The 72,089-nt window shown below is 40.4% G+C and overlaps 3 protein-coding genes and 1 non-coding gene across 4 annotated transcripts; 2 read left to right on the forward strand and 2 right to left on the reverse strand.

Moving 5' to 3' along the window:
- The first annotated feature begins 9,056 nt into the window (after positions 1 to 9,056).
- LOC127491030 (olfactory receptor 6C2-like) lies at positions 9,057 to 9,995 on the forward strand. The gene has a single exon (XM_051845630.3). The coding sequence runs from the start codon at positions 9,057 to 9,059 to the stop codon at positions 9,993 to 9,995; it is 939 nt and encodes a 312-aa protein (XP_051701590.1).
- A 23,982-nt stretch (positions 9,996 to 33,977) lies between these two features.
- Positions 33,978 to 34,937, reverse strand: LOC127487386 (olfactory receptor 6C2-like). Its single transcript, XM_051832731.3, has one exon. The coding sequence runs from the start codon at positions 34,935 to 34,937 to the stop codon at positions 33,978 to 33,980; it is 960 nt and encodes a 319-aa protein (XP_051688691.3).
- A 12,537-nt stretch (positions 34,938 to 47,474) lies between these two features.
- On the reverse strand, positions 47,475 to 49,241 carry LOC127491027 (olfactory receptor 6C2-like). Its single transcript, XM_070053172.2, has one exon. It carries the CDS (start codon positions 48,411 to 48,413, stop codon positions 47,475 to 47,477), a length of 939 nt encoding a protein of 312 aa, XP_069909273.2. The 5' UTR covers positions 48,414 to 49,241.
- Positions 49,242 to 68,301: 19,060 nt separating this feature from the next.
- Positions 68,302 to 68,434, forward strand: LOC127491212 (small nucleolar RNA SNORA66). Its single transcript, XR_007919802.1, has one exon. It is a non-coding gene; the product is annotated as a small nucleolar RNA SNORA66 (small nucleolar RNA).
- The last annotated feature ends 3,655 nt before the right edge of the window (positions 68,435 to 72,089 follow it).

The following is a 72,089-nucleotide window of genomic DNA, read 5'->3' on the forward strand; positions in this document are numbered from 1 at the left end:
GGGGGGAGGGAGAGGAAAAGGGGAGGGTTGGGGGTTGGAGGGAAGTTATGGGGGGGGGCATTGTAATCCATAAGCTGTACTTTGGAAATTTATATTCATTAAATAAAAGTTTAAAAATATTAGATCATTTATCTTATTACTAAATTATAAGGGTTCCTTATATATTATTCAGGTCATCAGTTACATGATTTGTAAATAATTTCTCCTAATTGGAGGCTTGATTCTTGTAGGTTTTGTTTGTTTTTCATTTTCATTTCCTTAGTGGTGTCATTTGAAGTATTAGGTTCTTAATTTCTAATTTTGCTTACTCTTTTTTTTCTTTAACAAGTGTGCTTTCAGTATCATTTTAACAAATATCTGCCTTGCCTATGTTTACAAAGATCTTCACGTTTTTTGCTATATCTCATTGCAGCTAATGGTAGGTTCTTTGATCCAGTTTTTAGTTAATTTTTGTATGTGGTCTGAATCAGGATCTCAGTCATTTTGTGAATGGAAAGCCAATTGTCCCAGCACTATAAAAAACCAGACAACATAATTAATATTGCATACACTGATGGAAAAAAAATTAAGGAAGTGGGAACACCTGGTAACACTCAGGGGTGTACTTGTGTCAATGGGAATGGAGAGAAAGGTAAACATGATGAGGAGAGTTAGTGGGGCTTTTGAAGGTTGGGACAATTATCCATTCTGTAACCAGAAGGGCAGTTCATGGAGGGCTTTCTTCGTAGTTATCTTTTGCAAAATGCACAAAGGTTTTACACAGGATTTATTTATGAATATACATCTAAAATAATCACTGACATGGAAAATAATCACGAAATGGCTCATTTACTAAAAAAAATTTCAATGCTATACATATGCTCACCTACTACATAGAATTCTTTGGTAAAATTTAACACTCATTCAATGTCTCTCTTAGCAATCTAAGAGTGGGAATCAATCTTGGAATGTCCAAATGCACCCGAATCAATTAGCTTTTCCTTCTTCCTGCTTAGCAGAAATAAAACAATCAGGCAGGAAAGTTTATTGCAGCCATGGGAGAGGGAGCACTCAGTCTCCCAAGGAACATGGGCAGGGAACCTATTCTCTACCAGGGCCATTTGCACATTCACAACATCATGCACAAGCCATTCCACATCATCAACCTGAAGATTAGCCTGCTGCAGATTTACTGAATTAGGAGTCGCCTGAGTTGACTTGGCTGGGCCAGACCACATGAGTCCACGGGCCTTCAACAGCCCACCGCCACCCCTGACTGCAAACGCAATCACGTGAATGGACAACACATGAGGCTAACAGTGCCCAGAACCCGGGAGGAGCTCCTTCTTCTACAGCAGAGCTGGTCTGCACTCACTCACATGTGATTCTCTCAGGACACCCCTGACCCGCTGCTGCTCTGAGCTCTGCTGGAGAATTCCCCAACCAACCCAAACAGAGAAAAGGAATCAAAACTTGGTTCTCCTCTGACACACTGTGGTGCACCTGACCTGTTTCTGATGCTATCCCTGCATCTTCCCCTCTCCAAGGACAGAGTCCCCGTTGATGGCAGGGTAATTCTTCCTCCCAACATTTATTAAACTGCATTACGCTACAGCTTCATTATAGATGTCTCAATTGGACCCCAAGGGTCCTTTTGTTTCTTTACTGAAATAATCCCCAAACACTTGATGGGGATAAACAGACATCACTTAGGCCACCCTTTTCATATAGAATTTTCAGGGACTTTGCTGCAAACAAAGAAAGGTCCTCACCATCACAGCAGTATTTAATTCTCTCAACTAAGCAAACTATATGAGCATTTTCCACAGGATGAAGGTCAGAAATTCTCCTCTATTCGCTATCCTGTTAAGACTTGGTGAAGGTAAAGGACACTTGGGGAAGGTCGCTATAGGAACTGTGGGAAACAAGAACCTAGATTTCTTCCCATTCACAGACTCACCAATGAATGCAACTGTGGGGCTGAAGATCAATACTGAAGCATAGGTCCTAACTGAAAAAGAGTCCTGCTCAGTTCTGGGTCACGCTGGGGTCTTTGTGATCAAGTTTTCCTCAGAAGCTGTAGACAGCAGTCAGAAAGGTGAGTGTGATTTTTACGTAGTCATGCTATTGTCCACCATCCAGAGCCCAAGTATTTCAAAATATCATGGCAGAAGCCATTGACTTGAGTGCTTAGAAAACCAGATCCTAAATAATTCTTAACAATGCTTCTTGATAGGAATAACTGCAGGAATCAACAGAATGTCACTCTACTCTCTAACAAGTTCATATTTGCATTTTAGTTGGATTTAGGAAAGGTGCTACTCTTAGGATAAGTTACAAGTATAGCAGAACAGACTCTTAGAAAGAGAATATAGTTTCCCATTGATTAGATCTTGAGACAATGTTGCTGTTATCTCAACCCAGGAAAAATTCTGCCCACTGTTCATTTTTAGCTATACAACTTGAACATCAGTACAGATAACCCTTCATTTTAATGAACAGTACTACAAAACATGCTTGTCAGCTTAAGGCATTCTGTTATTTAGAAAGGCAACAAAATCAACACTATAGACACAAAAAACAAATTTATTATGCTTTCCTGCAGAAGTTCACTCAGTGTGTTCCACATGACACTGGAACAGTAATCGACACTGATGCTTGTAAAAGTAGAAGTTACAGTCATACTATGGGTGCATGGAGCTTAGCTTAGCCCTTACTTGGCACTAAGTGTGGGCATTTGGAGCCTGCAGCAGAAGACACCGAATAGCAATAGAAATGCTTCTCAACTTAAACATCTGGTGTCATATGGTCATTTCCCAAGTGATTCTATAGTTCCTGAGAGAGAAACAGCTACGATCCCAACCACTTATTACACTCAATAGTCAGATCCTTTTCATAAGTCCAGCGACAGCCTACTCCAAAGTGCAGTAAGAACTTTTTGCAAATACACATGCACTCTCAGCAGGAAGGAAAGAACCTTACTTAATTCCCCAGTACTGGGGAAACATCCTCCAACGTTCTGTGGGAAATAAGTTCTAAGAGGCAGGAGGAAACTATTCAGGTTCTAACAATAAGAGAAATTGGAAGCCCGAGGGATTGGGACTGCAAGGGGAAAACATTTCAGTTAATAAGAAATGTAGTTGGCTGCTCTTGTTGAGGAACAACTCTCTCTCTGAAATGACCACTGTCCCAGAAAAAGGACGCCCAAGACACTGACTCATTATGTCCCCTGCTAGCTACACGGTGGCATCACAAAGAGGATGTGGTCATGTTCTCAAAAGAAAAGGAGAAATCACTTAGTCAAATATACAGTATAGGGAGGAAGAGTTCTGTAGTTCCTTTGAGTTGAGCTTCTCATATTCCTGTTTGGCCACATCCTCAACTGATGACCTGGGCAATGTTTTCAGCATTTCTGCTCCTCAGTTTCTGCATCTGTAAAGTTAGGATTGAATTATAATCAGCCTCAGAGGGTTACTTTGAGAATTCAACGTGGTAATCTAAGTGTTTACCATAGTACAGTATCTGACATCAGCAGTTGCCTTATCCATGATGCTACCACTGCCATTCTGTGGACAAGTTTTTTTTAATTTAGTTACCACAACAAGAGGATGTTTTTACCCTGGGACCTCCCATTAAAACCTGTTCTTATTGCATTAAGCTCCTCACCAGGGCTGAACACAACAGCACAAACATGCCTGGGGTGAGTAGCCTATGTACAGTTACCACCTCCTAAGTCACCTTGTGAAAGGCTTCCTCAGACCTCACACACACTAACAGGAAGTTTGCTGAAACACTTAGACACTGAGGAAAGAGCAGGAATGGAATGACTGGGTACTTTTGGAAGACAAAGAACATTAAATATTCCAACGTCCTATTGGATGACTTGAAAACAGTAAAACCAAGAGAAAATTCCTAAATTGTTTTCTTTACAATGGGAGACAGAAGTATGGATTCTGAGATTTGGGAAATTTGGATTTTTTTTTACTTTATTTATAAAAAGCCTGGTGACTGCTGACTTCTTGATTTGCAACTTCGAAATGAGAAGATGGACTGATCTTTGAAGTCCTTTATATGCCTCAATTTATATAGCCTTCTACAGTCATTCATCATTGTATTTATAGTAACCTGGCTCTAAATTGGCTCCGATTGTTTTCTGTCTGGTTTATAAAAGAGAGAAAAAGACAGAAATATATATATAAGACATGAAAGAGGTTTCTGATGAACTAAAGGAGAGAACAAAAGGAAAACATTCACTACGCAATAAATCAAAAGACCTAAAACAGGCTCAGAAGAGACTGTGACACCACAGTTGCAGAAGGAGTGGGATGTGACTGATCCAAGGAACAGTGCTTAAACTAGAGATTTGGGCAGGGACTCATACACAAAGTGCAAAGCGTGTAGACTGTAAGTGTGAAATAGATTGAAAAAAGAGTAAGTCACATCTTCCACAAGAATGTAGTAAAATTATACCCATGATCAACAGACCTAATCAGCAGATATTAATTTTATGCATTTTTTAAGATTTTATTTATTTTGAGCACTAGAGTTACAGACAATGAGAGGGAATGACAGAGAGAAATGTCTTCCATCTGCTGGTTCATTCCCCAAAAGCTGCAATGGCTGGAGCTGGGGTAATCCAAAGCCAGAAACCAAGAGCCTCTTCTGGGTCTCCCACTGGGTGCAGGGGCCCAAGGCCTTGGCCCATCTTCTACTGCTTTCCCAGGTCATAGCAGAGAACTGGATTGGAAGAGGAGCATCCAGGACTCGAACAAGAGCCCATATGGGATGCTGGTGCCACAGGCAGAGAATTAACCTAAGGCCCCAACACATAAGACCAGAACTACGCTGATCCAAAGCCAGGAGACAGGTGGTTCCTCCTGGTCTCCCATGCGGGTGCAGGTGCCCAAGCACTTGGGCCATCCTCCACTGCCTTTCCTGGGCCACAGCAGAGAGCTGGACTGGAAGAGGAGCAACCGGGACTAGAACCCGGCGCCCATAAAGGATGCTGGCACCACAGGCGGAGGATTAATCAAGTGAGCCACGGCGCCGGCCCCTCAAATGGTTTTCTGAATGAGTCATTCTAATTTACTCTTCTATAAAACAAAATAGTCTAATTTAGAGGATTATGGCTCAAATACATGATTTAATGTTTAAAATGCAAACACACAGAGGACGTAACTTTTGATTATACTTTGCATGTAATCAGATAGCAAATTATCAAAACAGTATGTCTAGTCCCACTGACCCATAAGAACTTACTGAGTATCTGTTGGGCACAAGACAAGGAGTTGGTCTTAACTTTCCTGTGACTTATAAGACAGATATGCTCTGTGTTCTCAAGGAGCTTCCTTTAGAGCAGGGGGTGAGAAAAAAAGTAAATTGAGTTCTTCCAGCACTGACATTCAGTTGGCCATTTAAGGAAATGGACTTTCCAGCCTAGACCATGGCCCCGCTTGTCCATAGCCTCGTGGAAAACACCCTGGTGCCGGTGAACAGTGCTGTGGCCTCTGGGAGCCCCGTGGTCCACACTTTGGCACTATGCCAAGGCTGAGCCAGTTCTTCGAACCCCTGCTGAGATCCCTACAGCTGTTCAGAGTCTGAAGGAAATAGTCAACAGTGTTCAGCCTGGGAGCTTCCAACAGCTCACAGTTGAGAGACCTGTGCTGCAGAGTTGGGTGGCCCCTGAGGTTTGAATGTGGTTTTATATCAGAGAGATATTAGGTAAGTGTGGTCTTGTTGATTGTCATTTGGAAGACCAGTATTCAACACCTGGTTATATTTGCTTTATTATGTTGTTATTATTATAGAGTGGTTTTAAACCATGTGTGATGTGGTATTATCTGAATAGAATGTCAAAAATAAATGTTCTCTATCAGACAGTACATGGAATATCACACTTTTGCCTGCTATTAAGGTGGGTTCTTTTACTTTGATACATTAATACAGCTCCAAATGCATGTGCACTTGCAGTGAAAATGATAGGATATATTGTGATTAAATATCAACCTGGTACATGAATATATGGAGCTAGCATATACTTTGAGGTTCAAAAAGGATGATATTTTTATGTCTCTAAATGTTGGGGTACTTCACGTCAAGCTGAAAATCACATCCATAGAGAGAACAGCACAGTGTTATTCTAAGGACAGGGTGGATGAGAGCCATGATTTACATTTTGCATCTGATTTTGATATGTCGTATTATTCTAGTTTTATTTTTTAGTATTTCCCATTGTTAAAATAAAATAGCCTGTAGCTATTTAGTTAGGATTATAACCTAGTAACATTTACAAAATGAAATCCTGTCATTTGTAACAAAATGGATACAAATAGAAACCGTTATACTTAGTGAAATCAGCCAGTCCCAAGAAGACAAATACCATATGTTCTCCCTGATTTGTGGTAACTAACAGAGCACCTAAAATGTAATCTGTAGCAGTGATATTGACACTTGGAGATGCAATGATTTTGAATAACACTTGTCTTGACTACTGAGGAATAGATTATTATTTTAGTTTTCCATATTATTTGTTGAACTATTGACTTAGTGTAGGGGGGTTAATCTTATGCGTATAAAATTCACTGAAAATAGATCTCTGAAAAAATTAGAATGGGAATAGGTAAAGGAGAAGAAAGATGGGTGGGATTGTGGGATAGAGGAGGTATTGTGGGAAGAATTACTGTTTCTAAACTTGTATATATGAAATGGGTGATGTTTGTGTACCTTATTTAAAAAAAGAAATCTTATTTAGTTTGCTGTAAAAAAAAAAAACTTTGAAGTGGTTTTATTGCCTCCAGCCTTGTGACTTTATCTCTAATATATTCAAAACTTCATCACGCTTCTACTCAAAAACTTCGGATGGCTCTTGTACAGCCATAGTTCTAAGACTATCGAGGACTGCGATTCAATTATAGGCAGATGACAGGAATTCTAGAAAAAAAAAAAAAAAAACCACTCGGCCAGCACCGTGGCTCACTTAGCTTATCCTCCACCTGTGGCGCCGGCACCCCAGGTTCTAGTCCCAGTTGGGCGCCGGATTTTGTCTCGGTTGCTCCTCTTCCAGTCCAGCTCTCTGCTGTGGCCCGGGAAAGGCAGTGGAGGATGACCCAAGCTTGGGCCCTGCACCCGCGTGGGAGACCAGGAGGAAGCACCTGGCACCTGGCTTTGGATCGAGGAAGCGTGCCAGCCGTAGTGCTACGGCCATTTGGGGGGGGTGAACCAACGGAAAAGGAAGACCTTTCTCTCTGTCTCTCTCTCACTGTCTAACTCTGTCCGTCAAAAAAAAAAAAAGAAAGAAAGAAAGAAAGAAAAACTACTCAGAATGTAAATGTTTATTAGTTATTTGATAAAATAGAATAAATCATCCAGATTACTGGTAGAAATAACCAACTTATGTAGCCAGGTGAATGAAAAAAAAATTCTAAATTATAAACTGGCATTGATATCAAAATGAATGTGAAAAATATCAATGGACAAACTTTGTATCACAAATCAATAAATAACTGGCAGGGCTCTTCATTTAAGCCTAAAAATATTGTGTCAGTTTATATCACTGTCAAAAAAGATTTGCTATAAAAAGAATGTAGAGTAGCCATGTTTACAGTGTCTAAATCCTATCTCCATATGTTCTCATTTTTACAGGTAAGCACACATTGGCAATTTCACAGATTCTGCACTGTTCATTTTTATATCTAAGTCAATGGGTCAATATGTGATTCTTGCCCATATAAATAAAAATAATCATACAATTGTAGCTTCATCTTTTGAAACACTGTTTCTCAACAGTTGCCCTAACATCTGCCCCAGGTTCCACTTCACAATAACTGGAGATATGTATGGTTATCTAACTGTAAGGAGGAAGCTTGGAACTAGTATCATCTGGTGGATAAAGGCCAGATGTATTGCTAAAATCCTACATTGCACAGGGTACCCGTAACAGCCTTTATATGTGCAGTCAGATGTTAAGGAGAGCCCAAACTGTCAACAGAGCCAGAACTAAAAAATTTTGTTGCAGATATCATCTCATGTTTGAACTCTGTGCAACAAAGAAGGCATTATTTTTAAAAATAGACTTTTTGTGCTGAAATAGATAGAACTGATTGATTTTTTAAAAAGTAAATAACATATAATTACAAATTATAGTAAGCACCCTAAAGGAAATAATGCAGTCTGTTAAAACATTCGGCATAAAGAAGAGCGTTAGACAAAACTCTTTAGGAAAATATCCTGAATGAGGCTGTATTTAAGCTGAAACCATATAATGTAAGATCTATTAGTGAAGAAGTGCAAGAATGCAAGGAGAAAATTTCAAAGAAACAGTAAACATTATAGCAGCCCAGAAGTAGAAAAGAGCATAACATCTTCACAGAACAAAAGACTAGCACAGCAAAACAAGCAAGGGATGATTTAGGACCATTACATGGAAATGCAATCATCAAGGACCTAAAAAACCAGAGCAGGCAGTCTGAATATTGTCCCAAGGGAACTGGAACTCCAGTGAGAGGCTTCAAGAGATCTTCAAAAAAAACCACTCTGGTTGCGCCTTTACCTTGGGCTTCCAATAGTCTTTTAGGCAGTTTAGAAGCATAAGAAAGCAGAAAGACCCAATCCTTAGGTCACTGTGGGATCAACACAGAGACAGAGGAAAGAGGCCAAGAGCAGACTGATTTTAACTTACAGCCTTGACTGTGGTCAGTCCTGTTTACCTCAAAAAACCCAGATGAGAAGAGAGCATTTTTCTGTTCATGAACACAGATCATGTAAAATAATTTCATTTCTATAGCACTCTTCATAAAAAAAAAAAAGCCTTTAGTAATGGTTCAATACTACATCAACATGGTAATAAAGAGACATTAATAAGGACCTCGTGTTATCTCTGCTGTAACACTCAACAGTGGAAGTCCTGTGTATCACTGGTTAAATCACCCTCAACTCTTGATTGACAAGTAATACAATAAAATCATGGCTTAGCTAAATGTTCACATCACTGAATGCTGACTCATGCTGATGATCCCATCCTCCAATCTAACTTCTCTCATGTTTCTGCACACAGACCAGGCCATAGCCAGGAATCTGTGATGAAAAATCATACCACATCAACAATATTCATCTTGGTAGGGCTAACGGATGATCCAAATCTACAGATACTGCTTCTTGTCTTTCTGTTTCTGACCTACTTCTTGTGTATTTTCGGGAACCTGGCCATCATCATTCTCACCTTGGTGGATTCTCACCTCCAAACACCCATGTACTTTTTCCTCCGGAATTTCTCTGTGCTGGAAGTCTCTTTCACAAGTGTCTCCATTCCGAGATTCCTCTACACAATGGCAACTGGGGACAATACTATGACCTATAATGCATGCTTCACTCAACTGTTTTTTGTCTTCTTCTTCAGTGTGACTGAGTTTCTTCTCCTGACAGCCATGTCCTATGACCGCTACGTGGCCATCTGCAAACCCCTGCATTACATGACCATCATGAGCAACAGAGTCTGCATCAGGATCCTCATGGGGTGTATCATGCTCACTCTAATCATTGTCATCCCACCATTTACTCTGGTCTTTGATCTCAATTTTTGTGACTCTAACATCATAGATCACTTTGGCTGTGATGTAGGGCCCATGCTGAAGATCACCTGCTCCGACACAGAGTTTTTGGAGCACTTTGTCTTCATCTTGGCTGTGCTGACGCTTCTGTTCACATTAGGGTGTGTGACTATGTCCTACACACACATCATCAGGACCATTCTCAGATTCCCTTCTGCTCAGCAGAGGACAAAGGCTTTTTCCACTTGTTCTTCTCACATAATTGTGGTTTCTATCACTTATGGAAGCTGCGTCTTCATCTACATTAAGCCATCTGCAAAAGAAGGCGTGGCTATGAATAAGGTGGCAGCAGTACTCATAACCTCAGTTGCTCCAGTCATGAACCCCTTCATTTACACCCTGAGGAACAAGCAGGTGATACAAGCTTTCAAAGACATGACCAAAAGGATTGCAGCCATCTCGAAGACATAAAGGCCTAGCAGGTTAAAATAATAAAAATAACAAATCATAAAACAATTCCTTATTTGTGTTTCATTATCCACTTACTCTACTTTAGTCATGCTTTTTATGTGACACATCCCATTTCAGCTAAATGCAGAGTACATGTTTGATTCACATGATAGTAATCTTCCTTAGTTCATTCTTTTCCCAGAAATGCATAGGAGTAAATTTTCATAAGCATTTATAAGACACCTGTGAATACTCACTGAACCATGAAATGTCAACAGCATCACTATACCGACTTGTTGACTATTCTTGCAGTGATGAATATGACCTGACAAGCGGCTCGAAATTCACAGGAACAACAGCCATTGCTGTCTATGTCTGCAGGATAGACCACGTGGTTGCCCTGTTTGAAAAAACTCCTCATTTTGCGCTTCCCACTTTCCAGGGAGCTATACATGTTTACTAAAATCTTCCTCAAATTCCTTTTCTTAAAAGTTGTGCAATATCTTGGGATAAAAGTCCAAATTCCATCTTGATAGGATTTCATGTTCCTGTCATCGTTGTCGTTGCATCTGTTATATCTTTGTGCATTTGTTGTTATTTTCAGAATGTCAGCTTAATAGGCTTCAAGGAGTTAATTGGATGAACATAATATAAAGGATAGCTTATATCAAATTGTGTTGTTATCCAGATTATTTACAACAGTTTTTTTAAATAGTTTTTAAATGTTTATGTGCACTACAAGAAAGAAATCCAATCACAGTGGTAAAGGCTTACAACACTAACCAATGAATAAAGAATACAAAATTTTTAAGTGGTTGTTTTTTGTTTTTTCACCTTATTTGCTTGATTTTTTTATCTGATGCTCTAGGAAAATATGTGCTGCATAAAGCATGAGAAATTCCAGTTGTTGATAAAAACACTCTACATATTAGGTATAGAAGGGCCATGGAAAGACTTTCTACTTGTCTTAAAATCTAAAAACAGTGATTCTAAGAAGGCTGATTAGGGAACAACATACTGCGCTATGCTAGGGATAGTTTTTTTTTTTAAAAAGTGTAGGAAGTGCACTCTCATGGGAAATTGGAAAGAAAAGTACACTGGAAATCCTACCAGAGAAAGAGGAATGCCACAGACCTGTGTGGAGGGTGCAGATGCTCAGCATGAACAGAGATAAGACAAATCTTGCAGCACCCAAGAGCCGGAGCAAGAGGCAGCCTGGAGATGTGGGTGAGACTAGACTGCAACACCCCATGGTGATATAGACAGAGGAAGAGCCTGAGGCGAGTCCGACTGGAGCCTTGGGGCCTGGCAGTTGCTAGTGGTTGTCTGCAGACCCAATGGAAGCAGAGGGGTCACATTTATCTTATCCCACCTTCCCCACAACAGCAGCTGGGGCCCGGCTGAGAAACAGTGGGTTCCATTTTGGGTGTGGGCAGGAGCTGTGGAAGTCTCTGTGCTTGGACACAGCAACTGGCTGAGACAGGATGCCATCTTCTCAGCAGTACTGGCGGCAGTGGAGGGGAGAGAGCAGCATTCAGCCAGTGGTTCTTGTCTACATGTGTGACCCAGAGATTCTAGTGGAGGGAAAGATCTGCAGGCCCCCCTGGCTTTGACGCTGGTTGGGAGGTGGCTGGGAAACCACACAGGACAATGAGGTTCCTGCAGCCTCACAGGATCAAGATGCCTAGGCAGAGCTGACTCAGAGAACATCTGCTCCCTGTTGACTGGATGGGCTGGCAGAGCAGAACAAAATCTCTGCATCCAGCAAATGGGAGAGCCTTGGGTGCCAAGACCGTGGGGACTTGGTGGTTACACGAGAAGGTGCAGGGTGTAACTGGATCTCTGGGAAAACACTGGGTGCAGCTCCACGTGCTTGGAGTTTCTTGGTTGCCTGGGTGGGGAGGGACATTGCAGTGGGAACCGTGTTTACAGTGAGGTTCTGCACAGATCATTTGTGCAAGTTCGTACGGCAGTGCGGATCAGTGTTGAACACACTGGGGGTAAGACCCAGGCATTGCTCAGCTTGGAGGAGAGGAGGCGAGGGGGTGATCACACCAACAGAGGAGACCACATCCCTACTGCTGTTAATAAGAGCTCTACCACGCCCAACCTGGGTGTTACCCTGGATACTCGCCCCACCAAACACACAGCTTGCTATTCACTGAAAGTGCAGATATTCCACAGAGGCATAGTTCAAAGATAAAAGCTTCACAGGGAAAAAACAACAATTAACTCCACAAACACCTGAAAATAAATGCAGAAATTCAAGAAACAAGAATAAGGAAGACACCATGATGCCCCCAAAGGAATACAACAATTTACTATTAGAATAAGAAGATAAAGAGATTGAGGAAATGCCAGAAATGGAATTTTAAAAATTAATCAGGATTAGGGGCGGAGCCAAGATGGCGGAATAGTGAGGGCACGCACCGATAGTCCGGGAAAATTTAGTTTAATAAAAGTGGAGTTACGGTAGCCTCAGAAAAAGGATCAGGAAAAAATTACAGAGGAAACTCTTCCGGATCTAGTGGCTGTGACGCGGAGGACCTACTGGGAGAACAAGGTCGCCCACCGCGCGGAAGCCGAGCCGCAGGAGCCACAGGGTTTGCGCGCCAGTGCAAGAAGGGGAGTGGATGTCACACAGACACCAGCGGGGAGAGATGGGACGCCCAGGGCTCCGAGTCCACACATCGGCGCTGGAAGGGGAGGTGATCTCAGTAACCCGAGACATTGGCGGGGAAACGGCGGTCAGAATCTAGAGGGGAGCGGGAAAGTTCACCAGACTGACTACAGGAGAGAAGGGAAAAAGGTGCAGGGGGGGTGGGTACTGGTACAGACGAGTTTCTCTCTAGTTTCTCTCTCTGCCAACTTTGCAAAGGCAAGCAAGAGACAAAGAGCAGGCCCCACTCTGGATATACTTAACAACAGGGGAGAGCTAAGGAACTGAGTCACTACAATTCAGTAGCCTAGGCAACCCAGTGGGAGTTCAGAGGAGAAACAGAGCCTGCACAGACTCTTTGGGTAGAAGCCAGAGATCGGGAGCTAAATACCATCAATTCTGCACAGCCGTGCAGTGAGGTATTACTTACCCCCTGAATAAATAAATTAAATAAATAAATAAATAAATAAATAAAAAGAGAGAGATTTACCACGCATAACCTGAGGATGTCACCTTTGCACACCCGTAACCCGGAAGAACCAAGCAGAGCTCTCAGGCCACACCCATCTCAAGCCTCCAAGGCTCCTCCAACAGCAGGCAGTCCACTTAACACAGACATAGTATAAAATAAAATAAAAAAACGCACAGTGACGAAAGAAGAATTAACTATGCCAAGCAACAAACACAGAAATCGAGGGAACAAGATCAACGATAACACTATGATGCCTCCAAATAAACAAAACACCCCAAACCAAGATTATGAAGATGATGAGATAAAAGAAATGCAAGATACGGATTTCAAAAAATTTATGATAAGAACATTTACAAGTTTTCAAAAGCAAATCCTTGAACTACAGAAATCCTTATTGGACAGGATTGAAAATCTCTCTCGTGAAAATGAAATTTTAAGGAAGAATCAAAATGAAACGCAGAAACTAGTAGAACAGGAAAGTGTGATAGTGAAGAGAAATCAAAATGAAATGAAGAGCTCAATAGATCAAATGACAAACACATTAGAGAGCCTTAAAAACAGAGTCAGTGAAAAAGAAGAGAGAATATCGGACTTAGAAGACAGAGCACAGGAAAACATACAGTCAAACCAAAGAAAAGAAGAGGAAATTAGAAATCTAAAAAATATTGTTGGGAATCTACAGGATACTATTAAAAAAAAACAACATTCGAGTTCTAGGAGTTCCTGAAGGCATGGAGAGAGAGAAAGGATTAGAAGGCCTTTTTAGTGAGATACTAGCAGAGAACTTTCCAGGTTTGGAGAAGGACAGAGACATCCTAGTACAGGAAGCTCATAGAACCCCCAGTAAACACGACCAAAAGAGATCCTCACCACGACACGTGGTAATTAAACTTACCACAGTGAAACATAAAGAAAATATCCTAAAATATGCAAGAGAGAAATGTCAGATTACTCTCAGAGGATCTCCAGTCAGATTCACAGCAGACTTCTCATCAGAAACACTACAGGCTAGGAGGGAATGGCGAGACATAGCACAGGTGCTAAGAGAGAAAAATTGCCAGCCCAGAATATTATATCCTGCTAAGCTCTCATTTGTGAATGAAGGTGAAATAAAGACCTTTCATAGCAAACAGAAATTGAAAGACTTTGTGGCCACTCGACCGGTCCGGCCCTGCAAAAGATACTTAAAGATGTGCTACACTCAGAAACACAGAAACACGGCCATCAATATGAAAGAAGGGAAAGGAAGAAAACCTACCAGTAAAAGAGCATGGGAAGCTCAAAGCATATACTAGAAAATATCTCCGGGAAAATGGCAGGGCAAAGTCACTACGTATCAATAGTCACATTAAACATTAATGGTCTTAATTCGTCAGTTAAAAGACACCGATTGGCTGATTGGCTCAAGGAACAAAACCCAACTATTTGTTGCCTACAAGAAACACATCTCTCTAACAAAGATGCATGCAGACTGAAAGTGAAAGGTTGCAAAAAGATATTCCATGCCAACAGAAACCAAAAAAAAAGCAGGTGTAGCCATATTAATATCAGACAAAATAAACTTTAATACAAAAACTGTTAAGAAAGACAAAGAGGGACACTATATAATGATTAAGGGTTCAATTCAACAGGAAGATGTAACTATTGTAAATGTATATGCACCTAATTACAGGGCACCGGTCTATTTAAAAGATATGTTAAGGGACTTAAAGGGAGATTTAGATTCCAATACAATAGTACTGGGGGACTTCAATACTCCACTCTCAGAAATAGACAGATCATCCAGACAGAAGATCAACACTATTGCCCAAATGGATCTAACAGATATCTACAGAACTTTCAATCCTACATCTAAAGACTTCACATTCTTCTCAGCAGTGCATGGAAGCTTCTCTAGGATTGATCACATACTAGGTCATAAAGCAAGTCTCAGCAAATTTAAAAGAATTAGAATCATACCATGCAGCTTCTCAGACCACAGCGGAATGAAGCTGGAAATTAGCAACTCAGGAAACCCTAGAAAGTATGCAAACACATGGAGACTGAACAACATGCTCCTGAATGAACACTGGGTCATTCAAGAAATCAAAAGAGAAATCAAAAACTTTCTGGAAGTAAATGAGGATAACAACACAACATATCAAAACTTATGGGATATAGCAAAAGCAATATTGAGAGGCAAGTTTATAGCAATAGGTGCCTACATCAAGAAATTGGAAAGGCGCCAAATAGATGAGCTTTCAGTGCATCTCAAGGACCTAGAAAAACTGCAGCAAACCAGACCCAAATCTAGTAGGAGAAGAGAAATAATTAAAACCAGAGAAGAAATTAACAGGATTGAATCCAAAAAAAACACTACAAAAAATCAGCCAAACGAGGAGCTGGTTTTTTGAAAAAATGAACAAAATTGACACCCCATTGGCCCAACTAACTAAAAAAAGAAGAGAAAAGACCCAAATCAAAAATCAGAGGTGAAAAGGGAACGTAACAACAGACACCACAGAAATAAAAAGAATCATCAGAAATTACTACAAGGATTTGTATGCCAGCAAACAGGGAAACCTATCAGAAATGGATAGATTCCTGGACACATGCAATCTACTTAAATTGAACCAGGAAGACATAGAAAACCTAAACAGACCCATAACTGAAACAGAAATTGAAACAGTAATAAAGGCCCTCCCAACAAAGAAAAGCCCAGGACCAGATGGATTCACTGCTGAATTCTACCAGACATTTAAAGAAGAACTGACTCCAATTCTTCTCAAACTATTCAGAACAATCGAAGAAGAGGGAATCCTCCCAAATTCTTGCTATAAAGCCAGCATCACCGTAATCCCTAAGCCAGAGAACGATGCAGCACTGAAAGAAAATTATAGACCAATATCCCTGATGAACATAGACGCAAAAATCCTCAATAAAATTCTCACCAATAGAATACAACAACACATCAGAAAAATCATCCACCCAGACCAAGTGGGATTCATCCCTGGTATGCAGGGATGGTTCAACATACGCAAATCAATCAATGAGATTCACCACATTAACAGACTGCAGAAGCAAAACCATATGATTATCTCAATTGATGCAGAGAAAGCATTCGATAAAATACAACACCCTTTCATGATGAAAACTCTAAGCAAACTGGGTATAGAAGGAACATTCCTCAATATAATCAAAACAATTTATGAAAAACCTACGGCCAGCAACCTACTGAATGGGGAAAAGTTGGAAGCATTTCCACTGAGATCTGGTACCAGACAGGGATGCCCACTCTCACCACTGCTATTTAACATAGTTCTGGAAGTTTTAGCCAGAGCCATCAGACAAGAAAAAGAAATAAAAGGAATACAAATTGAGAAGGAAGAAGTCAAATTATCCCTCTTTGCAGATGATATGATTCTTTACTTAGAGGATCCAAAGAACTCTACTAAGAGACTATTGGAACTCATAGAGGAGTTTGGCAAAGTGGCAGGATATAAAATCAATGCATAAAAATCAACAGCCTTTGTATACACAGGCAATACCATGGCTGAGAAAGAACTGCTAAGATCAATCCCATTCAAATAGCTACAAAAACAATCAAATACCTTGGAATAAACTTAACCAAGGACGTTAAAGATCTCTACGATGAGAATTACAAAATCTTAAAGAAAGAAATAGAAGAGGATACCAAAAAATGGAAAAATCTTCCATGCTCATGGATTGAAAGAATCAATATCATCAAAATGTCCATTCTCCCAAAAGCAATTTATAGATTCAATGCAATCCCAATCAGGATACCAAAGACATTCTTCTCAGATCTAGAAAAAATGATGCTGAAATTCATATGGAGGCACAAGAGACCTCGAATAGCTAAAGCAATCTTATACAACAAAAACAAAGCCGGAGGCATCACAATACCAGATTTCAGGACATACTACAGGGCAGTTGTAATCAAAACAGCATGGTACTGGTACAGAAACAGATGGATAGACCAATGGAACAGAATTGAAATACCAGAAATCAATCCAAACATCTACAGCCAAGTTATATTTGATCATGGATCTAAAACCAATTCCTGGAGCAAGGACAGTCTATTCAATAAATGGTGCTGGGAAAACTGGATTTCCACATGCAGAAGCATGAAGCAAGACCCCTACCTTACACCTTACACAAAAATTCACTCAACATGGATTAAAGACCTAAATCTACGACCTGACACCATCAAGTTATTAGAGAACATTGGAGAAACCCTTCAAGATATTGGCACAGGCAAAGAGTTTCTGGAAAAGACCCGGGAGGCACAGGCAGTCAAAGCCAAAATCAATTATTGGGATTGCATCAAATTGAGAAGTTTCTGTACTGCAAAAGAAACAGTCAGGAGAGTGAAGAGACAACCGACAGAATGGGAAAAAATATTTGCAAACTACACAACAGATAAAGGGTTAATAACCAGAATCTACAAAGAGATCAAGAAATTCCACAAAAACAAAACAAACAACCCACTTAAGAGATGGGCCAAGGACCTCAATGGACATTTTTCAAAAGAGGAAATCCGAGGTCCGGCAAGATGGCGGAATAGGAAGGGAGCACACTGATAGTCTGGGGAGAGATAGTTTAATAAAAGTGGAGATACTGCAGGTTCAAGGAAGAGCAGGGGAGGAAACAGCAGAAGAAACTCTTCCGGAACGCGTGACTCACAGCGGACCTGCGTGGAGAGCGTGGGAGCCCACAGTTCGGGACATCAGCGGCAGACTCAACACACCAGCGCTGGAACGCGAGGTGAGCCGAACCTCAATAGCCCGAGACACCGGCAGGCAAGCGGAGAGAGGAGACTAGAGGGAACGACCCCCGGGGGGGGAAGTTCACAAGGCTAACTGGAAGAGAGAGAGAGAGAGAGAAAAAAGGGTGACTAGTACGGACACGGGTTTCTCTCTCTCCGCTCACCTCTCAAGGGTGAGCAAGACAAAGAGCAGGCGCCATCTTGGACATACGTCATAAGCAGAGCGACCTCAGGTCTGCACCGGCCCTGAGCCTAGCAGAAAAACCTGACTCTGGGCGGGGCGAATTAACAGGAGATTAGGAGCTAGTAAATTTGTGGTGCTACTGAACTGAGACTGTGAAAAAAGAGACGGTGGGGGAGAGAACTCACGGAATTCACGTGAGCACTCTCCAGAGACGCTACAATTCCGTAACTTTGGCAACCCAGTGGGAGGCTGAAGGAGAATTTGAGCCCACTCTGAGGGCCGAACAGATTCCCTGTGGGGATCTTGGGAAAGAGCTTCCGATCTCTGGCTCCTGTGGGTATATCATTTGCCTGCTAACTACCTCCAACTTCGTTCAGCTGTGCGGAATTACTTCCCTTTTGAATCAAAAAAAAAAAAGAGAGAGAGAGAGAGATTTACCACGCCTAACCTGGGAGTGTCACCTTTGGCACACCAAACAGAGCTCTCAGGCCACACCCATCTCAAGCCCTAAGGCTCCATCAAAAACAGATAGTCCACTTAATCTAGAGTCATAGTATAACAAGAAAAAGCACCACAGTGAAGAAACCAAATATCTCCAATATGCCAAATAACAAACGCAAAAACCGAGGTAATAAAAACAAGGAAGTCACCATGATGGCCTCAAATGAAAAAGACACCCCAATTCAAGATTATGAAGATGATGACATAGAAGAAATGCAAGAAGCAGATCTCAAAAAATTGATAAGAACATTAAGAAGTTCTCAAAAACAAATTCTGGAACTACACAAATCCTTACTGGACAAGATAGAAAATCTCTCTCGTGAAAATGAAATATTAAGGAGGAATCAAAATGAAACGAAACAACTAGTACAACAGGAAACTGTGATAGTGACTGAAGTGAAGAATTCAATAGATCAAATGAAAAACACAATAGAGAGCCTTACAAACAGAATGGGTGAAGCAGAAGAAAGAATATCAGACTTAGAAGACAGAGAACAGGAAAGGATACAGTCAGACCAAAGAAAAGAAGAGGAAATTAGAAATCTGAAACATATTGTCGGGAATCTTCAGGATACTATTAAAAAACCCAACATTCGGGTTCTAGGAGTTCCTGAAGGCATGGAGAGGGAGAAAGGATTAGAAGGCCTTTTTAGTGAGATATTAGCAGAAAATTTCCCAGGTTTGGAGAAGGACAGAGAAATCCTAGTACAGGAAGCCCACAGAACCCCTAATAAACACGACCAAAAGAGATCCTCACCACGACACGTTGTAATTAAACTCTCCACAGTGAAACATAAAGAAAAGATCCTAAAATGTGCAAGAGAGAAACGTCAGATTACTCTCAGAGGATCTCCAATCAGACTCACAGCTGACTTCTCATCAGAAACTCTAAAAGCTAGGAGGGAATGGCGAGATATAGCCCAGGTACTAAGAGAGAACAACTGCCAGCCCAGAATATTATATCCTGCCAAGCTCTCATTTGTGAATGAAGGTGAAATAAAGACTTTTCATTGCAAACAGAAATTGAAAGAATTTGTTGCCACTCGTCCAGCCCTGCAAAAGATGCTTAAAGATGTGTTACACACAGAAACACAGAAACACGGTCATCAATATGAAAGAAGGTAAAGGAAGGAAACCAAGGAAGGAAACCTCACAGCAAAAGATCACAGGGAATTCAAAGCATATATTAGAACTTATCTTTGGCAAATGGCAGGGCAAAGTTACCACTTATCATTAGTCACTTTGAACGTGAATGGCCTGAACTGTCCAGTTAAAAGACACCAATTGGCTGATTGGGTTAAGGAACAAAACCCATCTATTTGCTGCTTACAAGAAACACATCTTTCCAACAAAGATCCATACAGACTGAAAGTGAAAGACTGGAAAAAGATATACCATGCCAACAGAAATGAAAAAAGAGCGGGCGTAGCCATCTTAATATCGGACAACATAAACTTTACCACAAAAACTGTTAAGAGAGACAAAGAGAGACACTATATCATGATTAAGGGATCAATTCAACAGGAAGATATAACAATTATCAATGTATATGCACCTAACTACAGGGCACCAGTTTATCTAAAAGATTTATTAACGGACTTAAAGGGAGACTTAGACCCCAATACAGTAGTACTGGGGGACTTCAATACTCCACTCTCAGAAATAGACAGATCATCTGGTCAGAAGATCAACAAGGATACAGTAGATTTAAACGACACTATAGCCCAAATGGATCTAACAGATATATACAGAACTTTCAATCCTAAGCTAAAGATTTTACATTCTTCTCAGCAGTACATGGAAGCTTCTCTAGGATTGACCACATACTAGGTCATAAAGCAAGCCTCAGCAAATTCAAAAGAATTAGAATCATACCATGCAGCTTCTCAGACCACAGCGGAATGAAGCTGGAAATTAGCAACTCAGGAAACCCTAGAAAGTATGCAAACACATGGAGACTGAACAACATGCTCCTGAATGAACACTGGGTCATTCAAGAAATCAAAAGAGAAATCAAAAACTTTCTGGAAGTAAATGAGGATAACAACACAACATATCAAAACTTATGGGATATAGCAAAAGCAATATTGAGAGGCAAGTTTATAGCAATAGGTGCCTACATCAAGAAATTGGAAAGACACCAAATACATGAGCTTTCAATTCACCTCAAGGATCTAGAAAACCTACAGCAAACCAGACCCAAATCTAGTAGGAGAAGAGAAATAATTAAAATCAGAGAAGAAATTAACAGGATTGAATCAAGAAAAACATTACAAAAAATCAGCCAAACGAAGAGCTGGTTTTTTGAAAAAATAAACAAAATTGACACCCCATTGGCCCAACTGACTAAAAAAAGAAGAGAAAAGACCCAAATCAATAAAATCAGAGATGAAAAAGGAAATGTAACAGCAGACACCACAGAAATAAAAAGAATCATCAGAAATTACTACAAGGACTTGTATGCCAGCAAACAGGGAAACCTATCAGAAATGGATAGATTCCTGGACACATGCAACCTACCTAAATTGAACCAGGAAGACATCGAAAACCTAAACAGACCCATAACTGAGACAGAAATTGAAACAGTAATAAAGGCCCTCCCAACAAAGAAAAGCCCAGGACCAGATGGATTCACTGCTGAATTCTACCAGACATTTAAAGAAGAACTAACTCCAATTCTTCTCAAACTATTCAGAACAATCGAAGAAGAGGGAGTCCTCCCAAATTCTTTCTATGAAGCCAGCATCACCTTAATTCCTAAGCCGGAAAAAGATGCAGCACTGAAAGAGAATTACAGACCAATATCCCTGATGAACATAGATGCAAAAATCCTCAATAAAATTCTCGCCAATAGAATGCAACAACACATCAGAAAGATCATCCACCCAGACCAAGTGGGATTTATCCCTGGTATGCAGGGATGGTTTAATGTGCGCAAGACAATCAATGTGATACACCACATTAACAGACTGCAGAAGAAAAACCATATGATTATCTCAATAGATGCCGAGAAAGCATTTGATAAAATACAACACCCATTCATGATGAAAACTCTAAGCAAACTGGGTTTGGAAGGAACATTCCTCAATACAATCAAAGCAATCTATGAAAAACCCACAGCCAACATCCTATTGAATGGGGAAAAGTTGGAAGCATTTCCACTGAGATCTGGAACCAGACAGGGATGCCCACTCTCACCACTGCTATTCAATATAGTTCTGGAGGTTCTAGCCAGAGCTATTAGGCAAGAAAAAGAAATTAAAGGGATACAAATTGGGAAGGAAGAACTCAAACTATCCCTCTTTGCAGATGACATGATTCTGTATTTAGGGGACCCAAAGAACTCTACTAAGAGACTATTGGAACTCATAGAAGAGTTTGGCAAAGTAGCAGGGTATAAAATCAATGCACAAAAATCAACAGCCTTTGTATACACAGACAACGCCATGGCTGAGGAAGAACTTCTAAGATCAATCCCATTCACAATAGCTACAAAAACAATCAAATACCTTGGAATAAACTTAACCAAAGACGTTAAAGATCTCTACGATGAAAATTACAAAACCTTAAAGAAAGAAATAGAAGAGGATACCAAGAAATGGAAAAATCTTCCATGCTCATGGATTGGAAGAATCAATATCATCAAAATGTCCATTCTCCCAAAAGCAATTTACAGATTCAATGCAATACCAATCAAGATACCGAAGACCTTCTTCTCAGATCTGGAAAAAATGGTGCTGAAATTTATATGGAGGCACAAGAGACCTCAAATAGCTAAAGCAATCTTGTACAACAAAAACAAAGCCGGAGGCATCACAATACCAGATTTCAGGACATACTACAGGGCAGTTGTAATTAAAACAACATGGTACTGGTACAGAAACAGATGGATAGACCAATGGAACAGAATTGAAACACCAGAAATCAACCCAAACATCTACAGCCAACTTATATTTGATCAAGGATCTAAAACTAATTCCTGGAGCAAGGACAGTCTATTCAATAAATGGTGCTGGGAAAATTGGATTTCCACGTGCAGAATCATGAAGCAAGACCCCTACCTTACACCTTACACAAAAATCCACTCAACATGGATTAAAGACCTAAATCTACGACCTGACACCATCAAGTTACTAGAGAACATTGGAGAAACCCTTCAAGATATTGGCACAGGCAAAGAATTTCTGGAAAAGACCCGAGAGGCACAGGCAGTCAAAGCCAAAATCAACTATTGGGATTGCATCAAATTGAGAAGTTTCTGTACTGCAAAAGAAACAGTCAGGAGAGTGAAAAGACAACCGACAGAATGGGAAAAAATATTTGCAAACTATGCAACAGATAAAGGGTTAATAACCAGAATCTACAAAGAGATCAAGAAACTCCACAAAAACAAAACCAACAACCCACTTAAGAGATGGGCCAAGGACCTCAATAGACATTTTTCAAAAGAGGAAATCCAAATGGCCAACAGGCACATGAAAAAATGTTCAAGGTCATTGGCAATCAGGGAAATGCAAATCAAAACCACAATGAGGTTTCACCTCACCCCGGTTAGAATGGCTCATATGCAGAAATCTACCAACAACAGATGCTGGCGAGGATGTGTGGAAAAAGGGACACTAACCCACTGTTGGTGGGAATGCAAACTGGTCAAGCCACTATGGAAGTCAGTCTGGAGATTCCTCAGAAACCTGAAGATAACCCTACCGTTCGACCCAGCCATCCCACTCCTTGGAATTTACCCAAAGGAATTTAAATTGGCAAACAAAAAAGAGGTCTGCACCCTAATGTTTATTGCAGCTCAATTCACAATAGCTAAGACCTGGAACCAACCTAAATGCCCATCAACGATAGACTGGATAAAGAAATTATGGGATATGTACTCTTTAGAATACTATACCGCAGTAAGAAACAACGAAATCCAGTCATTTGCAACAAAATGGAGGAATCTGGAACACATCATGCTGAGTGAAATAAGCCAGTCCCAAAGGGACAAATACCATATGTTCTCCCTGATCGGTGACGACTGACTGAACACCAAGAGGGAAACCTGTTGGAGTGAGGTGGACACTATGGGAAATGGTGGCTTGATCAGCATAGCCCTGACTGTTAATGAACAACTAAATACATTATCCCTCTTAGTAGTTTTTTTTATCTGTTCTACTTAATTTGACTGGTTTAGATCTGTAATTGATGCACAGTTATTCTTAAGTGTTGAAAATTAACTGAAATGTGATCCCTGTTGAACATGGTGGTGGGAATGGGAGAGGGAAGAGATGTATAATTTGGGACATGCTCAGGCTGACTTGCCCCAAGTGGTGGAGTTGGAAGCATACCAGGGGATTCCAATTCAATCCCATCGAGGTGGCATGTACCAATGCCATCTCACTGTTCCAGGTGATCAGTTTCAGTTCACAGTTGGTCATGGTGGAGGGACTGGGAGTCAAAGGGAGCACATAGACAAGTCTAGTACCTGCTAACGCTAACTGATGGAGTAAATAAAGGGGAGAGTGATCCAACATGGGAAGTGAGATACTCAGCAGACTCATAGAATGGCAGATGTCCTAAATAGCACTCTGGCCTCAGAATCAGCCCTAAAGGCATTCGGAGCTGGCTGAAAAGCTCATGAGAGTATTTCAGGCATGGAAAGCCAAGACACTCTGGCAAAAGATCTCTGCGAGTGAGATCCCAGTGGAAAGAACAGGCCATCAAAGAAGGAGGTACCTTTCTCTGAAGGGAGGAGAGAACCTCCACTTTGACTATGACCTTGTCTAAACAAGATAAGAGTCGGAGAACTCAGAGGGCTTCCATAGCCTTGGAAACTCATGACTGGAGCATAGGGAGATTACTGATGCCATAGACAGGAGTGTCAATTGGTAAAGTCAACAACAGGAGTCACTGTGCACTTACTCCTCATGTAGGATCTCTGTCCTTAATGTGCTGTACATTGAGATTTAATGCTATAACGAGTACTCAAACAATATATTTCACTTTGTGTTTCTATGGGGGTGCAAACTGTTGAAATCCTTACTTAATGCATACTAAACTGATCCTCTGTAAAAAAAAAAAAAAAAAAGAAAGAAAGAAAGAAATTATCAATTCCCAACTTGACTCTCACTGGGATTAAACATGACAATAGGTCTGCTCTGATTTCATCATCATTTAAAAAAATCATCTATTATTTTTCACTTTATGTTTCTGTGTGGGAGCAAACTGTTGAAATCCATACTTAATGTATACTAAGCTGATCTTCTGTATATTAAGATAATCGAAAATGAATCTTGATGTGAATGGAAGGGGAGAGGGAGTGGGAAAGGGGAGGGTTGTGGGTGGGAGGGACGGTATGGGGGGAAAGCCATTGTAATCCATAAGTCGTACTTTGGAAATTTATATGCATTAAATAAAAGTTTAAAAAAAAAAAAAGAGGAAATCCAAATGGCCAACAGGCACATGAAAAAATGTTCAAGATCACTAGCAATCAGGGAAATGTAAATCAAAACCACAATGAGGTTTCACCTCACCCCGGTTAGAATGGCTCACAATCAGAAATCTACCAACAACAGATGGTGGCAAGGATGTGGGGAAAAAGGGACACTAACCCAGTGTTGGTGGGAATGCAAACTGGTCAAGCCACTATGGAAGTCAGTCTGGAGATTCCTCAGAAACCTGAATATAACACTACCATTCGACCCAGCCATCCCACTCCTTGGAATTTACCCAAAGGAATTTAAATTGGCAAACAAAAAAGCGGCCTGCACCCTAATGTTTATTGCAGCACAATTCACAATAGCCAAGACCTGGAACCAACCTAAATGCCCATCATGGTAGACTGGATAAAGAAATTATGGGATATGTTCTCTTTAGAATACTATACCGCAGTAAGAAACAATGAAATCCAGTCATTTGCAACAAAATGGAGGAATCTGGAACACATCATGCTGAGTGAAATAAGCCAGGCCAAAGGGACAAATACCATATGTTCTCCCTGATCGGTGACAACTGACTGAACACAAAAAAAGGAAACCTGTTGAAGTGAAATGGACACTATGAGAAATGGTGACTTGATCAGCATAGCCCTGACTGTTAATGAACAACTTAATACATTATCCCTCTTAGTAGTTTTTTGTCTGTTCTACTTAATATGACTGGTTTAATTCTGTAATTAATACACAGTTATTCTTAAGTGTTGAAATTTAACTGAAATGTGATCCCTGTTAAACATAAGAGTGGGAATAAGAGAGGGAAGAGATGTACAATTTGGGACATGCCCAAGCTGACTTGCCCCAAATGGTAGATTTAGAAACATACCAGAGGATTCCAATTCAATCCCATCAAGGTGGCATGTACCAATGCCATCTCACTAGTCCAAGTGATCAATTTCAGTTCACAATTGATCATAATGAAAGGACTAAGAGTCAAGGGGATCACATAAACATGTCTAGTACCTGCTAATACTAACCAATAGAATAGATAATGGGGAGAGTGATCCAACATGGGAAGCGAGATACTCAGCAGACTCATAGAATGGCAGATGTCCTAAATAGCACTCTGGCCTCAGAATCAGCCCTAAAGGCATTCGGATCCGGATGAAAAGCCCATGAGAGTATTTCAGGCATGGAAAGCCAAGACACTCTGGCAAAAAAAAAAAAGACCTAAATGAAAGATCTCTGTGAGTGAGATCCCAGTGGAAAGAACAGGTCTTCAAAGAAGGAGGTACCTTTCTCTGAAGGGAGGAGAGAACCTCCACTTTGACTATGACCTCGTCTAAACAAGGTAAGAGTCGGAGAACTCAAAAGGCTTCCATAGCCTTGGAAACTCATGACTGGAGCATAGGGAGATTACTGATGCCATAGACAGGAGTGTCAATTTGTAAAGTCAACAACAGGAGTCACTGTGCACTTACTCCTTATGTAGGATCTCTGTCCTTAATGTACTGTACATTGAGATTTAATGCTATAACGAGTACTCAAACAGTATATTTCACTTTGTGTTTCTATGGGGGTGCAAACTGTTGAAATCTTTACTTAATGTATACTAAACTGATCTTCTGTATATATAGAAAATTGAAAATGAATCTTGATATGAATGGAAGGGGAGAGAGAGCGGGAAAGGGGAGGGTTGTGGTTGGGAGGGAAGTCATCGGGGGGGAGGGGGATGCCAATGTAGTTAAGCTGTACTTTGGAAATCTATATTCATTAAATAAAAGTTAAAAAAAATAATCAGGATTACTCAAAGGCAATTAGAAGCAAATCCATGAAATAAAGAAAACCATACATGACTGAATGAAAATTGTTCCCATGAAATTGAGATTTTAAAGAAAAAGCAAATGAAATATTAGAAATGAAGAATTCATTAGACCAAATAAAAAATGCAGTGGAAAGCCTTAACAGCAGACTTGGTGAGGCAGAAGAAAGAATATCTGAGCTAGGGACGGCGCTGCAGCTCATTAGGCTAATCCTCCGCCTGCGGTGCCAGCACTCCAGGTTCTAGTCTGGGTTGGGGCGCCGGTTCTGTCCCGGTTGCTCCTCTTCCAGTCCAGCTCTCTGCTGTGGCCCGGGAGTGCAGTGGAGGATGGCCCAAGTGCTTGGGCCCTGCACCTGCATGGGAGACCAGGAGGAAGCACCTGGCTCCTGGCTTCGGATCGGTACAGTGCGCTAGCCATAGAGGCTATTTGGGGGGTGAACCAACAGAAGGAAGACCTTTCTTTCTATATCTCTATCTCTCTCTCTCACTGCCTAACTCTGCCTTTCATAAAAGAAAGAGAGAGAGAAAAGAAGGGAGAAAGGGAGGGAGGGAGGGAAGGAGGGAGGGAAGGAGAGAGAAATTAGAAAACTTAAAAACACAGTTGAAGATTTATGGGATACCATCAAATGACCCAAAATACAGGTCTTAGGAGTTCCTGAAGGTGTGGAAAGAATAAATGGACTAGAAAGCCTATTTAGGTGGCATGTACCAATGCCATCTCACTATTCCAATTGATCAATTTCAGTTCACAATTGATCATAATGAAAAGACTAAGAGTCAAAGGGAGCACATAAACATGTCTAGTACCTGCTAACACTAACCGATAGAATAAATAAAGGGGAGAGTGATCCAACATGGGAAGTGAGATACTCAGCAGACTCATAGAATGGCAGATGTCCTAAATAGCACTCTGGCCTCAGAATAAGCCCTAAAGGCATTCCGATCTGGCTGAAAAGCCCATGAGAGTATTTCAGGCATGGAAAGCCAAGACACTCTGGCAAAAGATCTCTGTGAGTGAGATCCCAGTGGAAAGAACAGGTCTTCAAAGAAGGAGGTACCTTTCTCTGAAGGGAGGAGAGAACCTCCACTTTGACTATGACCTTGTCTAAACAAGATAAGAATCGGAGAACTCAGAGGGCTTCCATAGCCTTGGAAACTCATGACTGGAGCATAGGGAGATTACTGATGCCATAGACAGGAGTGTCAATTTGTAAAGTCAACAACAGGAGTCACTGTGCACTTACTCCTCATGTAGGATCTCTGTCCTTAATGTGCTGTGCATTGAGATTTAATGCTATAACGAGTACTCAAACAATATATTTCACTTTGTGTTTCTATGGGGGTGCAAACTGTTGAAATCTTTACTTAATGCATACTAAACTGATCCTCTGTAAAAAAAAAAAAAAAGAAAAGAAATTATCAACTCCCAACTTGACCAAGGCACTCTGGCAAAAAGATCTCTGTGAGTGAGATCCCAGTGGAAAGAACAGGTCTTCAAAGAGGGAGGTGCCTTTCTCTGAAGGGAGGAGAGAACCTCCACTTTGACTATGACCTTGTCTAAACAAGATAAGAGTCGGAGAACTCAAGGGGCTTCCATAGCCTTGGAAACTCATGACTGGTGCATAGGGAGATTATTGATGCCATAAACAGGAGTGTCAATTTGTAAAGTCAACAACAGGAGTCACTGTGCACTTACTCCTCATGTAGGATCTCTGTCCTTAATGTGCTGTACACTGAGGCTTAATGCTATAACGAGTACTCAAACAGTATATTTCACTTTGTGTTTCTATGGGGGTGCAAACGATTGAAATCTTTACTTAATGTACACTAAACTGATCTTCTGTAAAAAAAAAAAGAAATTATCAATTCCCAACTTGACTCTCACTGGGATTAAACATGACAATAGGTCTGATCTGATTTCATCATGATTTAAAAAAAAATCATCTATTATTTTTCACTTTATGTTTCTGTGTGGTAACAAGCTGTTGAAATCCTTACTTAAGGTATACTAAGCTGATCTTCTGTATATTAAGATAATCGAAAATGAATCTTGATGTGAATGGAAGGGGAGAGGGAGTGGGAAAGGGGAGGGTTGTGGGTGGGAGGGACGGTATGGGGGGGAAAGCCATTGTAACCCATGAGTCGTACTTTGGAAATTTATATTCATTAAATAAAAGATAAAAAAAAATTTTCATGGAAAAGTAGAAAAAAAAAAAAACAAAAAAAAACAAAAAACTCCCAACTTGACTCTCACTGGGATTAAACATGACAATAGGTCTGATCTGATTTCATTATCATTTAAAAAAAATCATCTATTATTTTTCACTTTATGTTTCTGTGTGGGAGCAAACTGTTGAAATCCTTACTTAATGTATACTAAGCTGATCTTCTGTATATTAAGATAATCGAAAATGAATCTTGATGTGAATGGAAGGGGAGAGGGAGTGGGAAAGGGGAGGGTTGTGGGTGGGAGGGACGGTATAGGGGGGAAGCCATTGCAATCCATAAATCGTACTTTGGAAATTTATATTCATTAAATAAAAGTTTTAAAAAAAAGACAAAAAAAAAGAAATACTCCACAGCCACAAAAAAAAAAAAGAAAGCCTATTTAATGAAATAATTACAGAAAACTTCCCCAAACTGGAGAAAGAAAGGGAAATCCAAGTACAAGAAACACACAGAACTCCCAAAAAACATGACAAGAAAAAATCCTCACCAAGATACATTGTAGCAAAACTCTCCACACACACACACACAAAAAAAAAACACATAAACTACAGATTCTAAAATATGCACAATTACTATCAGAGGATTTCCAATTAGATTCACAACTGACTTCTCATCAGAAACCCTACAGGCTAGGAGAGAAGATGAAACATAATCCACGTCTTGAGAGAAAAGAACTGTCAACCCAGAATACTGTACCCTGCAAAACTCTCCTTTATGAATGAAGGTGAAATACAGACCTTCCACAACAAACAGAAATTGAAAGAATTTGTCACCACTCATCCAGCCTTACAAAAGATACTTAAGGATGTGCTCCACACAGACACATGGTCATCACTATGCAAGAAGATAAAGGCAGAAAATCTTTTAAAAGTACAAAAGAAATCCAAAGTAAACAATAGTAATGTTTCTGATAAAAAGGCAGAGAAATTGAATTTACTCTATAGTTCCTTAGAGTTCAGAATATCCTGTTACTGGGAATCTAGCCACAAATTAAGGCAATCTGTTTTTGAATCTTTTTAAAAAAAAGAAGACATTGATTATATTGGACCATCATTTTCTTTCTCTTCTCACATAGTATTATGTGATTGCAGTGTTAAGGTTTTTTTAAGTGATGCTGGCGTGTTTTTTTTTTTAAGATTTATTTTATTTATTTGAGAGACAGAGTTATAGAGAGAGGTAGAGACAGAGAGAGAGAAATCTTCCATCCACTGGTTCACCCCCAAGATGGCCACAACCGCTGGAGCTGCGCAGATCCAAAGCCAGGAGCCAGGAGCCTCCTCTGGGTCTCCCACACAGGTGCAGGGGCCCAAGCACTTGGGTCATCCTCCACCACTACCCCAGGCCACGGCAGAGAGCTGGATAGAAAGAGGAGCAGCTGGGACCAGAACCAGAGTCCATATGGGATACTGGCACCTCAGGTCAGGGCTTTAACTCATCGCATCGGCCACTAGAGTATTAAGTCTTAGTTCTTATGTCTTTGGGCAAAAGAGTGTATAAGTTGTTTTAAATGAATTTTTCCTGTCTTTGAAGCTCAGTCTGTAAGTGTGTTGCTGCTGCAAAAGAAAATACTTGGGTTTCCATTACTTGAATACTTGAAACATGAAATTGATAATATACATTATATAATGAAGTGGGTTTTTATTTTCAAATAACATTAGAAATAAAATAAAGATTTTTAACTACTTAAAAGAGGAAAATAATACTGCTTATAAGCACTGTGAACCCATTTGTGCTTGACGTATCCAAAATTCAAATGTGTACTAGATTTTTTTCCTCCTGAAATCCTGCAAGAACCCACAATATGTTGCCTACAAGAGACTCACTTCACAAACAAAGACCACATAGACTGAGAGTGAAGGCTGGAAAAAAGGCATATCAGGAAATGGAAAACAAAAACGAATAGAAGTAGCTATCCTGATCTCAGATTCAAACAGACTTTAAGTCAAAAACTCCAGAAAAAAGATAAAGAAGGACAATGCATTGTGATAAACAGCTCAATGCAATAAGAAGATATAGCAATCATAAACATATGTGTACCCAACACAAGACCATCTAGATAGATACAGAAAATACTGTTATACCCAAAAGGACAGATAGACTCCAATACAAGAATAGTGGGTGACATCAACACCCTACTGTCATCAATGGACAGATTGTACAGACATAAAATCAGTGAAGATACATAGGAGCTGAAACATTCTATAGAGTGAAAGGACTTAACAGACATTAGAGGACATTTCACCCCACAGCTACAGAATATACATTCTTCTCACCAGCAGATGAACATTTTTTAAGTTAGATCACATATTAGGCCAGAAATCAAGTCTCAGTAAGTTTAAAAAGATTGAAATCATACCATGTATTTTGTTATAAAGAAAAAAAAAAACTGGAAATCAACAAGAGCAATGGAACACTCATAAATACTTGGAAATTTAACAATATGCTATTTTTGCTGCTTTTTTTGAAGATTTATTTATTTACTTGAAAGTCAGAGTTCCACAGAGAGAGGAGAGGCAGAGAGAAAGAGAGAAAGGTGTTCCATCTGCTGGTTCACTCCCCAATTGGCCGCAATGGCTGGAGCTGCGCTGGTCCAAAGCTAAGAGCCAGGAGCTTCTTCCGGGTCTCCCACGTGGTTGCAGGAGCCCAAGAACGTGGGCCATCTTCTACAGATATCCCAGGCCATAGCAGAGAGCTGGATTGGAAGTGTAGCAGTCAGGACCCAAACCCGCACCCATAGGCACTGCAGGCAGAGGCTTTACCTGCTTTGCCACAGCGCTGGCCCCAACAATATGTTCTTGAATGATCAATGGGTCATTAAAGAAATTGATAGGTTTAAAAATCTTTTTTAAATAAATGAAAATAAAAACACAACATGTCAAAACCTGTAAGATTCAACAAAAACAGTATTAAGAGGGAATGTATGACATCAGGCAAGCACTTACACCACAAAAAGAAAAATGCCTCAAATCAAAGATCTAATGGTGCATCTAAAAGACTTAGAAAAAACAAGAACAAATCAAACCCAAATTAAGCGAGGGTGAGAAATAATAAGAATCAGAGCAGAAATAAATGAAGTTGAAACATAAAACAATTTTAAAAGTTTAAGAAAAAAGCTTGTGTTGAAAAGATACACAAAATAAACTCTATCAAGACTAACAAAGAAGAAAAATTCAAATAAATAAAATTAGAAATGAAAAAAAGACATTGCAATTGACACTACCGAAACACAAGTATCATAAAAAATATGAAAAACTACATGCTAATAAATTGGAAAACCTTGAAGAAATGGATAAATCCCTGGATACTTATACCCTATCAAAATAACATAAACCATCTAAAGAAAATTGTAACAAACAATGAGATGGAAATAGTAATCAAAGTCTTCCATCAAGGAAAAGTGCAAGATCTGGTGGTTTTACTACTACATCCTACAAAATATTTAAAGAGGAACTAACTCCAATATTTTTCAAAACTATTCCAAAATATTTAACAGGATAGAACTTTCTGTAACTCGGCCTTTCAAATAAATACATACATCTTTAAAAAAAAAAAAAAAGAAATGATCAAAGGCACAAAAAATGGAAAGACATTCCTTGATCATGGATTAGAAGAATCAATGTCAGGGCCAGCACTGTGGCACAGTAGCCTAAGCGTCTACCTGCAGCGCCAGCATGCCATATGGGTGCCAGTTCATGTCCCGGCTGCTCCTCTTCAGATCCAGCTCCCTGCTTATGACCTGGGAGAGCAGTGAAAGACAGCGCAACTGTTTAGGCCCCTACACTTGTGTGGGAGACCCAGAAGAAGCTCCTAGCTCCTGGCTTCAGATCAGCTCAACTCCGGCCATTGCAGCCATGTGGGGAATGAACCAGAGGATGGAAAACCTTTCTGTCTCTCTCTCTCTGTGTGACTCTGCTTCCCAAATAAATGAAATCTCTAAAAATGAATAAAAAAGAAGAATCAGTATCATTAGAATGTCTATACTAACTAAAGCACTCTAGAATGACACTCTTGACAGAATTAGAAAAACAATCTGAACATTCATATGGAAACTGGATGTATGTATGTCAAAGAATGAAAGTAAATCCATATCTCTCACCATACACAAAATCAAATCAAGACGGATCAGACACCTGACACTATGAGGTCACAGGAAGAAACTGTAGGAGAAACACTCCAAGACATGGGTGTGAGGGATGACTTCCTGGACAAGGCCCCCAGTGCCCTCGCAGCAAGAACAAAACTCAACAAATGAGATTGTGGTAAACTCAGAAGCTTCAGCACATTTAGAAACTAATTTAAAAACTGTAGTGAATAATCTGGATGAGAACACAATTTGATGTAAGCTGTCCTTTATAATTTGTCCATGCCATTAACTCCTTGAGGCCTATTAAGCTTTCTGAAAAGAGCAACAAAGGCACAAAGATTTACACAGGTGCACCCACAACGATGACAGGAACATGAAATCCTATCAAGATGGAATTTGGACTTTTATCACAAGATATTGTACAAATTTTAAGCAAAAGGAATTTGAGGAAGATTTTAGTAAACATGTATAGCTCCTGGGAAAGTGGGAAGCATAAAATGAGGAGTTTTTTTGAACAGGGCAACCACATGGTCTATCCTGCAGACATAGACGGCAATGGCTGTTGTTCCTGTGGACTTTGAGCCACATGTCGGGTCATATTCATCACTGCAAGAATAGTCAACAAGTCAGTATAGTGATGCTGTTGACATTTCATGGTTCTGTGAGTGTTACAGGTGTCTTATAAGTGTTTATGACAGATTTATTCCTACGGATTTCTGGGAAAAGAATGAGCTAAGGAAGATTAACAAACGTGTATCAAAAACATATTCTAGATTTGGCTGAAATTCGATGTGTCACTTCAAAAGCATGACTAAAGTAGAGTAAGTTGAAAATGAAACACATAAAAGGACTTATTATGTGATTTTTATCTTTCATCTGGTAGGCCCTTACTTCCGTGGGTTGAGTCAACCCTTTTGGTCATGTCTTTGAAAGCTTGTATCACCTGCTTGTTCCTCAGGGTGTAAATGAAGGGGTTCATGACTGGAGTAACTGAGGTTATGAGCAATGCCACCACCTTATTCATAGCCACGCCTTCTTTTGCAGATGGCTTAATGTAGATGAAGATGCAGCTTCCATAAGTGATGGAAACCACAATTATGTGAGAAGAACAAGTGGAAAAAGCCTTTGTCCTCTGCTGAGCAGAAGGGAATCTGAGAATGGTCCTGATGATGTGTGTGTAGGATATAGTCACACACCCTAATGTGAACAGAAGCGTCAGCACAGCCAAGATGAAGACAAAGTGCTCCAAAAACTCTGTGTTGGAGCAGGTGATCTTCAGCATGGGCCCTACATCACAGCCAAAGTGATCTATGATGTTAGAGTCACAAAACTCGAGATCAAAGAGCAGAGTAAATGGTGGGATGACGATGATTAGAGTGAGCATGACACACCCCATGAGGATCCTGATGCAGACTCTGTTGCTCATGATGGTCATGTAATGCAGGGGTTTGCAGATGGCCACGTAGCGGTCATAGGACATGGCTGTCAGGAGAAGAAACTCAGTCACACTGAAGAAGAAAACAAAAAACAGTTGAGTGAAGCATGCATTATAGCTTATAATATTGTCCCCAGTTGCCATTGCATACAGGAATCTGGGAATGCAGAGAGTTGTAAAAGAGAACTCCAGCACAGAGAAATTCCGGAGGAAAAAGTACATGGGTGTTTGGAGGTGAGAATCCACCAAGGTGAGAATGATGATGGCCAGGTTCCCAAAAATACACAACAAGTAGGTTAGAAACAAAAAAATAAATAGGAATATCTGTAGATTTGGATCATCTGTTAGTCCCAGCAAGATGAACGTTGTTAGTGCTGTATAATTCCTCATCTTTGATTCCTGACTATGTCCTGGTATTTGTGAAAAATGAAAGAAGGTAGATTGGAAAAAAGGACTGTCATTATGAGCTAGAAGGGGGTGCGGTGAACATGTTAGCTGAGCCACAATTCTATTTTGTAACCTATTAATCGAGAATGCAATGGAGGCATAGGTTATTCAATGACCACACAGGATTCCCAGTGTTGAGTTAGTCTAGACATCATCCATACATCCTTATTATGCTGCTGTCAGTATCTTGATATAGTAGTCATCCAAGAGCAAAGGCATTTATGATTAATAACTCCATGGAAACAAGGCTATTTTACATGACTGAGTTAATGAACAGAAGACACTCATGCACCATCTGGGTTTCATGTGAGGTAAACAGGGCTATATAATTATAATTAACTACATTTAGTTATTTAATTATATATAGTTATATATATAGTTATATATAATTAACTATAATTAATACTGAAGTCAAAATTATTCTGTTAATTATATTATATATAACATATATAATATATAATTATTCTGTTAATTATAATTAACTATATTTAATTATTTAATTATATATAGTTACATATATACTTTTTACACTACCTCCTACTCTATGGTGAGTCTCTTGAGAGTGCAGGCCATATCTATTTTGTGAACCACAGTGCACCCAAGAGTAGCTGACATACAACAGACACTCAATAAATTTTTATTGGATCAGTGGCAGCAGAGTAGGGTCCTTGACAATCGGCTGAGTGATCACACTTAAAGTGTAATCAAAAGTTGTGTCATCAAACTATTTATATTGTAGAATTTCATTGCCAATATCAGACCTCAGTGAACTGAGACCATTTTGGTACAGGAACATTAGATATTCCATCTGTATCTAACAGTAAATAAGAATGTGTCATTTAAAAGCCATTGAGACTGGTGCCACGGCTCAATAGGCTAATCCTCCTCCTGTGGTGCCGGCACACCGGGTTCTAGTCCCGGTCAGGGCGCCGGATTCTGTCCTGGCTGTCCCTCTTCCAGGCCAGCTATCTGTGCAGTGGAGGATGGCCCAAGTCCTTGGGCCCTGCACCCGCATGGGAGACCAGGAGAAGCACCTGACTCCTGGATTCAGATCAGCATGGTGCACCAGCCACAGTACTCTGGTTGTGGTGGCCATTGGAGGGTGAACCAACAGTAACAGAAGACCTTTCTATCTGTCCCTCTCTCTCTCACTGTCCACTCTGCCTGTCAAAAAAAAAAAAAAGCCACGTGAAGTTCTCAGTGAAGAGGTGGAAGGAGCATTGTAGGCAAAGGGAATGGCCTAGAAGTGATGATTCTGTGTTTGCTCATTTCTCTATTCAATTTCTTCTGAAGGAGTATGCCCAAGGCTACCTGAGACCTTGTCTCTGGGTTTCTTCTGAATGAACCCATCTGAGTTCATTGTGAAAGGTGTAGTAAACAGGGGCTGGCACCGTGGTGCAGTGGGTTAATGCCCTGGCCTGAAGTGCCAGCATCCCATATGGGCACCAGTTCTTTTTTTTTTTTTTTTTTTTTTTTTTTTTTTTTTTTTTGACAGGCAGAGTGGACAGTGAGAGAGAGAGACAGAGAGAAAGGTCTTCCTTTGCCATTCATTCACCCTCCAATGGCCGCCACGGCCGGCGCACTGCAGCCGGAGCACCACGCTGATCTGATGGCTGGAGCCAGGTATTTCTCCTGGTCTCCCATGGGATGCAGGGCACAAGCACTTGGGCCATCCTCCAATTCACTCCCTGTCCACAGCAGAGAGCTGGCCTGGAAGAGGGGCAACCGGGACAGAATCCAGCGCCCCGACCGGGACTAGAACCCAGTGTGCCGGCAGCGCAAGGTGGAGGATTAGCCTAGTGAGCCTCGGCACCAGCCATGGGCACCACTTCTAGTCCTGGCTGCTCCACTTCCACCAGCTCTCTGCTATGCCCGGGAAAGCAGTAGAAGATGGCCCAAGTCCTTGGGCCCCTGCACACACGTGGGAACCTAGAGGAAGGTCCTGGCTCCTGGCTTTCAGATCAGCGCAGCTCTGGCCATTGCGGCCAATTAGGGAATGGAACTGCAGATGGAAAAACTCTCTGTCTCTCTCTCTCACTGTCTCTCTCTCTCTCTCTCTCTCTCTTTCTCTCTCTTTCTGCCTCTCCTCTCTCTGTGTAACTGACTTTCAAATATAAATACATCTTTTTTAAAAAGGTATAGGTAAGAATGTGGCCTGCAAATAGGAGAGCTCAGGGCTTGAGACACATGTTAGCCATTGAACAGCACTCAAGCCTTGGGAAGTTCAGAATTGAGCTTCACTTTCTGACACATGAACTGCAAATACAACTATGTTTCATGAAATGAATATGAGAGGTGTGTGTTATTCTTAGCTCGCAGTAAACTAATTCTTTTGGGCTTTTTGCATCAAGCCTAGCACCAAGCAAATATTAAATAAATTCTACTTAATATTTCTAATTATTTCTTGGACTTGCTGTCCCACTCAACGTGAACAGGGTTTGCATACTCTTCCATATCTTCTCTTACCTATCACCTGGGTGTGCCTCCTTTATTGTATCCATGCACATCTTTTGGGTTTTCTGTTTGATTAAGATCAAGTGCAAAATTATAGGGTACTCTTAAGTCCTAAATCTGTCCATCATGAATATAATTGAACTACGTAGTTACGGAACATGTGCCTTACAATTTTCTCAATTCTTTTAAATTTGTAGTCTACAGCGATTACACATTCCAGTGAGATTCCCTTCCCACACCTCTCAGGTCAAACATTTTTCCTTGAATCTGTCACCTCCCACCCTCAGCAACCATACCGGGCATAGTCTCTCCTGAGCTTGTCATAGGACCTGCTTCCTTTATGCCACAGAAAATACTTCCCTTTTGTTCGCCCTAGTAATTTATCAGACATCTCCTCTGTATCCTGGATATGTCACACTGTCTGGTACAGACAAGAAAGGAATCAATCTGCAGCCAGTGTCGCGGCACAGTCACCACCTGCAGTGCCAGCTCCCATAGGAGCATCAATTTGTGTCCCGGTGGCTCCGCACCTGAACCAGGTCCCTGCGAATGTGCAAGCATCCGAGGATGGCCCAAGCCCTTGGGCAACTGCATCCATGTGGGAGACTTGGAAAAGTCTGGCTCCTGGCTTCAGTCTGGCCCTGCCCCAGCATTTGTGGCCACTTGGGGATTAACTAGTGAAGGGAAGATCTATCTCTGTTTCTCCTCCTCTCTCTCTCTGTAACTCTGCCCTTCAAATAAATACAAAATAAACCTTAAAGGAAGAGAGGAAACCATCTTTGTCAAATGGGTGCTAGGTTACTATAAACACAATGATTCAGGCCTGAAGACGGCTATGTGAATAGAGACTTGTAAAGACACTTACAGATTATTTTAGCCAGTCCTCTAATTAGGAAGATGTCAGTTAGAGAATCAGTGGTGACCAGGCTTATTAGGAACAAAATCAACAGAAGTAGCCAAATTTCTAAAATACAGAATTCATGCTTCTCCCCCACTGTGACAAGAAGAGAATTGTATGAATTTTTTCTTGGTTTCCTTGGTTTATACTCCCCCATTAAGAAGCTTCTTTCTCCCACTGTGTTTCCTCGTCTCCCAAGGACACCAAGTCAGTGTGATTCAGCCCTTTTCCTTAGTCCGCATGTTTTGTTTAGCAAAGCTTGCTCTCCGTGCTATGGGAGATCTGGAAAATCCATTTCCTTAATGTCTTAGAAGCTGATAATTGTATTTATATACTCAATGCAGGCATATTTCTGCTGTTATGGAAAACCTAGTGAGGAACTCTAACAACAGAATAGCAGGTTTGCATGGCAGGTCCCACTTAAAACAACATGCTTTTGCAGTGCTAAATTCTCAAACCTTCTCAGAGAGTAGCAGTGACATCTATAAGGCGATTGTTAACTGCCAGACACTATAGTATTTAAACATGTTAGGGTACCACATGTAATTCCCAAAGCCGCCCTCTGGGGCTGCATATGACTGAATCCTCCTTTTACAGATGAAGGAACTGAAGTGCAGAAATGTGAAAGATCTTGCCCAGGGTCATCAATTGAGGATTTGGGCAAACAGGATTATGAGATATGGGACTCTCAGGCACTGCAAAATGCTGCCTCCCTAACTGTAATTTGACTGATTCTGCCTTATTTTTGAGAAAATGGCCAACATCCTCTTTCTGATGCCATCAACTCACCACCAGGGGACCCCATGAGTCACTGTCCAGGGCTTTCTTATGGTTATTATTTCATGGTTTCCAAAACAGACGTGGAAAATGAGTATTATGAAAACACTGCATAGTGTTCAAAAGTCTTTATTTTTGCACTAAAATTAACTAATTATTTAATTAACTGGGAGGCAGAGAGAGACAAGGTCCCCATCTGCTGGTTCACTCCCTAGTGCCTGCAATGGCGAGGGTCAGGCTGGTCCAAGGTCGGGAGTCAGAACTCCGTCTCAGCCTTGTACATGAGTGTCAGAGGCGCCATCATTTGAGCCACACCACCTGCTGCCTCCTCTCCTCAAAAGAAGCTGGAATCAGGGCATGAGCAAACCGACAGTGTCTGAACCACTAGGCCAAATGCCCATTTTCCATACACTTTTGGAAGTACCTTCATAGGTATTTGCTTCCTTTTTTCTTTTTCTTTTTCAACTTCTGAAAATTACATAAAGGGAATCTCATGTATTTCATATATACAGATTAAAGAGCAGAATATACTTCCAGATTTCCTTATTCTGAGTGAGAGACTGTTGCAGATGTAGTTATTCTTTCAACATAACAAGTGGGGATCGTGATGCGGTGCAGCCAATAAAGCTGCTGCCCGTTTCTCCAGCATCCTATACGGGTGCCAGTTCTAGTACCGGCTACTCCACCTCTGATCCAGTTCCCCACTAATGTGCCTGGCAAAACATTGGAATTGGCCCAAGTGCTTGACCCCTGCATCCATGTGGGAGACCCGGAAGAATCTCCTGGCTCCTGGCTTTGGAACAGCATAGCTTTGGCCATTACAGCCACTAGGGGGAATGAACCAGTGGTTAGAAGATTTCTCTCTCTCTTTCTCTCTCTCTCTCTCGCTCTCTCTCTCTCTCTCTCATTTTCTCTCTCTCTTTCCCTCTCTCTCTCTCTCCAACTAAATAAATCCAAAAAAAAATAGATCTCTCTATATAAATAAATATTTTAAAAAGAAAATAACAAGTAATTACATTTCTTAGTAACTGAAACATTTTTCCACTTTCAGTCCTTAACTCTAGGGCTTCCAATCTGCCTTATTATTGAGATGTAATGCAGCCTTCCCAGGAGACCCCATATGAAAACTGTTCTGCAGTCTTTCACAGCACATTCTCCACAAGCTTGAAGGGCAGTGCTCCTGACACTGGAGTCTCCTGTTGAAAGTGCTGTGCCCATTTCCAACATGTTCCTAAACACACTTCAGAACTAGCCAACCCTGAATCTACTGAAAGGAAACTGACTTGCATGTTTAATAAGTGGTTAGAATACTGGGTACTTCCCTCCCAGGTACTGTAGAATCACTCAGCAAATGATCGATCACACTAGACCAAATGTTGAAGTCGAGACACATTCCTATTGCCCTTACTTGTCCTCTGATCCAGCCTCCAAATGCCTCACTAAGTGCCTCCAATGTGTCCTCAACCTGGCATAAGGTCTGTGCATGATAACACTACTATGACTTCTACTTTTACAAAAGATCAATAGTGATTAGTGTTCCAGTCGTTTTGGAACATACAGAATGAACCCGTGCAGGACAGCATATTAAAGTTAACTGATTTATTATGTTGTCTTACTAATAAAGGAATATTTTTACCCTGTCAAAGATGTTTTTGTAGTACTGTGTATTAAAAAGACCCAGCTATCTCTCCTGGTCTTCAAGTTGCATAACCAAACATAAACATTAGGCAGATATTTTTGTTAGACTGAGACAACAAGAACATTTTCTCAGAATATCATCCACTGGAGACTATAGTCCCTTCCTAAAAGTGTATTTTCCTATCCTTGTAATTTCTTCCAAGAGTACCTTTTAAAAGTCTTGCTCAAATTTGAGTATCACTGCTTAGAGAATAGATTGACATCCTATTGGTTCCTATAGAGTTAGTCCTATGAAGAAACATAGTTCTTCATTATTTAGGACCTGGGTTTTGAAACACATAAGTCAAACCCTTCTGCCTGCAACTTCCAACTACTTGGGCTCTGGATGTGGGACTAAGTAATCATACTTACCACTCAGATCAGGTTGCTGTCCATGGCTTCTGTGAGCCATCTGATCACAAAATACTGAAGGTATTTCAAAGTCGAGTAGCAGCTTTTCTAGTTATGATGTGTACAGTGTTTCTCACGTAGCCCCCCAGTGCATGCACTGTCTGTGAATGGGCAGAGAACTCTCGGTTTTCATTGCCTACAAAGCTTGGGGACTTTCCCAAATGACCTTCACCTTCAACAAGTCTCTTCAGGATGCCAAATAAAGGGTAATGTCTGACTTAGCACTAGGAAAAATGCTCATTCTGCTTAGTTGAGAGAAATGCAGATCGTTGTCGAGGAGAAAACTCTCTGTTTTGGGCAAAGGCAGTATCCTGACCTGTGGAGGAAGACGGATGTCCCTGAAAATTCTATACTGAATAGTGGTGTAAGTTATATCTGCTTGGTCCCAGTAGATGGTTAGGAATCATTGATTAAAGAAACAAAAGGTACCCCTTGGGATCCCAGGTTCAACTGTCCCTAATTAACCTAGCGTGATGTGAACTTGAAGAAATTTTGTGAGGAAAAACGAAACTGCTACCCATTGGGACTGTGTCCTTGGGGAAAGGACAAGGCAACAATACAATCAGCAACTAGTCAGGTGCAGAGCCATGTGTCCGATGAAAACTCAGGTGTAGCTCTTTTGCACTGTTCTCCTTGCTTGAGGGATGCTTTAGCAGAGATCAAAGAAGTAGCATAATTGCAATGTCTAGTCAGACCAGCTACCATAGCACAAGTAACTTCTCCCTGGGCTCTGGCGCTTCAGCCTGATGGGTGTTTTGTCCGTTCATGTGACCCACTTTCTAAATACTTGGAGATTGAGTGCTCATTCTTCTACTTATTGCCATAAACTTTATTTCCAGATCGTTTTATGTCTTAACATATGAAACCAGTAGGAGTCAATTAATTAGAGTCCACTTAGAAACTTCAAGAATAACTTCTGTGCATAGATTTCTAAGAGTTACTACGAATGTGTGTTGAATTTAACATGCAGTAAATCATCAAGTCTAGTAAATAAAATGCATCATATGTACTAAGCACACAATTTATCTCCTTTGTCTCTAGGAGAAATAAAATGATATGATATATTTGCTGATATTTTAAACAGATAAAAGTTCAATTTGCAAATGTTTTATTTAATTTTGGCATATGATTTTTCAAAAATCGACTATCTTCAAGTTTTCCATTTTGTGCTGATGAGACATGGTTGGGTTGGAGGTTATGCTCATTTTATAAAATAAATTAAGGAGTACTCAACTTTTTCCTGGCTGAAAATATTTTTAGTTCCCTGGAATTATCTGTTCTTTGAGAATCTGGTAGGACTTGAAACTGATGTTGGCTTTGTTGAAAGGTTTTAATCTGTTGATTAGTTGTCTAAATCTTACAGCACCATCTAGGATTTTATTTTTTTACCATCAGATTATTTTACTGAATTTGAATCTTTTACTAAAAATGTAGAGTTACTTTATAAGAACACTTTATAGTGTTTTGTCTTTGTGATCTCAGCTCTATTTACAAAATTGCATTCCATTTTTAATATTATTTCCTCCTTTATTTTTGAACAAATTTATCAGAAATGTTAACCTAGTTAGTTCTTTGGAGCAAGAGCCTTTCTAAATTCCCCTCATATTAAGTCTTTGTTTTCCATTATTTTTGGCCACATCATTAGATTAATTTTGTGTCTACTTCAGAGTTTGTTTTACTCTTCTAAAGCTGAAAGTTGAGCTTCAAAAATCGCTTCCAAATGCATTTACTTATGAATATACATCTGCTCAAAATTATCATTTTCACTGTATCGTACATTTCAACATGTGCTACTGGCATTCACTTTATGATAATGTTTTATAAGCTCATCTCCTTCTTTATTTTGTATAAACTATGAATGTGTGTTAAATATGAGTCTGAATGAAATAATATAAAATGTGAATATGAGTGAGAGATAGCTTATATCCAGTAAGACTTCATTATTGATGAATACATAATATAAGTTGTATGAATACACTATTTGTATGTATTTATATGATGAACACATGTTCAAATAAATGCAAAAATTTCCATGATATTAAGTATTTAGATTTTAAAATTTACTATCATAAGGAAGAACACATGGCATTATTCCAAGTACATAAATGATAGCCAGTTAATTGAGTTTCAGAAGAAAACTAGGAAATGAATAATTGTCACTGTGTTAGCTGAAATGCTAAATTGACAGGTTGTAGCAAAAAGCTTCAATCTCTGTTTCTCAAATGGGAACCACAGTAGTCTAACGCTGCTTTGTATATACTGTAAGTGCTACAAGAAGTCTCAGCACTGAACATATATTGATACTTCTCAAACGAAGGCAACCTTTGATGGAGGTGTTTGGATAGGCCTCAGAAAGTGAGTGTCCATGAATTTGTTAATCTTTTAGTAATGAAGATACTTTCTGTTCCAAAAGAAAAAAAAAAGAGTGAAGGAGAAATAAAATTTTCCCCAGTTAAGCAAAAACTGAGAGAATCCCCCACTACCATAACCCTTGCAAGAAATGCTGAAGGGGGATCCTGCATTAGAAGTAAACATCATGACAAAACCTAATTCACTCACATAGCAGATCTAAACAGGATCCAGGATGCAAAATGAAAGGTGTTATTTCTTACCTACCAATACTAACTTTGAATGTAATTGGATCAAATACTCCAGCCAAATGGCTTCGGATGACTGAATGGATAGAAAAGCAAGATCCCACAATATCCTGCCTACAAGAGACTCACTTCACAAACAAAGACCACATAGACTGAGAGTGAAGGGCTGGAAAAAAGACATATCAGGAAATGGAAAACAAAAACGAATAGAAGTAGCTATCCTGATCTCAGATTCAAACAGACTTTAAGTCAAAAACTCCAGAAAAAAGATAAAGAAGGACAATGCATTGTGATAAACAGCTCAATGCATTAAGAAGATATAGCAATCATAAACATATGTGTACCCAACACAAGACCACCTAGATAGATACCTTAAAGGACAGATAGACTCCAATACAAGAATAGTGAGTGACTTCAACACCCTACTGTCTTCAATGGACAGATCGTACAGACATAAAATCAGTAAAGATACATAGAAGCTGAAACATTCTATAGAGTGAAAGGACTTAACAGACATTAGAGGACATTTCATCCAAGGCTACAGAATATACATTCTTCTCACCAGCAGATGAACATTTTTTAAGTTAGATCACATATTAGGCCAGAAATCAAGTCTCAGTAAGTTTAAAAAGATTGAAATCATACCATATATATTGTCATAAAGGAATAAAACTGGAAATCAACAACAAGAACAATGGAACACTCATAAACACTTGGAAATTTAACAATATGCTATTTTTGCTGCTTTTTTTGAAGATTTATTTATTTACTTGAAAAAGTTACACAGAGAGAGGAGAGGCAGAGAGAGACACAGAGAGAGAGAGAGAGAGGGAAAGGTGTTCCATCTGCTGGTTCACTCCCCAATTGGCCTCAATGGCCAGAGCTGTGCTGGTCTGAAGCCGGGAGCCAGGGATTTCTTCCAGGTCTCCCACATGGGTGCAGGAGCCTAAGAACTTGGGCCATCTCCTACTGCTTTCCCAGGCCAGAGCAGAGAGCTGGATCAGAAGTGGAGCAGTCAGGCCTCAAACTGGCGCCCATAGGCGATGCTGGCACTGCAGGCAGCAGCTTTACCTGCTATGCCACAGCGCAGGCCCCAACAATATGCTATTGAATGATCAATGGGTCATTAAGAAATTAATAGGTTTAAAAAGCTTTTTTTAAATAAATGAAAATGAAAACACAACATGTCAAAACCTATAAGATCCAACAAAAACAGTATTAAGAGGGAATGTATAATAGTAAGCACTTATACTACAAAAAGAAAAATGCCTCAAATCAAAGATCTAATGATGCATCTCAAAGACTTAGAAAAACAAGAACAAATCAAACCCAAATTCAACGAGGGTGAGAAATAATAAGGATCAGAGCAGAAATAAATGAAACTCAAACATAAAAACAATTTTAAAAGTTCAAGAGAAAAGCTGATTTGTTGAAAAGATACACAAAATAAATAAACTCTACCAAGACTAACAAAGACAAAGAAGAAAAATTCAAATAAATAAAATTAGAAATGAAAAAAAGACATTGCAACTGACACTACCAAAACACAAAGGATCATAAAGAATGTGAAAAGCTATATGCTGATAAATTGGAAAACCTTGAAAATAATGGATAAATTCTTGGATACTTATAACTTATCAAACAATGTAACAAACAATGAGATTGAACTAGTAATCAAAGTCTCCCATCAAGGAAAAGTGCAAGATCTAGTAGTTTTACTACTACATCCTACAAAATATTTAAAGAGGAACTATCTCCAATATTTTTCAAAACTATTCCAAAATATTTAACAGGATAGAACTTTCTGTAACTCGGCCTTTCAAATAAATACATACATCTTTTTTTAAAAAAAGAAATGATCAAAGGCACAAAAAAATGGAAAGACATTCCTTGATCATGGATTAGAAGAATCAATGTCAGGGCCAGCACTGTGGCACAGTAGCCTAAGCGTCTACCTGCAGCGCCAGCATGCCATATGAGTGCCAGTTCATGTCCCGGCTGCTCCTCTTCAGATCCAGCTCCCTGCTTATGACCTGGGAGAGCAGTGAAAGACAGCGCAACTGTTTAGGCCCCTATACTTGTGTGGGAGACCCAGAAGAAGCTCCTAGCTCCTGGCTTCAGATCAGCTCAACTCTGGCCATTGTAGCCACGTGAGTGATGAAATAAAGAATGGAAGAATCTTTCTGTCTCTGTGTGTGTGTGTGTGTGTGTGTGTGTAACTCTGCTTCCCAAATAAATGAAATCACCAAAAAAGAATAAAAAAGAAGGCCGGCGCCGCGGCTCACTAGGCTAATCCTCCGCCTAGCGGCGCCGGCACACCGGGTTCTAGTCCCGGTCGGGGCGCCGGATTCTGTCCCGGTTGCCCCTCTTCCAGGCCAGCCCTCTGCTGTGGCCCGGGAGTGCAGTGGAGGATGGCCCAGGTGCTTGGGCCCTGCACCCCATGGGAGACCAGGAAAAGCACCTGGCTCCTGGCTCCTGCCATCGGATCGGTGCGGTGCGCCGGCCGCAGCGCGCCGGCTGCGGCGGCCATTGGAGGGTGAACCAACGGCAAAAGGAAGACCTTTCTCTCTGTCTCTCTCTCTCACTGTCCACTCTGCCTGTCAAAAAATAAAAAAAAAAAAAAAAAAAAAAAAAAGAATAAAAAAGAAGAATCAGTATCATTAGAATGTCTATACTAACTAAAGCACTCTAGAATGACACTCTTGACAGAATTAGAAAAACAATCTGAACATTCATATGGAAACTGGATGTATGTATGTCAAAGAATGAAAGTAAATCCATATCTCTCACCATACACAAAATCAAATCAAGACGGATCAGACACCTGACACTATGAGGTCACAGGAAGAAACTGTAGGAGAAACACTCCAAGACATGGGTGTGAGGGATGACTTCCTGGACAAGGCCCCCAGTGCCCTCGCAGCAAGAACAAAACTCAGCAAATGAGATTGTGGTAAACTCAGAAGCTTCAGCACATTTAGAAACTAATTTAAAAACAGTAGTGAATAATCTGGATGAGAACACAATTTGATGTAAGCTGTCCTTTATAATTTGTCCATGCCATTAACTCCTTGAGGCCTATTAAGCTTTCTGAAAAGAGCAACAAAGGCACAAAGATTTACACAGGTGCACCCACAACGATGACAGGAACATGAAATCCTATCAAGATGGAATTTGGACTTTTATCACAAAATATTGTACAAGTTTTAAGCAAAAGGAATCTGAGGAAGATTTTAGTAAACATGTATAGCTCTGTGGAAAGCGGGAAGCGCAAAATGAGGAGTTTTTTCAAACAGGGCAACCACATGGTCTATCCTGCAGACATAGACAGCAATGGCTGTTGTTCCTGTGAATTTTGAGCCGCTTGTCAAGTCATATTCATCACTGCAAGAATAGTCAACAAGTCGGTATAGTGATGCTGTTGACATTTCATGGTTCAGTGAGTATTCACAGCTGTCTTATAAATGCTTATGAAAATTTACTCCTATGCATTTCTGGGAAAAGAATGAACTAAGGAAGATTACTATCATGTGAATCAGACATGTACTCTGCATTTAGCTGAAATGGGATGTGTCACATAAAAAGCATGACTAAAGTAGAGTAAGTGGATAATGAAACACAAATAAAGCATTGTTTTATGATTTGTTATTTTAACCTACTAGGCCTTTATGTCTTCGAGATGTTTGCAATCCTTTTGGTCATGTCTTTGAAAGCTTGTATCACCTGCTTGTTCCTCAGGGTGTAAATGAAGGGGTTCATGACTGGAGTAACTGAGGTTATGAGCAATGCCACCACCTTATTCATAGCCACACCTTCTTTTTCAGATGGCTTAATGTACATGAAGACGCAGCTTCCATAAGTGATGGAAACCACAATTATGTGAGAAGAACAAGTGGAAAAAGCTTTTTTCCTCTGCTGAGCAGAAGGGAATCTGAGAATGGTCCTGATAATGTGTGTGTAGGATGTAATCACACACCCTAATGTGAACAGAAGCGTCACCACAGCCAAGATGAAGACAAAGTGCTCCAAAAACTCTGTGTCGTTGCAAGTGATCTTTAGCATGGGCCCTACATCACAGGCAAAGTGATCTATGATGTTAGAGTCACAAAACTCGAAATCAAAGAGCAGAGTAAATGGTGGGGTGATGATGATTAGAGTGAGCATGACACACCCCATGAGGATCCTGATGCAGACTCTGTTGCTCATGATGGTCATGTAATGCAGGGGTTTGCAGATGGCCACGTAGCGGTCATAGGACATGGCTGTCAGGAGAAGAAACTCAGTCACACTGAAGAAGAAAACAAAAAACAGTTGAGTGAAGCATGCATTATAGCTTATAGTATTGTCCCCAGTCGCCATTGCATACAGGAATCTGGGAATGCAGAAAGCTGTAAAAGAGAACTCCAGCACAGAGAAATTCCGGAGGAAAAAGTACATGGGTGTTTGGAGGTGAGAATCCACCAAGGTGAGAATGATGATGGCCAGGTTCCCAAAAATACACAACAAGTAGGTTAGAAACAAAAAAATAAATAGGAATATCTGTAGATTTGGATCATCTGTTAGTCCCAGCAAGATGAACGTTGTTAGTGCTGTATAATTCCTCATCTTTGATTCCTGACTATTGATTCCTGACTATGTCCTGGTATTTGTGAAAAATGAAAGAAGGTAGATTGGAAAAAAGGACTGTCAGTATGAGCTAGAAGTGTGTGCGGTGAACATGTTAGCTGAGCCACAATTCTATTTTGTTACCTGTTAATCGAGAATGCAAGTGGAGGTGTAGGGTAATCAATGAACACACAGGACTGCCACTGCTCAGTTATCCTAGATATCAACCACAGGTACTTCTCATGCTGCTGTCAGTATCTTGATATAGTAGTCATCCAAGAGCAAAGGCATTTATGATTAACAACTCCATGGAAACAAGGCGATTTTACATGATCTGAGTTAATGAACAGAAGACACTCATGCACCATCTGGGTTTCATGTGAGTTAAACAGGGCTCACTATAATTAATACTGAAATCAAAAATATTCTGTTCCGCTCTTGCCTGTTTCCTCACTCTCTAGCATAATGCCACCTTGAGCTATAGAGAACTTCATATTTTTCTGCTTTCTTCTCATTCTAAACTCAACAAAACAGTCTCCAAAGTCCAACGTAAAAACAGAGCAAGAGTGTCTTTGAATCAAACGTGAGAATCCTTGCTCCTTTTAAAGCTATGGTTCCATTACCCTTGGAATGGCATTCAAGCCTCCTACTCTGGTTTGTAAGGTCATTGATGATCTCGTTTCTGTGCAATCCTCTTAAGGTATCTCTTGCTTCTCCATCTGCTAGTCCTCAGCTCCTTGAATATGCTAAGTTCTTTTCACTTTAGTGCTTATGCAATGTTCTCTCTCTTCTGTCTCTGTCTCTCTGCATTTCCTGCTTGCATTTGCATTCTTTCACTGATGGATCTTACTTTTCATGGTTTCAGCATCAATATGACCTCATCAAAGATATCTTCCTGGAGAGTTTTGCCTTCTATAGCCTCTTTCTGCCCAATATTATAAACAGAATGGCTCTATTTCCTTTAGGACTCTTGCTATAGTCTATACTTTTATATTAATTTACTTTTTACACTACCTCCTGCTCTATGGTGAGTCTCTTGAGAGTGCAGGCCATATCTATTTTGTGAACCACAGTAACCCAAGAGTAGCTGACACACAACAGACACTCAGTAAATTTTTGTTGGATCAGTGGCAGCAGAGTAGGGTCTTTGACAATCGGCTGACTGATGACACTTAAAGTGTAATCAAAAGTTGTGTCATCACACTATTTATATTGTAGAATTTCATTGCCAATATCAGACCTCAGCGATTTGAGACTATTTTTGGAGCAGAGCATTAGATATTCCATCTATATCTAACAGTAAATAAAAATGTATCATTGAAAAGCCATTGAAGCTGGTGCCATGGCTCACTAGGCTAATGCTCGTCCTTGCGGCGCCGGCACACCGGGTTCTAATCCCGGTCGGGGCAGCGAATTCTGTCCCGGTTGCCCCTCTTCCAGGCCAGCTGTCTGCTGTGGTCAGAGAGTGCAGTGGACGATGGCCCAAGTACTTGGGCACTGCACCCCATGGGAGACCAGGATAAGTACCTGGCTCCTGCCATCGGATCAGCATGGTGCAACAGCCGCAGCACGCTGGCCATGGCAGACATTGGAGGGTGAACCAACAGCAAAGGAAGACCTTTCTCTCTGTCTCTCTCTCTCACTATCCACTCTGCCTGTCAAAAAAAAAAAAAAAGCCATTGAGGCTGGCGCCACGGCTCAATAGGCTAATCCTCCACCTGCAGCACCAGCACACCGGGTTATAGTCCCGGTCGGGGCACCGGATTCAGCCCCGGCTGTCCCCTTCCAGGCCAGCGCTCTGTGCAGTGGAGGATGGCCCAAGTCCTTAGGCCCTGCACCCGCATGGGAACCAGGAGAAGCATCTGGCTCCTGGATTCAGATCAGCGCGGTGCGCCAGCCACAGCACGCTGCCCCATAGAAGTGATGATTCTGTTTTTGCTCATTTCTCCACTCAATTTCTTCTGAAGGAGTATGCCCAAGGCTACCTGAGACCTTGTCTCTGGATTTCTTCTGAGTGAACCCATCTGAGTTCATTGTGAAAGTTATAGTAAACAAGGGCCGGCACCGTGGTGCAGCAGGTTAACACCTGAAGTGCTTGAAGTGCCGGCATCCCATATGGGCACCAGTTCTAGTCAGGCTGCTCCACTTCCAACAGCTCTCTGCTATGCCCGGGAAAGCAGTAGAAGATGGCCCAAGTCCTTGGGCCCCTGCACCCATGTGGGAGACTTAAAGGAAGGTCCTGGCTCCTGGCTTCAGATCAGCGCAGCTCTGGCCATTGCGGCCAATTAGGGAGTAGAACTGCGGATGGAAGAACTCTCTCTATCTCTTTCCCTCTATCTCTCTCTCTCTCTCTGTCTCTCTGCCTCTCCTCTCTCTGTGTAACTGACTTTCAAATATAAATACATCTTTTTTAAAAAGGTATAGGTAAGAATGTGGCCTGCAAATAGGAGAGCTCAGGGCTTGAGACACATGTTAGCCATTGAACAGCACTCAAGCCTTGGGAAGTTCAGAATTGAGCTTCACTTTCTGACACATGAACTGCAAATACAACTATGTTTCATGAAATGAATATGAGAGGTGTGTGTTATTCTTAGCTCGCAGTAAACTAATTCTTTTGGGCTTTTTGCATCAAGCCTAGCACCAAGCAAATATTAAATAAATTCTACTTAATATTTCTAATTATTTCTTGGACTTGCTGTCCCACTCAACGTGCACGGGGTTTGCATACTCTTCCATATCTTCTCTTACCTTAGGCCTATATGTGCCTCCTTTATTGTATCCATGCACATCTTTTGGGTTTTCTGTTTGATTAAGATCAAGTGCAAAATTATAGGGTACTCTTAAGTCCTAAATCTGTCCATCATGAATATAATTGAACTACGTAGTTACGGAACATGTGCCTTACAATTTTCTCAATTCTTTTAAATTTGTAGTCTACAGCGATTACACATTCCTGTGAAATTCCCTTCCCACACCTCTCAGGTCAAACATTTTTCCTTGGATCCGTCACTTCCCACCCTCAGCAACCATACCGGGCATAGTCTCTCCTGAGCTTGTCATAGGACCTGCTTCCTTTATGCCACAGAAAATACTTCCCTTTTGTTCGCCCTAGTAATTTATCAGACATCTCCTCTGTATCCTGGATATGTCACACTGTCTGGTACAGACAAGAAAGGAATCAATCTGCAGCCAGTGTCGCGGCACAGTCACCACCTGCAGTGCCAGCTCCCATAGGAGCATCAATTTGTGTCCCGGTGGCTCCGCACCTGAACCAGGTCCCTGCGAATGTGCAAGCATCCGAGGATGGCCCAAGCCCTTGGGCAACTGCATCCATGTGGGAGACTTGGAAAAGTCTGGCTCCTGGCTTCAGTCTGGCCCTGCCCCAGCATTTGTGGCCACTTGGGGATTAACTAGTGAAGGGAAGATCTATCTCTGTTTCTCCTCCTCTCTCTCTCTGTAACTCTGCCCTTCAAATAAATACAAAATAAACCTTAAAGGAAGAGAGGAAACCATCTTTGTCAAATGGGTGCTAGGTTACTATAAATACAATGATTCAGGCCTGAAGAAGGCTATGTGAATAGAGACTTGTAAAGACGCTTACAGATTATTTTAGCCAGTCCTCTAATTAGGAAGATGTCAGTTAGAGAATCAGTGGCGACCAGGCTTATTAGGAACAAAATCAACAGAAGTAGCCAAATTTCTAAAATACAGAATTCATGCTTCTCCCCCACTGTGACAAGAAGAGAATTGTATGAATTTTTTCTTGGTTTCCTTGGTTTATACTCCCCCATTAAGAAGCTTCTTTCTCCCACTGTGTTTCCTCGTCTCCCAAGGACACCAAGTCAGTGTGTTTCAGCCCTTTTCCTTAGTCCACATATTTTGTTTAGCAAAGCTTGCTCTCTGTGCTATGGGAGATCTGGAAAATCCATTTCCTTAATGTCTTAGAAGCTGATAATTGTATTTATATACTCAATGCAGGCATATTTCTGCTGTTATGGAAAACCTAGTGAGGAACTCTAACAACAGAATAGCAGGTTTGCATGGCAGGTCCCACTTAAAACAACATGCTTTTGCAGTGCTAAATTCTCAAACCTTCTCAGAGAGTAGCAGTGACATCTATAAGGCGATTGTTAACTGCCAGACACTGTAGTATTTAAACATGTTAGGGTACCACATGTAATTCCCAAAGCCGCCCTCTGGGGCTGCATATGACTGAATCCTCCTTTTACAGATGAAGGAACTGAAGTGCAGAAATGTGAAAGATCTTGCCCAGGGTCATCAATTGAGGATTTGGGCAAACAGGATTATGAGATATGGGACTCTCAGGCACTGCAAAATGCTGCCTCCCTAACTGTAATTTGACTGATTCTGCCTTATTTTTGAGAAAATGGCCAACATCCTCTTTCTGATGCCATCAACTCACCACCAGGGGACCCCATGAGTCACTGTCCAGGGCTTTCTTATGGTTATTATTTCATGGTTTCCAAAACAGACGTGGAAAATGAGTATTATGAAAACACTGCATAGTGTTCAAAAGTCTTTATTTTTGCACTAAAATTAACTAATATTTTAATTAACTGGGAGGCAGAGAGAGACAAGATCCCCATCTGCTGGTTCACTCCCTAGTGCCTGCAATGGCGAGGGTCAGGCTGGTCCAAGGTCGGGAGTCAGAACTCCGTCTCAGCCTTGTACATGAGTGTCAGAGGCGCCATCATTTGAGCCACACCACCTGCTGCCTCCTCTCCTCAAAGGAAGCTGGAATCAGGGCGTGAGCAAACCGACAGTGTCTGAACCACTAGGCCAAATGCCCATTTTCCATACACTTTTGGAAGTACCTTCATAGGTATTTGCTTCCTTTTTTCTTTTTCTTTTTCAACTTCTGAAAATTACATAAAGGGAATCTCATGTATTTCATATATACAGATTAAAGAGCAGAATATACTTCCAGATTTCCTTATTCTGAGTGAGAGACTGTTGCAGATGTAGTTATTCTTTCAACATAACAAGTGGGGATCGTGATGCGGTGCAGCCAATAAAGCTGCTGCCCGTTTCTCCAGCATCCTATACGGGTGCCAGTTCTAGTACCGGCTACTCCACCTCTGATCCAGTTCCCCACTAATGTGCCTGGCAAAACATTGGAATTGGCCCAAGTGCTTGACCCCTGCATCCATGTGGGAGACCCGGAAGAATCTCCTGGCTCCTGGCTTTGGAACAGCATAGCTTTGGCCATTACAGCCACTAGGGGGAATGAACCAGTGGTTAGAAGATTTCTCTCTCTCTTTCTCTCTCTCTCTCTCGCTCTCTCTCTCTCTCTCTCATTTTCTCTCTCTCTTTCCCTCTCTCTCTCTCTCCAACTAAATAAATCCAAAAAAAAAATAGATCTCTCTATATAAATAAATATTTTAAAAAGAAAATAACAAGTAATTACATTTCTTAGTAACTGAAACATTTTTCCACTTTCAGTCCTTAACTCTAGGGCTTCCAATCTGCCTTATTATTGAGATGTAATGCAGCCTTCCCAGGAGACCCCATATGAAAACTGTTCTGCAGTCTTTCACAGCACATTCTCCACAAGCTTGAAGGGCAGTGCTCCTGACACTGGAGTCTCCTGTTGAAAGTGCTGTGCCCATTTCCAACATGTTCCTAAACACACTTCAGAACTAGCCAACCCTGAATCTACTGAAAGGAAACTGACTTGCATGTTTAATAAGTGGTTAGAATACTGGGTACTTCCCTCCCAGGTACTGTAGAATCACTCAGCAAATGATCGATCACACTAGACCAAATGTTGAAGTCGAGACACATTCCTATTGCCCTTACTTGTCCTCTGATCCAGCCTCCAAATGCCTCACTAAGTGCCTCCAATGTGTCCTCAACCTGGCATAAGGTCTGTGCATGATAACACTACTATGACTTCTACTTTTACAAAAGATCAATAGTGATTAGTGTTCCAGTCGTTTTGGAACATACAGAATGAACCCGTGCAGGACAGCATATTAAAGTTAACTGATTTATTATGTTGTCTTACTAATAAAGGAATATTTTTACCCTGTCAAAGATGTTTTTGTAGTACTGTGTATTAAAAAGACCCAGCTATCTCTCCTGGTCTTCAAGTTGCATAACCAAACATAAACATTAGGCAGATATTTTTGTTAGACTGAGACAACAAGAACATTTTCTCAGAATATCATCCACTGGAGACTATAGTCCCTTCCTAAAAGTGTATTTTCCTATCCTTGTAATTTCTTCCAAGAGTACCTTTTAAAAGTCTTGCTCAAATTTGAGTATCACTGCTTAGAGAATAGATTGACATCCTATTGGTTCCTATAGAGTTAGTCCTATGAAGAAACATAGTTCTTCATTATTTAGGACCTGGGTTTTGAAACACATAAGTCAAACCCTTCTGCCTGCAACTTCCAACTACTTGGGCTCTGGATGTGGGACTAAGTAAATCATACTTACCACTCAGATCAGGTTGCTGTCCATGGCTTCTGTGAGCCATCTGATCACAAAATACTGAAGGTATTTCAAAGTCGAGTAGCAGCTTTTCTAGTTATGATGTGTACAGTGTTTCTCACGTAGCCCCCCAGTGCATGCACTGTCTGTGAATGGGCAGAGAACTCTCGGTTTTCATTGCCTACAAAGCTTGGGGACTTTCCCAAATGACCTTCACCTTCAACAAGTCTCTTCAGGATGCCAAATAAAGGGTAATGTCTGACTTAGCACTAGGAAAAATGCTCATTCTGCTTAGTTGAGAGAAATGCAGATCGTTGTCGAGGAGAAAACTCTTTGTTTTGGGCAAAGGCAGTATCCTGACCTGTGTAGGAAGACGGATGTCCCTGAAAATTCTATATTGAAGAGTGGTGTAAGTTATATCTGCTTGGTCCCAGTAGATGGTTAGGAATCATTGATTAAAGAAACAAAAGGTACCCCTTGGGATCCCAGGTTCAACTGTCCCTAATTAACCTAGCGTGGTGTGAACTTGAAGAAATTTTGTGAGGAAAAACGAAACTGCTACCCTTTGGGACTGTGTCCTTGGGGAAAGGACAAGGCAACAGTACAATCAGCAACTGGTCAGGTGCAGAGCCATGTGTCCGATGAAAACTCAGGTGTAGCTCTTTTGCACTGTTCTCCTTGCTTGAGGGATGTTTTAACAGAGATCAAAGAAGTATCATAATTGGAATGTCCAGTCCAACCAGCTACCATAGCACAAGTAATTTCTCCCTGGGCTCTGGTGCTTGATGTACCTGACGGGTGTTTTGTCCATTCATGTGATCCACTATTCTTTTTTTTCCCCCCACTGGGATCTCACTCACAGAGATCTTTCATTTAAGTTTTTTTTTTTTTTCCAGAGTGTCTTGGATTTCCATGCCTAAAATACTCTCATGGGCTCTTCAGCCAGATCCGAATGCCATAAAGGCTGATTCTGAGGCCAGAGTGCTGTTTAGGACATCTGCCATTCTGTGACTATGCTGTGTATCCCGCTTCCCATGTTGGATCATTCTCATGACCCACTATTGTAAATACTTCGGAGATTGGGTGCTCATTCTTCTACTTATTGCCATAAACTTTATTTCCAGATCGTTTTATGTCTTAACATATGAAACCAGTAGGAGTCAATTAATTAGAGTCCACTTAGAAACTTCAAGATTAACTTCTGTGCATAGATTTCTTTTTTTTATTTATTTGACAAGTAGAGTTATAGACACTGAGAGAGAGACAGAGAGAAAGTTCTTCCTTCCATTGGTTCACTCCCCAAATAGCCGCTAAAGCCGGCACTGCGCCAATTCGAAGCCAGGAGCCAGATGCTTCCTCCTGATCTCCCACTGTGCATAGATTTCTAAGAGTTACCATGAATGGGTGTTGAATTTAACATGCAGTAAATCATCATGTCTAGTAAATAAAATGCAGCATATATACTAAGCACACAATTTATCTCCTTTTTTCTCTTAGAGCAATAAAAAGATATGAATAAATTTGCTGATATTTTAAACAGATAAAAGTTCAATTTGCAAATGTTTTATTTAATTTTGGCATATGATTTTCCAAAATTCGACTATCTTCAAGTTTTCCATTTTGTGCTTATGAGACATGGTTTGGAGTTGGAGGAAATGCTAATTTTATAAATCAAATTAAGGAGTACTCAACTTTTTCCTGGATGAAAATATTTTTAGTTCCTTGGAATTATCTGTTCTTTGAGAATTTGGTAGGACTTGAAACCGGTGTTGGCTTTGTTGAAAGGTTTTAATGTGTTGATTAGTTATCTAAGTCTTACAGCACCATCTAGGATTTTATTTTTTACCATCAGATTATTTTACTGAAATTGATTCTTTTACTAAAAATGTAGAGTTACTTTATAAGAACATTTTATAGTGTTTTGTCTATGTGATCTCAGCTCTATTTACAAAATTGCATTCCATTTTTAATATTATTTCCTCCTTTATTTTTGAACAAATTTATCAGAAATGTTAACCTAGTTAGTTCTTTGGAGCAAGAGCCTTTCTAAATTCCCCTCATATTAAGTCTTTCTTTTCCATTTTATTGTTTTCTGCCCACATTATTATAGATTAATTTTGTGCCTTCTTCAGGGTTTGTTTTACTCTTCTAAAGCTGAAAGTTGAGCTTCAAAAATCGTTTGCAAATGCATTTACTTATGAATATACAACTGCTCAAAATTATCATTTTCACTGTATCGTACATTTCAACATGTGCTACTGGCATTCACTTTATGATAATGTTTTGTAAGCTCATCTCCTTCTTTATTTTGTATAAACTATGAATGTGTGTTAAATACGAGTCTGAATGAAATAATATAAAATGTGAATATGAGTGAGAGCTACTTTAAATCCAATAAGACTTCATTATTGATGAATACATAATTTGAGTTGCAGGTATACACTATTTGTATATATTTATATGATGAACACATATTTAAATATGACTTTTTTAAAAAGAATGATTTATTAGCCGGCGCCGTGGCTCACTAGGCTAATCCTCCGCCTTGCGGCGCCGGCACACCGGGTTCTAGTCCCGGTTGGGGCGCCGGATTCTGTCCCGGTTGCCCCTCTTCCAGGCCAGTTCTCTGCTGTGGCCAGGGAGTGCAGTGGAGGATGGCCCAGGTGCTTGGGCCCTGCACCCCATGGGAGACCAGGAGAAGCACCTGGCTCCTGCCATTGGATCAGCGCAGTGCGCCGGCCGCGGCGGCCATTGGAGGGTGAACCAACGGCAAAGGAAGACCTTTCTCTCTGTCTCTCTCTCTCACTGTCCACTCTGCCTGTCAAAAAAAAAAAAAGAAAGAAAAAAAAAGAATGATTTATTTCAAAAACAGAGTTAAAGACAGATAGAAGGTAAGGCAGAGAGAAATCTTTCATCTGCTGGCTCATTCCCCAAATGGCTGAAATGGATGGAACTGAGCCAAACTGAAGCCAGGAGCAAGCATCTTCTTCTGGGTCTCCCACGTGGGTACAGGGGCCCAAGGATTTGGGCCATCTTCCACTGCTTTCACAGGCCATCAGTAGGGAGCTGGTGCAGAACTGGAGCAGCCAGGACATGAACCAGTGCCCGTATGGGACGCCAGCGCCACAGGTGGGAGCTTAACCTACTACACCATAGCACCAGCCCCTTAAATATAACATTTTCAAGTTTTCAAATTGAAAGTACTCTTTTTTCACTTTCAGATCTTCATTTTCTTAGTCACCTATGTTTGTGTTTTATGAATCATAAGCATTCACAAAATTTTATTATATATTTTAAGTTTTTAAACAGAATTCTATTACATGTATTTATATATATATTATATTTAATGTTCTACATTTTCCTTTTTTTCCAAAATATTTAATTACATATTTATCAGAGAAACTATTTCTTAGCCCATGAATTTCTTGTTTCATAGTTTAGGAACACAGGTCAGTTACAAACTTCTATGGAACTCAATCTGAAAAAATTTTTCATTTCCCCATATCACTGGGAACTCTGAAAGATACCAGCCTTCTTAAAATCCTTCATGGGATCACAATTTCTGTAGAAATCTGCATATGCCTTCTTTCTTGGTTTAACCACAATAAAGCTACATGGAGTTGCAGCCTCCAAGGAGGCTGATCCAGCCTCAAAATGCCTCCCTAAGTGCCAATCAAGGTGCGGACTCACAGCACAAACATGGACACAACACACAACTCCAACAGCTGAGAGGCAGAGAAAGCACTAGCTTATGAGACTGAGTTGAAATTAGACTGCAGCAGCCCATGCCACTTGCAGTACAGCTGAGAGGAGAATCTGGAATGAGTCTAGCCTGGAGCCTCAGAGGGGACAGGATAACTGCTAATGTAGTGGGTGAACGGGCACATTTTTGTGGCCCCGTTCCACTTCCACAGTGCCCGGTTAACAGGCTGAGAGAGGGTGTGGGCCATTTTGAACATATATAATGCACGCCTGTTCTTATGTAAATACCCAGTAACAGGCAGAAACAAGGCAGATACCACCTTGTCAGCAGCTGTAGCAGTGGCTCAGGACCACACGCCAGGCAGCTGAGGGGAAGAAAGCACCACTGTGAAATGAGAAGGGGCTGTGCCCTTGGCTCTTTCATATTGTGTGATCCAGGAGTTTTACTAAGGGAAAAATCCACATTCCTCATTGACTTTGAGTTTGGCTGGGAGGATTGACAGGAGACTGGACACCCACAGTCTCAACATATCACAGGTTCTGGGGCTCAAAATACCTAGGGGGAGCACCCACAGGCAGCTGGCTCTGGCAAGAATGTGGGGGGAAATGTACCTTAATCCACTGTTGATGGGAATGTAAACTGGTACAGCCACTGTGGAAGACAGTATGGAGATGTCTCAGAATTCTGAATATAGACCTACCATCTGACCCAGCCATCCCACTCCAAACCAAAAGAAATCAGCATATGAAAGAGTCAGCTCTACCCCCACATTTATTATGGCTCATTTCACAATAGCTAAGATATGGAATCAACCCAGATGTCTATTTACTGAAGATTGGATAAAGAAATTATGGTACACATACACTATGGAATACTATACAGCAATAAAAAAAACAATGAAATCCTGTCATTTGCAACAAAATGGATGTAACTGGAAACCATTATACTTAGTGAAATAGCCAGTTCCAAAAACACCAATAGCATATGTTTCCCTGATCTATGGTAACTAATGGAGTACCTATAAGGTAATCTACAGGACTGAAACTGACACTTTGAGATGCTATGATTTTGAATGGCCTTTGTCTCAATTGTTGAGGAATAAGGTTTTTTCTTCATGCTATTTGTTGAAATTTTGATGTAATGTAGAGTTAAACTTATGAGTATAAAGTTAACTGAAAATAGATCTTTGTAAAAAAATAACAATGGGAATAAGAGAGGGGAGAGGAAGAATGGTGGAAGTGTGAGCATGAAGGAGGGTAGGTTGGGTTGGGCCACTATGTTCCTAAATTTTTATATATGAAATGCATGAAGTTTGTGTACCTTAAATAAAATTTTAAAAACAGTGTTAGATGTTTATGGGATACTATCAATCAACCCAACATAAGAGTGTTAGGAGTTTCTGAAAGAGTGGAAAGAGAAAATGGATTATAAGGCCTAGTCAGAAAAATAGAAAATTACAAAAAAATAGAAATTACAAAAAAACTTCTCCAATTTGGAGATTTAACATCAAAATACACAAAGCACACAGACCTTCTATTAACAAAAGCAAAAAAGACCTTCACCATGACACATTGTAGTCAAACTTTCAGCATAAAACAAATAAAAAATATTCTAAAATGTGTAACAGAGAAATGCCAGATTACTTTCATAGGATCCCCAATGAGACCCACAGCTAACTCCTCATCAGAAACCCTACAGACCAGGAGAGAATGAAGAGACATAGTCTAAGCCTTAAAAGACAAAAGCTGTCAACCCAGAATACTCTATCCTGAAAAGCTCTTAATTATGAATGAAGGTGAAATAAAGACCTTTTGTAACGAACAGAAATTGAAAGAATTTGTCACCATCTTTCCAGCCTTACAAAAGATGATTAAGGATGTGCTACTCACAGAAACACAGAAGGATAGTCAACATTATGAAAGAATTTGAAAGCAGAAAAATCACCCAGTAAAAGTACAAAGGAAATCCAAAGCAAATAATGAGGAAATGGCATGGCCAAGTCATTACTTATCAATAGTTACCTTGAATGTAAATGGCCTCAAATTCTCCAATTAAAAGACACAGACTGGACGAATGGATTAAAAAACAAGACCCATGTATTCGCATCCTACAAGAAACACATCTCACCAACAAAGAAACATGCGCACTGAAAGTGAAAGGATGAAAAAGATATTCTGGGGCCAGCACTGTGGTGCAGTGGGTTATTGCCCTGGCCTGAATTGCCTGCATCCCATGTGGGCACCAGTTCTAGTCCCTGCTGCTCCTCTTGCAATCCAGTTCTCTGCTATGGCCTGGGAAAACAGTAGAAGATGGCCCAAGTCCTTGGGCCCCTGCACCCACATGGGAGACCTAGAGGAAGCTTCTGGCTCCTGATTTCAGATCAGCACAGCTCCAGCCATTGCGGCCAAATAGGGAGTGAACTAGTGGATGGAAGACCTTTCTCTCTCTCTCTCTGCTTCTCCTCTCTCTGTGTAACTCTGACTTTCAAATAAATAAACAAATCTTTTTAAAAAAAATTCCATGCTAACAGAATGCAGAAATGAGCAGGTATAGCCATCCTAATATCTGACAAAATAGCCTTTAATACAAAACTTGTTAAAGTAGACAAAGAAGGGCAATATTTAGCAATTAAGGGATCAGTCAACAAGAAGATGTGACTATTATAAACATATAAGCACCTAAGCAGACACAGAGGATTCCAAGATCATGGAATAAGAAGTGGCATGCAGTGCTAGGTGAGGGATTATGGTTTCAAAAAAAAAAGTGTAGGAAGTACACTCTCAGGGGGAGAATTAGAGAGAAAACTGCAGTGGAAACTCTAAGGAAGGAAGAGGAATTCCATGGATCTATGTACAATGTGTGGACACGCAGCACGAAAGCAGACACAACACGTGACTCCTGCAGCTGAGAGCCAGAGAAAGTGCCAGCTTTGGAGACTGAGGTGAGATCAGACTGCAGCAACCCATTCCACTGGAGAGATAGCCAGAAAGAGAGCACGGCATGAGTCTGGCCTGGAGCCCTGAAGGGGAGAGGGTACTCTCCGACTCAGTAAAAATAAGAGCACATTTCTCTCTCACCCTGTGCCCACCTAAAAGACACAAGATTCAGGGCAGAAGCAGCAGCTGTGGAAGCCCTTGTGTGCGTGCACAACAAACAGCTGAAACAAGATGCCATCTTCTCAACACTACTGGCAGTGGCAGCTCCAGTGCAACTAGCAGGGAGAAGGCAACACTTGGATAGCAGCTCTTGGGTCTGCATTTGATCTTCGGATTGGAGCAGCTCTAACCATTGTAGCCATCTGGGGAGTGAACCAATGGAAGGAAACCTTTCTCTCTGTCTCTCCCTCTCACTGTCTGTAACTCTACCTCTCAAATAAATAAATGAAAAATCATTTTTAAAAAAGAGAGAGAGAGAAATCAAAATGAAATCTTGGAAATGAAGAATTCAATAGAACAAATAAAAAATACACTGGAGAGCCTGAAAAACAGAATCAATGAAGCAGAAGAAAGAATATCCAACTTAGAAGACAAAGCACAGGAAATTATACAACCATACCAAACACAAGAAGAAGAAATTAGAAAACTAAAATTCACTGTTGGGAATCTACAGGATACTATCAATATACCAATATATATACCAATATATGGGTTCTAGTAGTTCCAGAAGGCATGGAAAGAGAGGAAGGATTATAAGGCCTTTTCAGTGAAATAATAACATAAAACTTCCCTAATTTGAAGAAAGAAAGGGACATCCAACTACATGAAGCACACAGAAATCATAATAGACACATTGTAATCAAACTCACCATAGTAAACATAAAGAAAAGATCCTAAAATGTGCATGAGATAAACACCATATTACTTTCAGAGGATTGCCAATTAGACTCACAGCGGACTTCTCAGCAGAAACTTTACAGGCTAGGAGAGAACAGCAAGATATATTCCAAGTCTTAGAAGAAAAAAACTGGCAACCCAGAATACCATACCTTGAAAAGTTCTCATTTGTGAATGAAGGTAAAATAAAGACCTTCCATGACAAACAGAAATTTAAATCAGCAATAAAGACCCTCACAAAAAAGAAAAGCACAGAACCAGATGGCTTCACTGCTAAATCCTTGCAGACATTTAAAGAAGAACATCAATTCTTCTGAAGTTATCCAAAACAATTGAAAGAGAGGGAATCCTCCCAAATTCTTTCTATAAAGCCAGCATCACCTAAATTACTAAACCTGAAAAAGATACTACAAAGAAAGAGAACTACAAAACAATTTCCCTGATGAACATAGACACAAAAAAAAAACTCAACAAAATTCTAGCCAATCGAATTCAACAGCATATCAGAAAGATGATCCACTCAGACCAAGTGGGATTTATCCTAAGTGATGTGCAGGGATGGTTCAACATTCGCAAATCAATGAATATGATACATCACATTAACAAACTGAAGAACAAAAAAACATATGCTTACCTCCATATATGCAGAAAAAGCATTTAATAAAATACAACAACCTTTCATGATGAAAACTAACTCTAAGCAAATTAGGAATGGAAGGAACATTTCTCAACACAATCAAGGTAATTTATGACAAACCCAGAGCCACCATCCTATTGAATGGGAAAAAATTAGAAGGATTACTGCTGAGACACAGTACCAGACAGGGATGCCTACTCTCACCATTGCTATCCCAAATAGTTCTGGAATTTTTAGCCAGAGATATTAGGAAAGAAAAAAAAATCAAAGGGATACAAATTGGGAAGGAGGTAGTCAAACTATTCCTATTTGAAGATGACATGATTCTATACATAAGGGATCCAAAAGACTCCGTCAAGAAACTATTGGAACTTACAGAAGAGTTTGGTAAAATAGCAGGATATAAAATCAATACACAAAAATCAATAACTTTTGTATACACAGACAATGGCAAGGCTGAGAATGAACTTCTAAGATCAATCCCTTTCAAAATAGCTACAAAAAATAAAATACCCTGGAACATATTTAACCAAGGGTGTCAAAGACCTCTATGATTAGAATTACAAAACATTAAAGAAGGAAATAGAAAATGACACCAAAAAATGGAAAAAATCTTCCATGTTCATGGATTGGAAGAATCAATATCATGAAAATGTCCATTCTTCCAAAATCAATTTACAGATTCAATGTGATACCAATCAAAATACCACAGACATTCTTCTCACATATAGAAAGAATGATGCTGAAATTCATATGGATAAACAGGAGACCTTGAATAGCTAAAACAATCTTATACAACAAAAACAAAGCCAGAGGCACCACAACACCAGATTTCAAAATTAACTGAAATGTGATCCCTGTTAAACATAAGAGTGGGAATAAGAGAGGGAAGAGATGTATAATTTGGGGCATGCTCGGGCTGACTTGCCCCAATTGGTAGAGTTGGAAACATACCAGGGGATTCCAATTCAATCCCATCAAGGTGGCATGTGCCAATGCCATCTCACTATTCCAAGTGATCAATTTCAGTTCACAATTGATCATAATGAAAGGACTAAGAGTCAAAGGGAGCACATAAACAAGTCTAGTATCTGCTAACACTAACCGATAGAATAAATAAAGGGGAGAGTGATCCAACATGGGAAGTGAGATACTCAGCAGACTCATAGAATGGCGGATGTCCTAAATAGCACTCTGGCCTCAGAATCAGCCCTAAAGGCACTCGGATCTGGCTGAAAAGCCCATGAGAGTATTTCAGGCATGGAAAGCCAAGACACTCTGGCAAAAAGATCTCTGTGAGTGAGATCCCAGTGGAAAGAACAGGTCTTCAAAGAGGGAGGTGCCTTTCTCTGAAGGGAGGAGAGAACCTCCACTTTGACTATGACCGTGTCTAAACAAGATAAGAGTCGGAGAACTCAAGGGGCTTCCATAGCCTTGGAAACTCATGACTGGTGCATAGGGAGATTACTGATGCCATAAACAGGAGTGTCAATTTGTAAAGTCAACAACAGGAGTCACTGTGCACTTACTCCTCATGTAGGATCTCTGTCCTTAATGTGCTGTACACTGAGGCTTAATGCTATAACGAGTACTCAAACAGTATATTTCACTTTGTGTTTCTATGGGGGTGCAAACTGTTGAAATCTTTACTTAATGTACACTAAACTGATCTTCTGTAAAAAAAAAAAAAAAGAAAAAGAAAAAGAAATTATCAATTCCCAACTTGACTCTCACTGGGATTAAACATGACAATAGGTCTGATCTGATTTCATCATCATTTAAAAAAAATCATCTATTATTTTTCACTTTATGTTTCTGTGTGGGAGCAAACTGTTGAAATCCTTACTTAAGGTATACTAAGCTGATCTTCTGTATATTAAGATAATCGAAAATGAATCTTGATGTGAATGGAAGGGGAGAGGGAGTGGGAAAGGGGAGGGTTGTGGGTGGGAGGGAAGGTATGGGGGGGAAGCCATTGTAACCCATGAGTCGTACTTTGGAAATTTATATTCATTAAATAAAAGATAAAAAAAAAGACATACTACAAGGAAGTTACAAACAAAACAACCTGACATTAGTACAGAAACAGATGGATAGACCAATTGAACAGAATAGAAATGCCAGAAATCAATCCAAGCACCTTCAACAAACTTATATTTGACCAAGGTGCTAAAACTAATTCCTGGAGCAAGGACAGTCACTTCAACAAATGGTGCTGGGAAATCTGGATTTCCACCAGCAGAAGTATGAAGCGAGACCACTACCTTACGCCTTACACAAAAATCCAGTCAACATGGGTTGAAGATCTAAACCTACAACCCAACACCATCAAATTATTATAGAACACTGGGAAACTACTGCAAGACATTGGCACAAGAAAAGACTTCTTGGAAAAGACCCCAGAGGCACAGGCAATCAAAGCCAAAATTAACAAATAGGATTACATCAAATTGAGAAGCTTCTGTACTGCAAAAGAAATAGTCAGGAAAGTGAAGAAGCAACTGACAGAATGGGAGAAATTATTTGCAAACTATATAACTGATAAAGGATTAATAACCAGAATATATAAAGAGATCAAAAACTCCACAACAACAAAACAAACAACCCAGTGAAGAAATGGGCAATGGACTTAAGCAGACATTTTTCAAAAGAGGAGATCCAAATGGCCAACAGACACATGAAAAAATGCTCAGGATCATTTGCTGTCAGGGAATGAAATTAAAACCACAATGAGGTTTCACCTTACCCCAGTTAGAGTAGTTTACATACAGAAATCAACAAACAACATATGCTAGCAGGACGTAGGGGAAAAGGTGCCAAGTGCCCTTTACCACTGCTGGTGAGGATATAAACTGGTAAAGCCACTATGGAAGACAGTATGGAGATTCCTCAAAAATCTGAATATAGACCTTCCATCTGACCCAAACATCCCACTCTTGAGAATTTACTCAAGGGAAATGAAATCAGTAAATAAAAGAGTTATCTTTACCCCCATGTTATTGCAGCTCAATTCACAATAACTGAGACATGGAATCAACATAAATGCCCATCAAACAAAGACTGGATAAAGAAATTATGGGATATGTACACTATGGAATACTACACAGCAGTACCGTAAAAAAATGAAATCTGTTCATTTGCAACAAAATGGATTAATCTGGAAAACATCATACTTAGTAAAATAAGCCAGTCCCAAAGGGACAAATACCATGTGTTCTCCAAGATATGTGATAACTAATAAAGCACCTAAAAGGAAATCTGTAGAAGAGAAACTGACACTTCAGGAAGCAATGACTTGAGCTGCCCTTGTCTTGACTTTCGAAGACAGTTTTCTGGATTGTTGTTGTTGTTGTTGTTGTTCATACTATTTGTTGAACTCTTTACTTAGCATAGAGTTAATCATATGTATATAAAGTCAATTGAAAGTAGATCTCAATAAAAAATAAGAGTGGTAATAAGAGAGGGAGGAGGAAGTGTAACTGTAAAGCTGTATAGCTCTGCATGCATTCCTGAGGACTTACTTCTAATGGCACAGTTTAAAAACTTGTCATGGGATCCCAAATCCCATTAAGCTGCATGGTACAAATGCCATCTTATTTGTTAAAGTGATCATATTAAGTGTTAAAGTGAACATATAGATAGGATTAAGTGTTAAGTGATCATATAAATAAGATCAAGTGTCTGGTAATAATAATAGAATTATAAAGGAGAGAATGTTCCACATCAGAAGTAGTCCACACAGTAGACTCATAGAATGAAAATCTCTTAAAGTAACACTCTGACCTCAGAATCAGCCCTTAAGATATCTTGGTCTGGCTGAAAAGCCCATGAGAGCATTTCAGACATGGAAAGCCAAGACACTGTGACTAAAAATGTTCTACATGATGGATCTCTGTGAGTGAGACCCCAGTGGAAAAAAGGTGCTATCAAAGAAGGAGGTACTTTTCTTTAAAGGGAGGAGAGAACTTCCACTTTGCTTATGGCCCTGTCTAAATACTGATGGAGTTTGTGGATTCAAAAGGCTTCCATAGCCTAGGCAGCTCATGTCAAGAGCCTCAGGTGGTCACTGACATCATACATAAGAGTATTCATTGTTAAATTAACATCAGGGGCCGGCGCCGCGGCTCACTAGGCTAATCCTCCGCCTAGCGGCGCCGGCACACCGGGTTCTAGTCCCGGTCGGGGCGCCGGATTCTGTCCCGGTTGCCCCTCTTCCAGGCCAGCCCTCTGCTGTGGCCAGGGAGTGCAGTGGAGGATGGCCCAGGTGCTTGGGCCCTGCACCCCATGGGAGACCAGGAAAAGCACCTGGCTCCTGGCTCCTGCCATCGGATCAGCGCGGTGCGCCGGCCGCAGCGCGCCGGCCGCGCCGGCCATTGGAGGGTGAACCAACGGCAAAGGAAGACCTTTCCCTCTGTCTCTCTCTCTCTCTCACTGTCCACTCTGCCTGTCAAAAAAAAAAAAAAAATTAACATCAGGAGTCACTGTGCACTTACTTCCCATGCAAGACCTCTGTCCTCCATGAGTTGTATTATGAGAGTTAACTATAAAACTTGTTCTCAAACAGTTTTTTCCTTTGTGTTAGTGTGTGTGTGTGTGTGCAAATTGTTGAAATCTTTACTAAGTGTAGAGTTGGTCTTCTGTGTACAAAATTAATTGAAAATGAATCTTTTTTTGGTGTTTTTTTCTTTTTTTATTTTTTTAACTTTTATTTAGTAAATATAAATTTCCAAAGTACATTTTATGGATTACAAAGGCTTTCTCCCTCCATAGCTTCCCTCTCACTCGCACCCCTCCCATCTCCCGCTCCCTCTCCCATCCCATTCACATCAAGATTCATTTTCAATTATCTTTATATACAGAAGATTGATTTAGTATATATCAAGCAAAGAGTTCATCAGTTTGCACCCACACAGAAACATAAAGTGTAAAATACTGTTTCAGTACTAGTTATAGCATTACTTCACATTGGACAACACATTTAGGACAGATCCCACATGAGGAGTAAGTACACAGTGACTCCTGTTGTTGACTTAACAATTTGACACTCTTGTTTATGGTGTCAGTAATCTCCCTAGGCTCTAGTCATGAGTTGCCAAGGCTATGGAAGCCTTTTGAATTCGCCAACTTCGATCTTATTCAGAAAATGAATCTTAATGGAGAATGGGACCGGGAATGGGAGAGGGAAGAGGAGGAGGGGTGGGAGTGTGGGTGGGAAAGCAGGTATGGTGGGAAGAATTACTTTATTCCTAAATTTATACTATGCAAACTCGATCACTGGCTCTGTGTGATGAGGCAGAAGCAAAGGGAACCAGGTTTGCTAAAATAATTGTGGTGATAGAAATGTTTTAGCCTCAGAAGCTGCTGAGGTGGCCCATTCTAGCCCAGTACAGTGCAAGTACCAGCTACTGCATTTTTATTGGCTACCTAAAGATCATTCCTGTTTTGGTTTTTGGATGGAATAAAATATGATACTTAACAAACATCTTAGCACTATACTAACAAGTCTTATTTATTGGCCATGTGATAATAGGCCATCAGATAATAGGCCAACAGAAGCTGGGGTTTAGAAAGTTAAAGATCATAAACAAGAATAAATATTAGAACTTGGATTATTCAGCTTTCATCTAATAATGTCATTTTCAGTTGAAATTAAATACTGTGTCCTTTTTAGCCATAGATTTAAAATATATATTCCTAACTTTTTCTTACTTCTACTTCATTTTTCAGGTGGAACCTTCCCAAAATGTCCCTTGCCCAGAAGAAAGATGGGGTAGCTCAAAAGAAAGCAAGCTTACTCAGAGCTCAGAAGAGGGCTGCTGAGAGCTAAACCAAACAACTTTCTATGAAGATTTTTCTGATAAAGACAATAAACTTATTGACCAAGCAAAAGAAAAATTCCTAAAGTTATACTTATGAAATTTGTATTCCTGAAATAAAAGGTTTCTTTGGGGAAAAAATTGATATACCAATGGCCCAACTAAACAAAAAAAAGGGAGAAGGCCCAAACCAATAAAGTCAGAGTTGAATCAGGAAATAAAAAAAATAATAAATAGAATAAGGAATAATAAATAAACAAAAAGAAACAGAAATAAAAAGAATCATCAGGAATTATTACAAATTGCTCTATGACAACAATTTGGAAAATCTAGAACAAATGGATAGATTCTTGGACACGTAAAATCTATCAAAAGTCAGTCATTGAAAACCTAAACAGAATAAAACAGAGATAAATCAGTAATAAAGACCCTCCTGAGGGACGGTATTGGGGGGGAAGGCATTGTAATCCATAAGCCGTACTTTGGAAATTTATATTCATTAAATAAAAGTTAAAAATAAATAAACCATTGCAGTAAGGCCCACAAAGAAAAAAAAAAGACCCTCCCAACAGGGTCTGGCACTGTGGCATAGCGGGTAAAGCCATTGCCTGCAGTGCCGGCATCCCATATGGGCGCTATATGTCCCGGCTGCTCCACTTCCAATCCAGCTCCCTGCTAGTGTGCCTGGGAAAGCAGTAGAAGAGGGACCAAGTCCTTGGGCCCCTGCACCTTCATGGGAGACCCAGAAGAAGCTCCTGCCTCCTGGCTTCAGATGGGGACAGCTCGGGCCATTGCGGCCAACTGGGGAGTGAACCAGTGAATGGAAGACCTTTCTTTCTCTCTCTCTTTCTCTCTCTCTCTCTGCCTCTCCTCTCTGTGTGTAACTCTGATTTTCAAATAAATAAATAAATCTTAAAAAAAGACACTCCCAACAAAGAAAAACCCAGGTCCCAATGGCTTCACTGCTGAATTCTACCAGAATTGCTAAAACAATATTATACAACATCATAATACCAGACCTCAAGACATACTATGGGTCAGTTATAATTAAAATAGCCTGGTACCAGCACAAAACCAGATGTGTAGGCCAATGGAGCAGAATAGAAACCCCAGAAATCAATCCACACATCTATAACCAACTTATCTTTGAAAAAGGAACAAAACAACTCCTGGAGCCAAGACAGTCTCTTCAACTAATGGTGCTGGGAAAACCGTATCTTCACATGCAGAAGTGTGAAACAAGACCCTTACCTCACACCTTACACAAAAATCCACTCAACATGGATCAAAGACCAAAATCTATGACATGATAACATCAAATTACTAGAGAACATCAGGGAAACCCTACAAGACACTGGCACAGGGAAAGACTTCTTGGGAAACACCCCAGAAGCACAGGCAATCAAAGCCAAAATTAACAAGTGGGATTACATCAAACTGAGAAACTTCTGCATTGCAAAAGAAACACTCAGCAAAGTGAAGCGTCAACCAACAGAATGGGAGAAAATATTTGCAAACAACGCGACTGACAAAAGATTAACTTCCTTAATCTATAAAGAGCTGAGAAGCTTAACAACAAAACAAACAATCCAATTAAGAAATGGGTGACCTGAACAGATATTTTTCAAGAGAGAAAATTCAAATGGCCAACAGACACATGAAAAAATGCTCAGGATTGCCAGCCGTCAGGGAAATGCAAATCAAAACCACAATGAGGTTTCACCTCACTCCTGTTAGAATGAGTCTCATACAGAAATCAACAAACAACAAATGCTGGTGAGGATGTGGGGACAAAGCTACCTTAATCCACTCTTGGGGGGAATGTAAACTGACACAGCCACTGTGGAAGATAGTACCGAGATGTCCCAGAAAGCTAAATATATACCTACCATATGAACCAGCCATCCCACTCCTGGGAATTTACCCAATCCAAAATAAAATGCATATGAAAGTTATCTGTACCCCATGTTCATTTCAGCTCAATTTACAATAGCTAAGATATGGAATCAAACCTGATGTCAATCAACTGAAGACTGGATAAAGAAATTATGGCATATATACACTATAGAACACTACACAGCAGTAAAAAAAAAATGAAATCCTGTCATTTGCAATAAAATGGATACAACCAGAAACCATTATACTTAGTGCAATAAACCAATCACATAAAGGCAAATACCATATGTTCTCTCTAATCTGTGGTATCTAAAACAGTACTTAAAGTGTAATCTCCCACCCGCAACCCTCCCCTTTCCCACTCTCTCTCCCCTTCCATTCACATCAAGATTCATTTTCGATTCTTTTTATATACAGAAGATCAGTTTAGCATACATTAAGTAAAGATTTCAACAGTTTGCACCCACACAGAAACATAAAATGAAAAATACTGTTTGAGTACTAGTTATAGCATTAAATCACAATGTACAGCACACTAAGGACAAAGATCCCACATGAGGAGTAAGTGCACAGTGACTCCTGTTGTTGACTTAACAAATTGACACTCTTGTTTATGGCATCAGTAATCACCCTAGGCTCTTGTCATGAGCTGCCAACGCTATGGAAGCCCCCTGAGTTCACTGACTCTGATCATATTTAGACAAGGCCATGGTCAAAGTGGAAGTTCTCTCCTCCCTTCAGAGAAAGGTACCTCCTTCTTTAATGACCCGTTCTTTCCACTGGGATCTCACTTGCGGAGATCTTTCATGGACGTTATGGGGGGGAAGCCATTGTAATCCATAAGCTGTACTTTGGAAATTTATATTCATTAAATAAAAGTTTAAAAAAAAGTGTAATCTATAGGGGCCGGCGCCATGGCTCACTTGGTTAATCCTCCGCCTGCAGCACCGGCATCCCAAATGGGCACCAGTTTCTAGTCCCAGTTGTTCCTCTTCCAGTCCAGCTCTCTGCTGTGGCCTGGGAGGGCAATGGAGGATGACCCAAGTGCTTGGGCCCCTGCACCTACATGGGAGACCAGGAAGAGGCTCCTGGCTCCTGGCTCCTGGCTTTGGATCGGCGCAGCATGCCGGCTGTGGCAGCCATTTGGGGGGTGAACCAATGGAAGGAAGACCTTTCTCTCTGTCTCTCTCTCTCTCAGTCTATAAGTCTCCCTGTCAAATAAAAAAAATGTAATCTATAGGAGCGAAACTAACACTTTAAGATGCAATGATTTGGAATAGCCCTTGCCTTGACTATCGGGGATCAATGTTTTTCTTGTTTGTTTTTCTCTACTTC

This window comes from Oryctolagus cuniculus, chromosome 11, assembly GCF_051225735.1.
Source record: "Oryctolagus cuniculus isolate XC-2025 breed Fujian yellow rabbit chromosome 11, ASM5122573v1, whole genome shotgun sequence".
Taxonomy (NCBI): Eukaryota; Metazoa; Chordata; class Mammalia; order Lagomorpha; family Leporidae; genus Oryctolagus; species Oryctolagus cuniculus.

Excerpts from the sequence above, each read along its gene's own strand:
- LOC127491030 (XM_051845630.3), top strand. The coding sequence starts at position 9,057 with ATGAAAAATCATACCACATCAACAATATTCATCTTGGTAGGGCTAACG.
- LOC127487386 (XM_051832731.3), bottom strand. The coding sequence starts at position 34,937 with ATGAGGAATTATACAGCACTAACAACGTTCATCTTGCTGGGACTAACA.
- LOC127491027 (XM_070053172.2), bottom strand. The coding sequence starts at position 48,413 with ATGAGGAATTATACAGCACTAACAACGTTCATCTTGCTGGGACTAACA.